Consider the following 72,089-nt stretch of genomic DNA (forward strand, 5'->3'; position numbering starts at 1 on the left):
GCCGGTTAGTCAGAATGTGTGTCGTCTGACCAAACCCCTTGGAGAGCCTTGAGGGTGACAAAGCATAGGGTGTGGGACCAAGACCACCCTAAAAGACATCCCCATTCCTGTTTTGATCCTGCTAAGGGGACCATGTAGAGCGTTCCAGATAAGACAGTGTATGAAGCCACAGCACACAGGAGGGGCTCAGGGATGGAGGATGACAGGGACGAACATTCTGGAGTCTTGTTATAATGAACAACACAGAACAGACGGCATTTTGTGAATGAGTTACTTCACATCCAAGGACCTTTGTTGAACTGTATTTAATATAAGCTGTGGTCTCGGAATTAAATGCTGAAATGTTCTAAAAAACCCAAAAACAATAAGGCAGTTCCGAGGATAACTCTGGCCTTGGCTTCATACTTACTGTTCTAGATTTGGGGGTCTTAGTTCTAGAAACGTCTCAGTCTTCTCCCCACCCCATCTTTAAAGTGTGGTGATTGCTCTCATGGATTGGCAGGACGGTCCCTGTTAATACCGCCCAGGGTAGAATGAAATGCTAAGACAGAATTTACCCCCAGGAGCACCAGGCCTGAGAACTGAGTTGGAGAAGGGTCTCCCCCACCCCCATCCCCACCGCTGTGGGCCTTACCAGCTCCTGCTGATGACTGGCAGGGTCTCCATTTGTGCTGCCTTTCCGGTCGAAACAGAATGTTTCAGGAGAGTGCCTCCCGATCCTTTTGTACTTGTTTCTAGAAGCAACTGGCCCTGGGGCTAAAGGAACCTGATCTATTGATTCCCACACTGGGCAGCCAGAGCCATAGACAAACAACTGTCATTCCCGCGAAGCTGGCCAGTGTCCTCCCATGACCCAGCAGCTAGAGGAAACCGTAGGAGGGCTTTTTGAGAGCCTGTCCCAGTCGGAGAGCAGTAACACAGGAGGGGTGGGAACATCTTCTCCGGGCTTGCTTTCCTCTCGAAAGGGTGTGTGGGGGGTTAGCAGTTAGAGGCAGTTTTTATATTTAAAAAACGTTCTGAAAATAGCTCTTTGTGACTGAAGAACCTTCTGAGCCATTTCAGGCTCTTGGCTGAAAGCGGCTGGGAGATGTGAACCGCCTTTCCCACAATGCAGCGGAACTCTGGTTGAGCCCTCTGAAGGCAGAAGCCAATCAGTCTCAAGCGTTCCCAGGTGACTCCAGGGCTCAGGGATATTGGGCAACACGTCTCAGGGGAGGGTTTGCTGTTGTAAGTCGAGGCTGAGCACACTCCCTCAGCCTTGGGTCTTTCCCGGTAAGATCCATTGAGTTCCTCAAGGTCGGTATGACAGAGGCAAAGGCCCTGGGGACTCTGGCGGAAGCCCTCGGTGGGTAAACCCACAGGGTTTAGGTCCGGTCTCGGCACTGTTTAGACTCTCTTTCAGGGGTCTCTTTCCATCCTTTGACAAAGAAGAACAAATGAAGGGTACCAGAGTAAGTCACTGGGGAAGGACTTGCCTGAGAGGAATCTTAAAGCCCCACGTGACAACAAACACTCCCAGGATTTACTGAGCCCAAGAGGTGGTGGCTCTTACCGGGAAAGGGCCAAAGGGAAAACCGGGAGAGAACGGAGACTTCCTGGAGAAGGGCAGGTGTCCCACGTTTTTAAATAAAATCTTGTGATCTAAGGAAAATAGATTCATGGGAATAGATTCACACATAAAACATTTAGTGGTGTGCTTAATTCTTGTTTGCTCTGTAAGCAATGTATCACCTTTTACCAAATAGATTAGGGGATTCGGTGCTGCTGGGACGGAGTCTTCCAGATGGTGCCCATCTGTGACTGTAAGGCATGTCCCCTGATCCGGGCACCTGGGACGGGAGAGAGACAGATGGTAAAGCAGACCTCAGGCTCAGGTTTACTGACTTGCAGTTTGTCAGGAAGGCAAGCTGCCCAGGGCAGGCAGCAGTGTGGAAGCCAGTGAAGGCGACACACATCAGAATCGCACAGGTACGGACCCAAACTCCCATACTGTGTGGCAGTAGGAAAGTTCACGATTTTGAGTCTTCTCTTCTGTCAAGGGTACTACTTCCCTTCCAGAGTCTGATTAGGTGTGGCTGCATATGAAACATTTAATGGCATGCTTAATTCGAATCCTTAGAGTGGCAGGTCTTTTAGCTCATGGGAAACCTCTTCCCTAGCTTGCCCTACTACCTAGGACTTGTTCAGGGCAACAGGTCAAGTGAAGTTTCCATTTTCCATTTGATTCAAGCAAAGGTTAGTAAAGGGACACATTTACCCTCCAGGGTGGAGCTGGCAATGTCAGAAGTCAAGAGTGTCTATGTACCACTGACACCTAGTGGGTAGAAGGCCGGAAACGCAGTACAGGAGAGTTCCTGCTCGCTCCCTCCCTGACAAAGTAGCCAGCCTCCAACAGTGGTAACAATAAAGCTGAAACCTGGACCTAAAGAGAGAATTCGGGCTTTGACCAGTGCAGGAAGTGGAAGCAAACAGCCTCCTCGTAAGCCTCTGGCAGCATCTGAAGACACCATCAGCCATCAAAGGCCTTTCAGGATAATCCAAGGAAATTCAAGGGCATATTAAAAGCAGGAGACTCAAGACTGACTCCTCAGTGGATGGACTGAAGTAGGCTTTAGGCCACATGATGCTCTAGTTTGGCTATAAAATGTCCCTAAAGGTTTAGGTATTGAAGGCTTGGTCTCCCGCTAGTTGTACTACTGAGGCAAATGGACGTGTGGACACTAACTTCACCAGTGGATAAAACCATTCATTGGTGAGTTCATGGCTGAAAGGTCTGTTAAAGGTGAGGTGGGGAGGGGGGCAGGGAATATTTGGAGTATCCCTTTGAAAGAGTACCATCTTTTCTGCCGGTCCTTTATCTCTACTTCCTGTCCACTAATGAGGGGAGCCAATTTCCCTCACCTCATGCTATCTGCCAATGATATTCTGCTCAACTCAGGGTCCTAACAGAACCAAGCGAAGGAGATCTCTGGCCCTGAATCGAACACATCTTTCTTCCTACGTCACCTCAGGTAGTTTTAGAACATAATTTTATGTGTCTGGGTGTTTTGCCTGCATGTGTGTCTACAGCCATGTTGTGTGCCTGTTGCTCTTGGAGGCCAGAGAGAACATCACAGCTTCTGGAAATGGAATACAGGATGTCGTGAGCCCTAGTACCTAGATGTGGGTACTGGGAATTGAACTTGGCCTCTGGAAGAGCAGCCAGTGCTCTTAACCAATACATCATCTCTTCAGCCCCTACGGCAGGAACTTTGTCACCGAAACGAAAACTGCATTAACACGGATGTGAAGAACAATGGAAACGGGAGGATGAAACAGGGAACAATAGGGACTGAAATGCGCTGTCCGCTGGGGAAAACGGGCGAATTCCTCTCTGGGATGAGGAAAGTACCAAGCGGAAGCTTGCAGAGCACTGGAAAAAGACAACAAAGTCATCTGCCTAGTCCACAATTTGCTCATGTATATTTTAAAGATGAAGTAAAGAAAAATACATATTCCACCAGTTTTGGCTGATTCTGACATTTCACTTTAATAACTAGTGAGTTTACAAATTAACTCTGAAACAAGATTTGGTCCCTCAATGTAGGCCAAACCCTTCGTGGTCATTAATGTCCTGAGACTACAAATTAACTGTATCGTATTGAAGTATGTTGCTAATCTTTTGACTGCTGTTTCTAGGAATTAAGAAAGTTAAGAATTAAAATGAAAAATACTTAGTTTAGCGATAAAGGAGACATTGTCAATGTAATCTTTTGAAAATGCACTTTGACTTCGGGGATTTTATTTTTTTCAGATTTAAATTTTTACTTTAAGCCAATTACTTAAATTCTTAACACAGCTTCATTCTCTGTAAAATGAAGATAACAGCGCCTAAACTCTTAGGACCACGGTTGATTAAAAAAGATTATGCACAGGAGGCTGTGTTATGTTGGCCACATGGCTAGAGGCAGTTCCCGAAACTCAAGCTTTCCCTTCACTCTACTGTTCCTGCGCTTTACAGAGAACCAGAACCAGGAGGTAGCTAGCTAGGAGACCAAATTAGCTACTTCTTAGCAGCTCTGGGATTCTATTGTGCCTCACATAGTCCCCAGAGGTATTTGAATTCACATATGGACAAAACAATACCCAAAGTATAGAGTCAGCAAGATAGGGAAGTAGATACCCTCTAAGGAAGGCAGGGGAAAAGGAAGCCTGAACTACAAGGGATGAAACCCCATCACTGTGTCTTAGGAGATTTGCAGGCCTAGCTCAGAAGCAACCTAGGCACAATCCTCAGGACTTGAAAAGAATGGGGAATGACTAAGAGCTCAGATGTACTCCAGAAGGTGGGACAACCCTCTTTGCTGGTCAACTTCAAATTAAAAACCTGAGTGACAGAGATGTAGTCGAAGTGGTTCTGTCTTCTGCTTAGAGAGGGTCGCATCGAAGTGCGTCCAAACAGCAGTGCTGGTAGAAGGGATGCCCGTAGGCACTAGTCCTGAGGAAGGTTTTAAAACCCACTTCCTGGGAGACAGATTACACAAAGGGCAGGAACTGAAAACGCTTAAAAGATTGAGAAATGAAAGGAACATCCAGAAAGGGCTGTTCACTCTGTGCAAGCCTTGATTACAAGCTCTGACATGAAGACGGATCTTACAAAAGAACTAGGAATCACCTGCTTGTGGGACCTTATCTCTCTGGTTTAAATGCAGTCAAGAAAGGCTACCGAGGACAGTCCAGCCAAAGCATGTTTTCGGAGATGGCGTTCTCAAATTCAAATGACAACAGCTCTCAAAATCTGAATTTGGTGAACCTTCATCCTTACGCTCAATGCTAACCCTAGACAGATAAGGAGCTGTCCAGCGCCTAGGGAAGATCTTCCAGCATTCCAATGCGCATTTCCACTGGAGAGGAAACAAACGTGTGGAATGTCAGCCTGGTTGTTGCCATTTAATTTCAACATAAAGCCTCATTCAGAGTCCAGACTTGGCTTTCTTGTAGTCTAGAAACAAAGTCCTTAGGTAGTAAAGGCTATTTTAAGTACGTAGCTTTACAGGATGGGGCAGAATCTGGTGGTAGCACCTGCCTAACATATATGGGCCCATTCCCATGATCACATAAAACCAAACCAAAGGACACGTATATTCCCTGTACTCAAGAGCCTGGAGGAGTCTGAGTTTGAGGCCAGCTTGTGTCATGCAAAACAAGATCTTGCTTCAAAAAAGGGGTGTGAGTCACACTTTTTTTTTTTTTTTTTTGTTTTTCGAGACAGGGTTTCTCTGTGGTTTTGGAGCCTGTCCTGGAACTAGCTCTTGTAGACCAGGCTGGTCTCGAACTCACAGAGATCCACCTGCCTCATGAGTCACACCTTTAATTCCAGCAGAGTTCAAGGCCAGCCTGGTCTACAGAGGGAGTTCTGGGACAGCTAGGGCTATACAGATAAAAAAGGAAAAAAGTGGAGATAAAGTAACCTAAGAGTCATTTCTAATACCCACATGATCACTTTTTTTTTTTTTGACAACAAACCATGTTGTCAACAAGAAATAAGGAGCATATCTACTTTTTCTTGTGGTTAAGGAGCCTTCCAGAAAATTTTACCTTGTAAATAGTTTCTTAGCAAGTATGGGCTATTTACCGTTGCTTAGAGATGGAAAGGGTATAGCTAAAGCATATATTGAGGTCATATAATCAGTTATACCGTATTACCTAATAAACTTAAGACTTTCAATCGAGATAACTTACAAATGTTTATTAAATTGGCTAACTATAAGATTATCAGGAATCCTTTCAATCCTTGACATCGCTTATATTTTAAACTGCTTTTATCTGCAATACCCTGTAGCACATCTGACTCAAAGTAGACCTGAAACTAACTCATTTGTGTCTTGGTAATTTCCTTAAAATTGTGGGGGCAAATCAGGTCAAAGTTTCATGGACTCTCATCTTGCAAAATGTCACAAAGTTATGAGCCTTGATGCTTTAAAATGGGAATTCCTACAATTTAATTTCCAGTTTAATTATTCTCTTGCTAACATTATCTTATGTTAGGATAACATAAAGAAACTCAAGTTTAACTTTTGAATACGTAATTGTTGTCTAAGAACATTATAATTAACAGAACTTCATCAAAATTGTCCTACATTTTAAGGATTTATTCAACCTTTAAGATGATGTGACTGAGGGACTGGAAAGATTGCTCAGTGGTTAAAAGCACTAACTGCTCTTGTAGAAGACTCAGGTTCAATGCTCAGTATTCACACGGCCACTCCCAACTATTCGTAACTATAGTTCCAGGGCACTCAACACCCTTCCACAGGTAAAACAAACACCAGTAAACATAAAAAAAAATTAAAAAGATGGTGACTGTAGATGGCTCCAATACTGCTGGGAATTGAACCTAGGGTCTTTACAGCTCCTAGGCCCAGTGCTCTACCTCTTAGCTCTACCATTTAAAGAACTAAGTTACTAAGTCAGTTTTTAGTTTGCTCTAGTGAGTCTAGCTCAGTATTCCTCAAGTCTATAGTAAAAAGGTATCCACACAGTGCTTGGACACATATGAGATTTATAATTTTAAGAGAATCCAAAGGCAGCTGCAAAACTAATCCTTTGTCCCTGAGTTACAAACACCCGTTTACCAGGAGATAGGAATGGGATCTAAAGTCATGAGGGCCTAGGGATGTGTGGTTTCTTTTCATATATTTTCTTTTCCTTAATGACCTCCATCTTTGATCAACAAATTTAGATATTTTAAATCTCTGATCACTTTCCTCCCTACTGAAGTGCTCTGGCACTGCACGATGGTATCCTTTAAAACTGAGAAAAAGTAAGTCATAAGTAGCAGAGATCTCTATGTAGCCCCGGCTGGCCTGGAACTCACAGATCCTCCCAGACGCGGAAATTAAAGTGTGTACCACCAGAGTCCTGCAGCAGAGACCTCAATGGCAGGACAGTTCAATTACCTTTAACTTTTGTTAATTCCACACGGTCAGCCTAAATAGAAAGTTACTGAGATACTCAAATGGGAATGTATTCTTAGTGTGTATTAAATGTAATTTCATTAGGCTTTCCAATGTCCTACATCTTTCAACGTCCCACTTCCCAGTTACTTAGTGACCAACAGTACATGGCTGAGGTATGGAATAGTATCCATTAAACTGTAGATATACATTGACATGGAAAACACACAACAGACTGACTTCTAACTCCTTGATGTTTCTAAGGTTTCTGAATGAGAAACACAGAAATTTAAGGGGGAGGAGGGCAGGTAGCAGATGGAGGGAGCAGCAGTGTGTAGTTCTGGAGGAAAATCCCTCAGAATAACTTAGTTTCTAATATGTCACTAATGTTTACTTTCTAAGTCCAATTATTCTAGTCTTTTTCACTTTTGCTAAAAACTTACTTTGCATAGAGGTTGTTGATAAAATCTTGACAGAAGTATGTACTTCAGAATTTATACAATTAGCTTCTTCCTGCCTAGGCTGTGAAAATGGAAATAAAGTTCTCAACAGGGTTTGCTGGCTGCCTGATTGTTCATGCTGCAAACTATCCAAAGTGAGGTGAAAATCCCTTGTTACACAATAAGAGAGTTTTCCTGGAGCCTCTCTTCCTCAAGTACTCATCAGTTTTGCCGACACTGGTTCTAACCAGTTAAACTAACCCTGGCACGAAAAGCCTCTATTCTTATACAGTCTGTTCTTGCCCATCAATCTACACACTCTAGTCTTCCAGCAGTCTCCGTCAAAACCCTACAATGAAGAGACTTGCTATGGTGGGGTTAAACCTCTGCAGATTGAGTAGAATTTAATTACTTTAAATCAACTTTACAGATTCCTTTATTCTTTTTAACCAAATGGCAAAAAATTGACTCTGATTGGAAATAGTTTAATATTTCTGTCAACCATTTATGGTCTTTCAGAAGGTAGTTTTAATAAAAAATTTAAAACCTGAACTTTCAGGCTGGGGAGATGACCAGCTGGTGAAGGGCTGGGCTGTGCAAGAATGAAGACCCCATGTGAAAGCCATGAGCAACAGCCCGTATTCACAATACCAGTTCTGGGGTGGAATGCAGTAGGCCCAGACAGGCAGATCCCTGGAGCTCCATGGCCAGCCAGTCTACCAGAATCAGAGCTCCAGGTTGAATAAGAGCCCCCCTCTTATAAAGTAAGGTAGACAATGACCAGAAGAGGTAAATGTAGACTAGAAATGGCATATTTAATACCAGGAGCATGTATGTGTGCATGCAAACACTAGCTGATGGGCTCTCTCTCTCTCCTCTCTCTCTCTCTCTCTCTCTCTCTCTCTCTCTCTCTCATGACACTACAACCAAGAGTATAAGAGAACGGGAAAATTTGGTAAGAAAATCATATTGTTAGGTAGTTTCCCCAGTGATAATAGTTATATAAAAAAACACCAAGGAGAATACATTCAAGTTAATGGAAACAAGTCTTTATTAAGTAACTTTTAATATCAGAAAAATAAAACTCTTATAATTCTCTTTACAGCAAATATATAATATCAGTGCTTTGGCCATCTTAAGTTAAAGGCCCTTTATCATAAAATATATGGTTTTAAACTTTACTCAAATTGAATTTATAATCCCTATGACTTCCCTACATATACATAACAAAAGAGTGTAGTAAAATTAGCAAATACTAAACTATATTGATAATTTATCATTCTTAGTTTGTGGTTTTTAGAAACAGTACACGCACCTAATATATGTCGATTCCTTGGCTTATTAGTTGCAGTGTACGATGCAACAAAATACAAAACACATGCTTGGTGACATTCGTCCATATCTACAAGACGGCAGCTAGAGATTAGGTTTCAATACTGACAATTAACTATCCTACAAGCAATTAGCATTACATCATAATATGCCATCAAGGCAACTTTTTTATACTGAAAAATCAAAATAAAAACCGTTATTTGTAAACTTTATACGAAATGTAACTCTTCAAGTGGAAATAAAAAATAAAATTTGTCTATTTGCTATTGAATACACAGAAGATTTCAATTTTTGTTATACTGAGAAAAAAAGCTCTTTGTGTTGGGAAAATAACGCTTCAAAAAAATAATTAGTAGAAAAACCCACCAGTATGTTTTGTCCTTTCAATGCCAACAAAATTGGGGACATACTGAGGATGAAGTTAAAACATCCACAGGTGAAATGTACAAGTGTGTTTTAAAGAAATCTTTCTTTGTGATTGGAAATAGGTTTGAAATGAAGTAAACTGATTGGAGGTTGTCACAGCTGCTTTCATGAATTATGCCAAGGGCATTATTATCTCCCTCCCCATCCCCTACATTACTAAAAAATAAAAATATATTTATAATGTGCAAGACAAATATGGATTAAACATAAAATGTTTCACATTTTGATCTACAGTCTAAATATTAATAGCTTGATCAGACTAATGAATGGAATGTTCTCATTCTCCAATTTTTCAGCCAATATAGGTGCATCCCAAAGCCCATCCTGAAATGGGAAAATGCAGGTGACTATTTCCACATTCACCAAGGGAGGCAATGGGTAGGAATTTACAATCCAAGACAGTTGTATTCCTGATCCACTGAACACACCAGCCTTGAGCACTCTGGGCGAGATGAAAGTCAATGTAGCAGTTTTTGTCCCAAATTATAACCAGTGATCTAGTAAACTGCCATCAGCCCTATTATTACTAATAAGTAATCACAATGCTTTAAAAAGTTACTTGCAATCCTGCAGAATTAGGCAGAAGTTGTTGTAAAATAAAAAACAAACCTGTTTTGTCAAAACTGGCAGTGTAAAGAAGGCAGCACTGGAAGTGTCAGTCATCTGTAATGCCAGGCACCCTCCAGAAACTCTTAATGTGGCTAGGCTTTGGGATCCACTGCTATAGTCTCAGGTGGATACATTTTGCTCCTAGGTTACACAGCCAAGTAGAACTTCAGCTTTAAAAACTCTTATACAAGCTATGTCTCTGAGTCTACAAGATAGCATTAATAATTCAAACCAAACTAATAGACAAGAGACCACTCAGGTTTAGTGTTACCATAGCAGCCTTTTATAAGTGTACTAACAACTTTAGCCTAATCCCAATAAAGCCTGATAACAGTCATAAGAATTCATTAGGAAGTTTTCTGGGGGTACCATGATACCCATGCCTTTATGAGTCCATATAGAGATATAGTATTTATGTATATATATATAGTTAAGAGTGAATTTGGATTGCCTGAGTAACAGCTGTCTGGCAAACTGGACATGATGGCGTTCTCTTTTCACAGATCTTGTTGGCACATTCCATGCAGAAGAGGTTGTGGCCACATGGAACTAGGGCAGCAATAACTTCATTCTCAAAGCAAATCACACAGTCGTGCTTTCTTCTTGATTCTGGAGGTGAGCTAGAGGTGGAACCACCATTGGAAGAGGAGTAACTATTGGTACCATTAGAAAAAGCAGGGATGTATATTGGAAGGCCAACATGGTTGCCTGTACTAGGTGGGTCGCTCCTAACCCTCCGAGCAAGTGGGTGTTCTATGCTCTCAGGAAATGTAGGAGACAGACGAGGAGTGGATGGCTGACTTCCTCTTCGCTGAGTCTTCATGTTACCAGAAGGATCACTCCCAAAGCCAGAGAGTGGGTTAACTGGTTCAAATGGAGTCCAGATAGTTTGAGCAGATGTTGGTAAAGAGTCAAAGGCAGGAGAGTCTACTGTAAGATCTTCTGAGCCTACAGACGGTAGTGTATCCCCAAACCAAAAGTTTCCTGTGCTAAATGGGCTCGTTGGACTAAAGTCAGCCAGCCTATTGCTTCCAAAATAGGAATCAGTGGAACCACTTCCTAGAGAACTAGAACTATCATTTCGATAGTTGGACATCATTCTTGCACGGCTAGGAGGAACTGGATTGGAAGACAGCCATGCAGAGCCAAGAGTGCCACCTTCAAAGCTCACGTCGGTACCGTTATAATGGAAATCATTTTCTTCATTGAGCTCTATGTAGTTTCCTGTACGCATGGCGATATGCATTTCTATTTCTTCCCGTGCTCGATCAACATTTTCAGGCATCCCTGTCACTTCAAAGACTGGCTCCTTATCTCTGCTTGGAGTTACTATGTATGTGTGGGTCTGTTGCTGAATTCTCTTAATTGTTGCTCCTTTTGGTCCAACTACTAGCCCTACCACACGATAGGGGACCCTGACTTGGACCGTAGTTTGACCAGGCAGATTAGGACTACAGGATAACCCTCCCAGCGCAGGGCCATTTTTGTTTCGAGATGCACGAATCATAGAGAAGTGCTCTGCAGCCGAGAGGATTTCTCTTTTGGCCATGGCAACATCTTCTTTCCGTCCAGTGACAACAAAAATGGGCTCTTCACCACGAACAGGCGTCTTGATATACGTGTTTGTCTTGGCTCTCAGTGCTTTAATTTTACAACCTGTTAAAAGAAAATATTTCAGAATCAGGATCTACTTTAAAAGTAACTGTAAAGGCAAACCATGAAACGTTCTTTTCAAACTAAATGCCCATTAGTGTACAGTTCTTAAGAGTCTCTTTATTACAAAGCTAACTATACCATCAGTAAGACTGAGTTTTATAATACTAATGATTTTCTATTTTGCAAAGATGTCAGTGGCAAGAAAAATATTAAATGTAATTGAGATGGTTAACATTGTTTGGTACTAACTGAACTCAGTGTTTTATTTAACCCTCTTAGAACTCTTTAGTTCTGGACTATTACCTCATTTTACTAAGGAAACAAAACTAACACTCAGAAAAATTATATAACTTGTTTATGTTCACACATCAGTGGCAAAGCCAGAGCTAAGCTATGTGTGATGTAGAAATCTATGGCATTTTCATTATTTCAAGAATTTTAATTTTCAAATATTCTGTGACTTTCACTTGATTATTTTGTTAACACAACATCTTTATAAAATTCAATTGAAAGCAATATTTATGGCTAGTGGCTATCTCCCTTCAGATCCCAGTTAAATTCTATGCTTATTAACTAACAATTATTTATTGGCGTCTATAGTTTATGACAGCTGTACTAAGGCAAATTAAGTTTGTAAATTAAAAACTAATCTAAACATTTAAAAAATTTAATGAGTGACATGTGGGAAAAAGCTGCTTTTTTTTAAAATATACTGGGGAGACAACCATAAAGATGCAGTACTGAAAAAGTAATGCAGAATGATTCTGTGCCTGCTGTAAAGTTCTTGATCCATTTAGAGAAACTTATTAAAGACTCATGGAAAATGGCTGGAGGAACACCAGCTCCAAACCCAAACTAAAAGCTTTGGTCCCAAGCTACAAGTGTACCTAAGTTAAAATAAAAACAGGGAAGACACATTTTTCTTAATTCTTAACTTTAAATCAATTGTTTCTGAGTGATCACAGAATTATAGTGCCAAAATACAGGTTACACAAGTCTCCAAAACTGTCAAATATACAACTATGGCTTAAATCTCCGGAGTTAGTTTTCAAAGAAATTAATAAACATATTCCTAGAATAAATTTATTCTCATGATTGCATCATACAACTATTTCCTCAAAAAAAGTAAAGAAGGGCCGGGCGGTGGTGGCACACGCCTTTAATTCCAGTACTTGGGAGGCAGAGGCAGGCGAATCTCTGTGAGTTCGAGACCAGCCTGGTCTACAAGAGCTAGTTCCAGGACAGGCTCCAAAACCACAGAGAAACCCTGCCTCGAAAAACAAAACAAAACAAAAAAAGTAAAGAAGGTGGTGCTACTGAAGTCAGAAGCCACAATTTGGGCAGGCTTTTTTCTTTTCCTATCTTGTCCTTGACAAGTCATTATTGAGTAACACTAAGACTTTATAATTAGATATACAATATTGAGCCCACATGCCTACAACCCCAAATGTCTCCAATCTTACCTTACACCAGTTAATTCTATATACTCTAATTAATATGATGCTTTCTCAATACAGCATGGATTATATGGTCACTTCTTTGCACAGCGTATTTTACTGGTTCCTGATACACTGAAGTCCAAACAACACAGCACACAAAGCACTTATGCTTCAGTTGGTTCCTGACTTATTAACATCATATTCCTCTTACACCTATCCCTCTCTACTCTTTTAAACTCTAGAGTGTATTTCAACCTTCATGCTTCCTTGTTTCTGTGACTAAAATCTTCACTCTCTACTTCTTTAGTCCTAGCTCTGCACTGTTCAACTTTTACTAACCATCTGGCTTTGGTTTAGGTACCTGGTCCTCAATGATGCCCCCTTTCTCCTATAGTCCTGCCTTCTAAATTACCAAAACACTGGGAAATTGAATATCCTTATACACTACTGGGTGCCATGTAGTATTTGTGGAAAGGAAGGTTGCTAATTTTCTGCATTAGTACACTGGGCCTTTCTTGTTTTTTTTTTTTTTTTTTTTTTTTTTTTTTTTTTTTTTTTTTTGAGACAGGGTTTCTCTGTGGTTTTGGAGCCTGTCCTGGAACTAGCTCTTGTAGACCAGGCTGGTCTCGAACTCACAGAGATCCGCCTGTCTCTGCCTCCCGAGTGCTGGGATTAAAGGCGTGGGCCACTACCGCCCGGCCCCACTGGGCCTTTCTTAATGTTATTTTGGACCCCCAAATCCCCTTTAATTCCTGGCTTTCAAGATTTTCACCTTCTGGTCCCATATTGCTTGCTAATCATCCATACTGAAGGGAGAGTCCATGCAAATTATAAATTACAGCATATTTAAAACATCTTAACCTACTATGGAACTTCTGAATCCTAAGCACAACTTAATCAAGGTCCTGTTCTTCCTTCTAACAACGGCAGAGCTTACAAAGAAATGGTTGCCTTTTCACTCTGGGTCCTACAGATACATTACCATGAAAACCCAGACTCAAGTTCTCTGAAAGCACTATTTACAGTAGGACTAAAAGGAAGAGATAGTTTGGTGGGATCTATCAAGAACTCACAAGTAAAACATATTACTGTGAAACATGACAACTTTTCTAAGTGCTAATGGTAAGACTACATCTACAATCAATTATTGTTAATAATATCAAAACCAAATGGGAGATGGTTACTTTGGAGTAAAAGATGGATTAGATTTGTTTTTACTGTATAGTAAAATGAGCCGGATGATCATTAGCAAATCTTGTCTCTACATAGTCAAATCTTCCTGATAGTAGGTGATGCTTGGGACTGAGAATTGAGATCACATCCCTTGAACTACATGCTACCCACAGAGATGCCTAAGAAAATTTTGAAAGGCAAAACACTAGCTGGTAATACTCTATACTTGGAGTACAATTCAGTTAAATGAGTTTACACTCCGGGCTACAACTTGATCAGCAGGCAAAATCTCTTTCCTAGGCTGCAGACATGGCTTAGTGGGTAAGAGTCCTTTGCTGCACAAGCATGAAGACCTAAGTTCAAATCCCAGTGTCATGTGAAAGTCACCACAGGTGCACTAGTAACCCCAGTGCTAATGGAGGGCGGCAACAGGAGGATCTCTGGAGTTTGTTGGTTATGAGCCTAGCTCCAGGTTTAGTAAAGAGATTCTGTCTCATTTCTCGTGAACACACGAATATATAATTGTTAGAAATATTTCCTAACGCGAGCTCCCTCAAGCCAAATCAAGAAATATCCAGGTTTAATGGAGTTCTGCGCTCTCGGGTGGCCCCAAGGGGGAACGGGAAAGCCATACAAACGTGACCACCAGGAGGAAGAAAGGGAGACCATGTGTCCTTTTGGGAGCTCATTTAAATACCCAGGGGAGGGATCAGGATCTGGCCTGCTGGGATTTGGAGTCCAGACCAGGTCTGGGGGCTGGGATAGTTGGGGCCTAGGCTCCCAACTTGACAATAATACACACATTGAAAAATAAAACCTTGTTCCCAGTAACAGGCAATCCTGGTTCATCCTGCAGAAAAACATGGGCAATTTCTATTAAATACAAGTATTTTTAGAATATAAGTTTGTCTCCTTTTGCTCTTTGCTAGTATCAACCAGAAAACTAAGACCCGTTTTTAATTAACTACTGCCGAGGGCTGGGAGCCTGGCTTAGAGGTTCAGTGCTGCCCAGCACACAGGAGACCTTAGCTTCAATCCTTAGCACTGCACAGCACACTCCAACCAACAACAACAACAAAACAAAACCCCAAAAAACCCAGTGACACAGTAATTTAAGTAACTGTGAGTTCTAGCTTACAGGTACATATAACACTTATTTCACTATGGTTGGTACTAAAAAACAGGTGTTTAATGTGTAGTCAGTCAGTGGAAAAAAATTTAGCTTTGAATCTCTTCTGAGATAGAAAAGCCATTGTCCCACAAAGGTAATGTTCTTGGATTTTGCAGAGCAAGAGGAGTTCAAACAAAGAAAGGGAACAAGACCAAGCTCTTTAAGGTACCATCAATAAACACAGAAGCAAGCACTTCTCTCTCCCTAAATCTGTGGCAGTTCAACAAAGACTGCAGGAACCCTCAATCATCACAACATGGCTTCTATGGCATAAAGATGCTGAGTTACAAACAACATCATTTCTACAATCATACTGTGAAGGTGGGGACTACTTGAATAGGTAGTTTTCAAAAAGTGACATTAACTTAAGGAGATGAAACAAATTAAAAACTTTTTTGTAGATAGAGAGGAAAAGCGAGAGCTTTCTGGAGTATTTAATCTTGAAATTTCTGTTTGAAAATTGAGATACTTTAAAGAAATTATGGAGGAACTCTGCTATGCAGACCAGGATGGCCCTGAACTCACGGAGATTCATCTGCCTGCCTCTGCTGCCCCAAGTGCTGGGATTAAAGGTGTATGGCACCACCGCCTGGCTAGATGGAAATTCTTATTTCTGCAGTAACTAAGCGAATTTTCCCACTTACAGCTGTCAATGGCAACACTATAATACTGACAGTACACGTGGGATGAGGAGACCGTATTTAGTTGGTCACGGTGGACAATTTGCAGAGGGCAGTTTGTATATCAAATGATCTTGTGCCCCTATATGCCCATTGGCAAAGACAATCCTGCAGTAATACTGGTGTAAGTGCAAGATGCTCTCAGTATTTTGTTACTTATTGTTTGTATAAGCATGAGGCTAAGACAGCTGTAGAATAGAATATAACGTATTCATAAAATTGGTTGACTTGGAGGGACAGGGTAAGAGAGACTTCACTGTATACTCAAATAAATATGATTAGAATACATGAATAATATTTTACTACTTTTAGCTAGCATTGCTGTGATTATTTTAAGTTACATCAGCAGGATAAATGATAACATAATCTCACAGTCAAACTCAGTTTTTTTTTTTTTTAATTTTTCGAGACAGGGTTTCTCCGTAGTTTTTGGTTCCTGCCCTGGAACTAGCTCTTGTAGACCAGGCTGGCCTCGAACTCACAGAGATCCGCCTGCCTCTGCCTCCCGAGTGCTGGGATTAAAGGCGTGCGCCACCACCGCCCGGCTCTCAAACTCAGTTTTGCCACTCTTAAATGTACTGACTACTACTTGTTTTCTTATAGCTATAGATAAAACTAGCATGTTTCAAAGTTTTATTGAAGGTAGTTTACAGGGTGGAAACTTGGATCAGAAGTTTATGGGTCAACAATTAGAGTACTAACAAATTTCAGAGCTGTAATTTCAACTTAATTTGATGTAAATTCCCTGCAATAAAGTCTTTAGTTTACTTTGTTAGCACATGAACGCTTTCCCCCTTTCTATCATTGTTGCTAGGGCGGTTTCAGGCTAAAACCCTCCAACTTCAGCCACAACTTGTCTCCTCCCTCCTTGTTAGAGCAAAACATTCTACATTGTATCTCACACTTCTCAAGGTTAAGAGACCTCTACCAAAGAAAGGCAGCTCTCTGTTGTTGGGATTGGAGTTGACCAAACTGTGAGTTGCATTAATCAATTTTGTTGTGTTGCAGGTAGCATTTAAAACTAACCAATAAAACCATGACTTTTGTGTGCTCCCAATGTTTCTGTGGAACACGTGTACAATGGGCTGCAATGTAAAATATTTTTTGTCATGGGTTACCATCATTAAAACATAAGGCCTCCAGATTTGATTATTTTGAAGACCACCTTCTAGTTCCAAAAAATATAAGATATACTTGCTAACAAAAGAATTGGTGTGAAGTGGAAGGAATCACTGAGAGGAGCAAGGTTCAAGATCCCATTTGCAGATGGAACTTTCCAGATCAAACAGACATTGTAGTTCTGCTCTATGGCCATATAAACCAACTCACAACTAGATTCAATGCATTTGTAATCAGTGTAGTAAGCATAAGTTTTGTTTCTGATGGAGCATTCTAGTACACAGCCAAGCCTAGCCTCAAACTCAGACTCTGGAGTGCTTAGACAGATGTGTGCCACATGCTGTGCTGGCAGATAGAATTTATGATGACCCTCAGCTTCAACATTCCTGGCCCAAGGCCAGATGTAGTGCTGCATGCCTTTAATCCTAACATTTTAGAAGTAGGTGGATTTGTTGAGTTTGAGGCAAGCTTCGACTACATAACAAGTTCCAGGGCAGTCAGTAGAGCACACAGTGAGACCCTATCTTAACAAAAGAAACTTCTGGCCCAATTTAAATACAAATTTAGGTACTCTTGGAAAGAGATTTTATAAATGCAATTATGCCTTAAATAAGTCTCTCTCCTCTCTCTCCTTCCGCCCTCCCTCCCTCCCTCCCTCCCTCCTTCCCTTCCTCCTTCCCTCCCTCCCTCTCCCTCTCTTTTTAGATACCAAGGACTGTCCTGGAACTAACTATATAGACCAGACTGGTCTAGAACACACAGGGATCCACTAATCTGTTTTCAGAATGCTGGGATTAAAGGCTTGCACTGCCAAACCAGACACCAGTCCAGCTCAATTTACTTTTAAATAGAGATTGTTCTGATTACCAGGAAGGTTCTCACCTAATCTTTAGTTCTTTTAAAAAAGTTTTTTTTTTTTCAGCTTGTCTTAGAGAAGGAAGTTAGAATTACAAATTATCTGGAAGAAAGCAAACTATCCGCACTGTGAACTGCCTATGGTATCCATGCCAAGCACTGTAGTGGCTTCTGGAACAGAAACCTGGAAATAAAATAGAGACCCCCATTTTCCAGCTAAATTCTGCCAGCAACCTGTAAACTTAGGAAGGAGAAGACATGCACTCCATGATGAGGATACTTTACTCCTGGCTAAACACCCTACTTCAGCCCAGCAGGACCTGAAACACCACATCCAGATTTCGGACATAAAGAAATGGAGACAATAAAGTTGCAAACTAAAGTAATGACAATGATTATACAGCCACAAAAGAAAAAAAAAGTCCTTAAGTCGCTGTGGTGTTAGGTAATTGCAGACACCCTTCACTCAGCTAAGTCCATGTCCTTAAGTTTATTTGCTACACACCAAGTGAAGTAAACAATTGTCTTCGGTGGTGATGGTCAGTTAGGGTTAAAAACCTTTGGATGTGTGTGGGGTTACTCTGCTAATTATAGTACCCCTTCCTTTCTTCCAACTAATCAAATGGTCTCTACTGGCCAGGGAGAAGTTGGGAGATTAATAAAACACTGAAGGAATAGTGTATTAATCAAATAGGAAGAAAAGAAGCATACTATAAGTTAACTATTGATAAGATGACTCTATATAGGTAAGTAGCAATGGGAGATAAACAAAAGCTCTTCTTTGGATCTGTGCCAAAGTGTTCCTGGCTAAACCAATTCTTGGGCTCTAAGAACCTATTATTAATCCTGAACTTTAGTTCAGTTTAATGCTGTGTTTATCAATTCAAATGTTAAACTCCCCCTAAAGTATAGGGCCTATTTCCAATAGTATGAGAAACTTGGTCATTTCTGACTTCAAGGAGCTCATATCCTAAGGGATACAATAGTTGCTTTAATAAACAGAGGCTTACAAAACAGTGGGGGAACACACAGAAGGAGATCAGTTTTATTTTGTTAAAACACATGAAAGAAGGCTTCAAGGGCCCAGGAGGTAGATGGTGAAGAGCTTGCTACACATGCACAAGAACCTCAGCAGTACCCCTGAGGCTAGCCAGCAAGCTAATCTAGACTATCCGTGACTCCAGGTTCACTGAGAGATCTTGTCTGTTGCAAAAGATAAGGGAGAGAGCAACTGAAGACAAAAACCTTCATTGACCTCTGACCTCAACACACACACACACACACACACACACACACACACACACACACACACACGTACGTCAACTTCAAAGACAGTCTGAAAACAGGCTTGAAGAAAGTGGTTTTGCCAAGAGAGGAAGTGCAAAAGCAGGAGCACAGTGGAGACTTACAGCTAGTTCAGCACTGAGAGCTTCAGGTGACTAAAATGAAGAGGGAGAAGTTTTCAGTGTCAGATAAGAGACTTAATCTTACATGGACAAAAGATTTGGGGGAAGACAATTAGTTACAGAACCCGAGGGGAAGACGTATCTGGAATGAAAAGTTATCATCACAATAAGCAGCAGAAAAAAGGAGAAAATGATACTATGCAAGACAGGCCTGGTAGAACTATTTGCATTCTGGTATCTTGTGTATATGGTGTTCCTGAATTTTTAAAAAAGGAAAGATGAGTTTGTTTTGTAGAAATTACACTTACTGTATTTTCCAATTATTTAATAAATTAGTGTATGTATACAGTGATTTAAGAAAACTTATCCCTTAAAAACAAACCTCAGAACCATGCCCATTTTCATTTCTGAAAATCTACAAATACTAGGAAATTATGCATACATTATTTAATAAAAATGTGAAGAGGGTTAAACTTGAGCAACTCCTCAGTCTTAATGTAAATTCATTTTCCTCCTAACATTAAATGGTAAAAACTAATTCTTTTCACCCTCTCATCTCCTATAAACGTGTGCTGTTCCATTTCTGTACATATCCTTTCTTAAATAACTTAGGATACCTGCCTTGCACACACACCAAACTTTCTCCCTGCAATGAACACAATGGAACTTTGACAAGTAGAAACTGTGTATATGGTCTTATGACAATAAGTAAATTTTACAAACGGGTGGGAAGACAGCTATGGTAAAGTGCTTGTGGTGCAAACAAGAGAACTAAGCTCAGTCCTCAACACCTACATAAAAAGCCAGACGTGTTGGTGTGTACTTGGAATCTCAGACACAGATACCTAGAGGCTGCTGTTCAGCCAGCCATCTCAACAGCAAGCTCCAGGCCAATGAGAGAGATGGGATCAAAAAACAAGGTGGGGGACTGAAGAGCTAGGACCACGATTAAGAGTGTCTTGCAGCTGTCCCAGAGGACCCTAGTGTTTCCTAGCACTCATATTAGGCATTTATAACTAACTGTAATTCTACTTCCATGGGATTTGATATTCTTCCAGCCTTAGCAGATATACACACAGGCACACAGACAGACACACACACACAATAATAAAAAATATAAAAATGTATCTTCAAAGTCAAACCAAACCAAAGTTAATGTTCCTGAGGAATAGTATCCATGGCTGACCTTTGGCCTTTACAAGGAAGTTCACTAACACGAAACACAACCCACACAAACAATGAATTAACTCAGTATCATAGCTACCACACTGAAATAATTTACAGTCTAGTTCAAAGAAAATATGTAACAGGATTGCAGGCCCTTTGTTCATCCCGTCCAGCTAGCTTACACCTGAAATAACCACACAGAAATTGTATTAATTAAATCAGTGTCTGGCCCATTATCTCTAGCCTCTTACTGGCTAACTCTCACATCTTGATTTAACCCATTTCTAATAATTTTTATGTCACCACGAGGTCGTGGCTTACCGGGAAAGATTAAGCACGTGTGACCTGGCAGCTCCATGGTGGCTCTCTCCCTCTGTTTCTTTCTTTCTCCCAGAATTCAGTTCTGTCTTCTCTGCCTACCTAAGTTCTGCCCTATCAAAAGGCGAAGGCAGTTTCTTTATTCAACCAATGAAAGCAACACAGAAAAAGGACCTTCTACACCAAAAATACAAGCAACAAAATTCCCAATAATGCTTTCGTTTTGCATCAAATTCTTACTATAGGAAATGAAATACCTTCATCATTTTCTAAAGTCTAAAAAGACCGGGACAATCAGATACCAACCACACTTCACGTGTGCATGCTGTCTTTCTTCAAGAGTTAGTGAAGATTGAAAATGGAAGAATGTGTGGACAAGCTATCATGAATCAATGAACTTAAAGTCATTAAGTCTCTATCTACCTCTTTGTTGTGTGAGAGGAACTAGTAGTATTAAAGATAGTTTCCTCATTTAGTTGCAAGGAAAATTAAACAAAATATCATATTTAAAAAGCTTACTGGGGGAGGGGACAGTGCACACCTTTAATCCCAGCACTCGGGAGGCAGAGGCAGGTGGATCTCTGTGAGTTCGAGGCCAGCCTGGCCTACAGAGTGAGTTCCAGGACAGGCCCCAAAGCTACAGAGAAACCGTCTCGAAACCATGCCTCCCCCCCCCCCCCCCCCCCGCTTCCAAAAAATAAAAGCTGACTGGGATGGATTATATAGCTATATGGTAAAGCATATGCTTGTCACGCCCAAGGCCTTGGGGTCATTCCCACCACCCTTCCCTCTTGAAACTAATCATAACTCCTGTTTTGGCATTTAGAACCATTCAGCATTCCTCCATTATTTCTCACCCCGAGTAAACTCAGCTAATAACAGAGAGACTGGAACTGGCTTTAATAATGATTTAGAGAGCACTCCAGCTTCGAAAACCTCTCTTCTAGACACATTTTCACTTATTCTTCACAGTAGAGCGTTTTAGGGAAGGTGGGAAAGAACTTAAGGGATGTCTCAGCTATGTTAGATCTCAAACTGTCTTAAAAGTTTCATACTCTTTTCCTCTAAAAACAACACTCTTTCACATGTTTCATAGTATTGTACAATTAACAAGGGGAGTCATGTCATTTGATTGTATATCAAAAGCTCCATTCACATGTAAGAACTCAATTTCAGCATTTTATTTTCAAAGTCTGGTAAACAAGTCCTAAGAGGGTCTGCGCGTGAAGAGATCCACCTGTAAGAGGAACTGAAGTCAAATCCCCAGCATCCACAAAAGTCAGGTATGATAGCCTGTGCACATAACTCAGTGCTGTGGAGTGGAGCCAGGTGGATCCCAGGAGCTTACTCTTAAGTGAGCCATTCTAACCAAAACAGGGAGCTTCAGGCTCAGTAGAAGACTGTCTTATAAAAATGAAGAGCCGACAGGAGAAGACACCTAAGATCCTTCTGTGGCTTCTGCATACATGTGCACACACACACACTCACACATCCCTAACTCCTAGAGACACCTACCAGGTTGTAAAAATGTTAAGGTATTTCAAACTGCAAAGTCAGGACAAAATGTGCAGTCAATCTAACTGGTAATTTACTTCTACATGATTTAGGGGCTCTTTTGGACAAAGTTGAGGTTATGGGCTCTATGATATCATCTAGTTTTACACATTAAGAAAACAACTTAGAATTATCTAAAGTTTAAAAAAAGAAACGACACCCCCCTCAAACTGCTCAAAGTTATAAACTGGTAACTGGTAATTTTTTTAGAAGTTTTTTTTTATTATTTACGTGTGAGCATATACACACATTCATGTTAAAGGGGGGCAGAAGGATGTCTAGGAGCTGGAATCACAGGTATTTGTGAGTTGTTCAATGTGGGTGCTAGGATTTTCACCCTGGTCCTCATTATAGCAGCAAGTACTTTTATCTGCTGAGCCATCTTTCCACTCCCAAATCAGCGATTCTAAAATTCACCCTTAAGTGTGTTAAAGAAGTTCAAATATTTAATGAAAAAAGTTACATATGGCCTTTTATTAAAGCTGTTACAGTTGCCAGAAGATGTCAATTAGACAGGAAACATAGTTTTCCTTACTAGATCTTACACGTTTAGCCCCTTTAGAAAATGTTAATAGGATTCTCAGAATTACCGGAGTAGAGATGTAGTTCAGTGGTAAAGAACTTATCTAGCATTTGTGAATTCCTGGGTTGTCTCTCCAGCACCACTAGTAAACCAAAATAAAACAAAGTGGAACCAGCTATCTGTAAAAGATTCTCTTCGTCTAGCTTACTCTTTGCTAGAAGTACATATTACAAACTTCAAAGATTAGGTAAAACACTAAAATGACAATTTTAGATTTCATCCAGAATTTGTATAGAATGTAAAAGAAACTTATTAACTACAAAAATTTTATAAGTAGGGCATAGCTGGCACGTTCCCAGTAGTTCAAGGTCAGCCCGGGCAATATAGAGATACTTATAGCTAAAAGTTTATTAATTTTACCTTACTCGTTATAGAATTTATTATCCTGTACTTTAAATTGCACACTGAGTTTACATGGTGATATCTTAAACTTTACCCTCACAGGTTTTGGGGAAGTCACAACAGAACATGGAATAGGTTTTCTCCAAAGAGATAAAACAGAGGCTTAAAGAAAATGATTTGTCCCAGTTACTGGTAACAGCGATGAGGAAAAGGCAAAGGTGAACAGTGGTATAGAGGGAACAATGTTCATGACTAAATCCTTTGTTCCTAATTTTAACCGCACTGTAACAAATTCTCTATTATTTTAAAGCTAAGTCTTACTAGTTCATGCTACTATGTTTGGTCAAATAAGGCTTTCCTTACATGCAATGATTTGTAGTCTTCTGATTACTAGACAAAGGCAATAATCATACAATAACCATACTCAACAGCCCTAATTCAAACACTGGCATGAGATATTCTAGTTATTGAAGAATAACATAAAATTCTCAAAATTGGTCACAGACAACTATTCAAACTATTATGATATACATATATTTAATTTAGTTGGGTTTGGTAATTCTAGTACTAGAAAATTACTAGCTGGGTGTGATAATATGCCTGTAATCCCAGCACTCATAAGGCAGGGAGCAGAGATCTGGAGTTTGATTTGAGGCAAGCCTGGACTTACTCCTTTTTCCAGCACTATATACATGGGAAGATACTATGATTTCAGTGCTGTTCTGAAATTCTTTAGCGAAATACTTTTGGATGGATTGGATGGAAACCTATTTCTCTTGATCAAACACTACTGACAAAAATTTGGAACAATAGGAAGTCTCCTCCACACACTAATACACTCTGTCACTGGAGATCAGCGGTAACAAAATAATCCAATCAATGAGGGAATTTTTTAAGTGGTCTAACTTAGTGACATCTAGGGTATAAGAATACCAGTAAACAGATAAAAACAAAGAACTCATTTTCATTTTACTTTACTAGTTAAAATTTTTGTATGGTGTACATTATTTTAGCATACATTATTTATACATTACCATGTATAAATTGTATATTTGGGTCACAAAATTTGTTAAGAGTGTACAATTAAAAATGACTTTTCTAGCCGGGCGATGGTGGCGCACGCCTTTAATCCCAGCACTTGGGAGGCAGAGGCAGGCGGATCTCTGTGAGTTCGAGACCAGCCTGGTCTACAAGAGCTAGTTCCAGGACAGGCTCCAAAACCACAGAGAAACCCTGTCTCGAAAAACCAAAAAAAAAAAAAAAAAAAAAAAAAAAAACTTTTCTAGACCTATAAGGTTAAAGAACATATAATAAGAATTAAAGTCATTGTTAAAAGTAGCTCAAAATGAACACTGATCTTAAGCTCAATTTACAGCATTTAATATTGATGGTGTAGGAAAATGGATCCAAACTAGGCAGTGGTGATGTATGTCCTTAATCCCAGCACTTGGGAGGCAGGGCAGAGAGATCTCTGAGTTCAAGGCACCCTGGTCTACAAAATGAGTTCCAGGACAGCTAGGGCTATACAGGGAAACCCTGTCTTGAAAACCAAAAAAGAATCTAGAGTTCTATTATAATTTACCCTTACTGGAGAATAACAACTGCAGAAACTAGAATAAAACCAGTTGACTTCAAACAAACCTGTCAACCATTATTAATGTCTTGCAGGCACCACACTTAAAACAGAGGTATTCTGTATTTATAAAACTAGATTTTATAATATTTTAGTATGTGTATATCTGTGCATGACCACAAATGCCCACATGGAGGCTGGAGGTTTATATCTCATGTCTTCCTTTATAGTTTTCCACCTTGTTTGATACAGGGTCTTTTGCTGAACCTGGAGTCTGGTGATTGGTCAGACTTGTTGGTGAGCAAGTTGTCCTGTCAGTCTTACAGAGCTGGGATTCTAGCTACAAGGCACCAGGTCCAGCTTTTTATGTGGTGCTAGGGATCTGAGTCACAACTTCATGCTGTGGAGTATTTGACCTACTGAGCCATCTTCTCAGCTTTAGAGCTACTTTGATGTCTATATTTAAAAATTTTTTATTATTAATATACCTTTCCAGTTCTGAATTTCTTATTTTAACATAATTTACTGGATATAATAAATTTAAGTACAATATTAATAGTAGTATTAATTTCACAAAATGCAACACTTAAAAAACATAATAGTAACAAGACCAACTTAATATGTACAAAGGCCATAAACTAAGATAGGAGGTCAAATGCTCTGCCATTTATAAGTGGTCTGGGGAGAAGAGGGATAAAAGGAGATGGCTCAGTGGTTAAGAGCACATACTGTTCTTTTAGAGGACTCTCCAGTTCAGTTCTCAGCACCCACGCCTGGTGGTTGGGGCTCCAACTCCAGGGAGATCTGACTCTAGTCTCTGCAAGCACTTGCTCTCACGTACATATACAGACATATCATTAAAAAAGAAACAGTCTTGGGTTTGGAGAGATGGTTCAACAGTTAAGAGCACTCAGTTGCAAAAGAGCTGGGTTCAGTTCCCAGCACCATATGGCGGCCTATAATCATCTTTAACTCCAGTTCCAAGGACCCTATACCCTCTTCTAACCTCTTTGGGCACCAGACACACATGTGGTCCTCATATACACACAAAGGCAAAACACTCATAAACATAAAAACAACAACAAATTGGTCGGGGGGATAGGTGTAGAGGCACATGTTTGTGAGCCCAGCAGCCAGATTATATGATTAAAACCTATCACTAACAAAAACAAAGTAAATGCAATGTATGGAACTAAGGGCTATTTGCAAGTGCTGCTAGTTATGTACGGCTCAGAATCCCATTTATCCTATACTATACTCTTTGCTTCAGAGCCGAAGTTATAAATGTCTCCATGTGACATAATTATTTCCAAAACCAATTAAGAGATGTCAAATAGAAAATTATGACTTCAGGTAATGAATAAGATGGCAGGAATGCCTAATTCTTAAGGATGACACTTAGCTCTTCCAAAGTAAACAAAAAACTCAAAGTGATTTATCATTTTTTTTTTTTTTTAAATCTCATTTTTTAAAAAAAATTCACTCGGGACAGGTACTCTCACAAGGAGAAAGTTTCTCACAGTAAAAGGATATGAATATTAAAAGCTACTTAGTTTTCTATAGGAGAGAGCAAATACAAGTTTTATTACCATGCTATTGGGGTGTGTGGGTGGTAAAGGGGTCAATGATCCACTAGCTGAATGGTGCAAAACAGGAAAAGGGCAAGACTTTCTGCCCTTAAGATAAGATAGAGGAAGATGACATACTTTTAATAGTACCGTCAACTCTGGGAATAGTAAGTGCAAGAACAGTCAGCAATCTGTCTCCATGTTCTAAGTCATATTTCCTTATTAGCCAATAAGCACAGCCCTAAGAAGGAAAACTAAGGCAGTTATCATGTAATAGCACAAAATTAAAACGTGCTACTTAAATTTGTATAAGTAGTGCCAGTTTACATTTAAGGTGCTTACAGATGTAAAGAACGAAAGCTCATGTTAAACTAAACTTACCAAGATATATTATTGTCATGTGGTAAAACTAGCAAGCAAATGTTTTTTCTTTGCTACCTCAGACAAGCACATGAACACCAAATTAAGTTGTGTTGAGGTGTTTTCCCGGTATGCCATTCAAATCTCTATATTCCACAGCTTAAACAATCACTTCCCAGGCCCCTTCCATCACTCCACTTTACCAGATCCTAATTGCTAACAAAATTTGGGCGATTTTCTCATCACCATCCAGCAGGTACTACCCTTCCTGTTTCCTTACATGTCGAATACTTGCATCTTTGTTTTCTAAACTAAGGGTCATGTTTCTCATGTGTGTCATTTGCCTACGGTCTCAGTACTTTAGAGCCATTCTTCTGAATTGTTAGTTTCTAATGAAAAGCAGAAAGTCTGAATCAGCCGCAAATTTTCATTATCATAAACTTATTATCGGGCAAAATCAAGCAATGATTTTAAACGAAAAGCCATCACATTCTGTATCTATAAATAAAATGCGTTTTTATTTCATGCGCAGAAAAGTTTTCTCATTGCCTGTTACCCTGACCAGTTCCTGCAACTGGCGAGTGAGGCATGTGAAACTGATTAGACAATCTTATTTCATAAGCTATTTGATGTCCAGATATCACAAAAGCTTTTCTTACCAAAATCCCAGCAAAGAAGTAAGCCGTCTCTTACGCGTGAAGTCACCGTTTCGACAATCTCTTATTTATGTGTACTTTAGAACCACTTGGGAAAATGAGATCATCAAGCAGCAGAACCATCCTCTCTCTGACCTCAGCCAGAGGCACGTCTCCACCAGGCTGCACCACGTTGTATCACGGCAGCAGCAGGTAGTATGACCCCTTGTAAAAGAGGCACAAGCTGCACTCCAGCATACAGAACCTTCCCTAAAAATGTCGGCTACAGAGGTACTCTGCGCATCCCCTTCCCCCACCTTCACAAACCTACTCCTGGAATGTGAGACATAGGTCCTTTGTCTGAACAATGTGGGAGGAGTCTGTCTGCAGAACGGGTGTGCTGGCAAGTGAAGAAGAAAACTGGTCGAAAACTGCACAAATGCATAAAGTTCTTTAATTACCTAACTGCCCAGCTTTCCCTTCATCGTACAAGCTAATGTGTTCTAAGAGACTGATAGTCCCCCCTTTTTGAGAAAAGTGTCCACCGAGTACCTAAGACCAACAGAGTTGGGGTGCTCTCCTAAAGCCAAGTTTCTGAATAGCGGAGGAGGGAGGCGGCGATGCGGCCGCCTGAACATCGCTTCCCTCCCGAGTAGGTCCTTGGACACGCAGCCTCCATGTCGGTCCGCTCTCATTTGCACAAGCTGGTCGAGGCAAGGATGGCCATTCTTACCGGCCACGCGGCTACACACCCTTGCCACCTCGAAGCTTTCGGGAAACCGTACCGTACCTACAACTTCTGACCTGACCTCTTACCACCGTACTGAGGTTTCTGGTGCCATGCCAGCCTGGGATTCCACGAAGACACCGAGTAAAGACTACTAGGCTGGGCGGCCCGGGAAACTTAACACTTCTTTATCAGGCTGAAGCGGCCGACAGGCGTGGGTTTTTGCCAAGGTGACCCATCCCCTCCTCGGCGACCCCGCGCTCCCTCCCAGGCCCCTTCTCGGTGGACCCGGGGGGACCCTTCGGGCTCGCTCTTCCGCCGCACGCCCGTCTTTTTCCTCTCCCACCCACGCCCAGGGCCGTGCCCAGAGGAACCTCGGCGCACTCACCCTGGCGTCCGACAATCTCGGCGACGTGTTCGGAACTGGGCACCGGGACGCACTCGGTGGTGTTGACGCTCTTCCTCCGCAGCAGGGCCGCTTGCTCCCCGTTCAGCGCGGCAGCGGCGGCCCCGCCACCGCCGGGGCCGTAGGCGTGGGACAGCATCGCCGCCATCATGCCCTGGGCATCGTCCCCTCCGTACAGCACCCCCGCCGCCGCGGCCGCCGCCTCCCGGGCATCGAACCCCGCGGGCGGCAACAGCACCGACCCCAGGGGCCCGCCCGGGATCGCCTGGGTCTGGGAGGCGGTGGCCGCGGGCGGCGATAGCAGCAGCAGCGACGGCCGGTCCTCCTCCTCAGCCTCCTCCAGCTCCTCCTCCTCCAGCAGGTCTCCGTCCAGCTCCGCTTCCTCCCCCTCCTCCTCGTCCTCCTCCAGCTCCAGCTCCGCCGTCTCGGAGGTCGCCGGGCGGCCGGGCGGAGCGGACTCCTCCGGAGCCAGCGCGGCCGCCCGCCGGGCCTGGCACTGCGCCGCCGCCACCGCCGCGGCCCTGAGCGCCGGGGCGCCGGGCTCCGCCGGGCTGGGGTCGTCGAGGCCGAGCGCGGCCAGGCGTTCCCTTAGCAGCAGCCCGTCCCCCTCGAGCTCCGGGCCTCCCGCGGGCGGCGGCAGCGGAGGCGGCTGCGGCAGGGGGGCCGGGGCCGCCGCCAGGGCCAGGGCCGCGGAGCTGCCGCTCGGCATCGCGACGGCGCGCTGTCAATGGCGGCGGCGGCGGCGGGCGCGTCAGGCGCGGCGGGCGGCGGGCCCCATGGCGGACGGGGCCCGGGCCCTGCTCAGCGCGCAAACACCTTTCCTCGGGGGAGGCGGCGGCGGTGCCCGCGCCCCGGGCTGAGGAGCGCCAGGGCCACCGGAGCGCGCGAGGGCGGGGTGGCGGGGCCGGGGCCGGAGCCGAGGTAGGTAACTAGGTGGGTGGGTGGGGACGGCGGCGGCTCCCCTCTCAGGGTTTCTTTTGTTTCATGGCCTTAACCAGCCCCCGGCGCGCGCGGCGGCGGTGGCGACGCCCCACGCCGTTCTCCGAAGGAAGCCGGCGCGCTCTGATTGGCTGCTTTTAATCTCCGGGAGCCCGCCCTCTCGTCCCGCAGCCTTCTAGTTCCTTTCCCTCGGCCCCACCCCCGCCCTCTTCTCGGGCCCCGCCCCGCCGCGCCCCAGACCGCTCTGATTGGATGACGACAACGAGCCCGTCCTCGAAGCCGGCTCTTTCCGTCCCCCTCCCCACGCCCCGCCCTCCTCTTGCCCAGGGCTCGCGGGGGAAGCGACTGTGATTGCTCGATGGGTACGTCACTCTTTGTGACGTAGCGAGGTGCCCGGGGAAAGAGGCGGGAGGAAGGCGCGGGAACGGAGGAGGAGAGGGCGCCGAGTGGGGTCTGCGCAGGCGCGCGCGGTCTTAGCGCACACTTGGGTTATTCTCCCCGCTCTGTGCCGGTCCCGGGGCCGTGTTCGGGAAGGCGCTGGGGGAGAAGCCCGGCTCTGGGGCTGCAGGCGTGGGTCGCTGTGCGGAAGCGACTGCCGTCGGGGGCGGGGCCGGAGTGTCCTAGCCACTCGCGGGGGTGGCTTCCTGAGCCGCGTGGCTCCGGGGCCTTCTCTGCTTCTCTCCGGGACTGCTCCTCCCTCGGGGTGGCCGCCCACGCCCGGCCGGCCGAGCTTCCCCAACGGCGCTACTTCCTTAAGGTCGGGCCTGGGCAGCTGAGTTTATAAGTCCTCGGGGCTTTTGAAAGGAAATTAGTTGAGTGTGTCCTGCTGGATGCTCTTCCCCCTTGAGTTCCAGTTAGGCCTTTCCAGGTTTGCCTTAACTTCCCGCGTGGTTCCAGCGAGAGACCTCGAGCAACAACGGAATCCTAAGTTTCTAGTGGCCCCGTTAAAGTAGAAAGAAACAGCTTTAATAGAAAACCCATTTCAGTGCGTCCCAAATATTGCCATTTCAGCATGTAAGCAATATACAATTACGGTGTTTTACACACGCCCCCTCCCATGCTAAATCTTTGACGATGCTGCATTTTCCACCTGTAACATAGATGGATTCGTTTTGCTTCGCACTGGCCACGTTTCAGGCCCATTTTGCCACGAAAACCTCCAAATCTCTTGAGTTTTGAAATGTAACTTCAACCCCCTTCTGTCTTAAGTTACCTAAAGTGTGTTACAATGCCACTGTAGTATTCTCGGCCCCTATCAGCAACAGTACAAAAGCTCAGCTATGGCTTCCACAAACCACTTTGTGCCTAAATAGCCTTTTGCAGAAACACCATCTCCTCTAGTCAGAAGGGCTGTTGAATCCTAGCTGTTATTAAACCTTCCCTGTTTGTTCAAACTCGCTTTCGTGGATGCTCGTTGATAGCCAAGGCTGTGGAGTATGGATTCCCAATCCTGGCCGTACACAAAGGTGTGACAGAAACAGTACTAGCAGGGAGGCACAGACAGGCCACCTGTGCTCTCAGGTTCTAGCCAAGTTTTTCAACATGGTGGTGACCACTACCGCAGACAGGAAGAGGCATACTCTGAATAGTTTGATCTAGTACACCTGGGTTGGGGGCCTGGATCTATTTCTAAAAGTCAAACAGGTTGTTCTCCAGTTGTAGTAGGATCGAAAACACTGTTCTGGAGTTTCAGTGGGTTTACAGCAGTCTTATTTTTTATTTTATTTTATTTTGATTTTCGAGACAGGGTTTCTCCGTAGCTTTTTGGTTCCTATCCTGGAACTAGCTCTTGTAGACCAGGCTGGCCTCGAACTCATAGAGATCCGCCTGTCTCTGCCTCCCGAGTGCTGGGATTAAAGGCGTGCGCCACCACCGCCCGGCTCCAGCAGTCTTAATTTTATGAAATATGATCTTACCTACTTTTCCAATTAGGTAGACTCTTCACTGGTATGCCCTCAAGGGCATATTTCACGGCATCCTAAAGGGACTGAGTCTTTGAAAACATTGGTAAATAGCAGTGTCTAGTCATTCACTTGTGTAATATACACTGTTTACTGCCTGATGTTTTCAATTTATTTGGGCCGATTTTTTTTTTAAACAATTCGTGTCAAGTATACCAAGGGAGAAAGCCAAATAAAGCCCGTAGTCGCTATATTTTGGTCACTGGAAAGGAACATATAATAGTCTGCAAATAGAAACCGTTGGCAGCCTCTCTTCTGGTGCATTGTCTTAAATCCTCTTCCCCAGGACCCACGGCGGAAGCTGTGGCAGGAGTGCTGGTCCACCACTGAGAGGCGGAAAGGACGGATTCATGGACATTAAGTTCACTTAAGATTTTTTTTCTTCATTTAAAATTTTTAAAGAGATGGCTAAACGGTTTAATTTGGGTGTTCATGATATAAAAATTGCTTTCTATTTCACTTTCATATAATAAATGAGGTTTCGTGTGTTCCCATACACAAATATATATATTCATGCATTAATTTATACGTGATCAATATTGTGATTTATGAACAAGGCAGGAGATACTGAAATTTACCAACCTTCCCATTTGGGCCTAAAGTTATTGTCTTGTATTAAATCTTGCTTACGAAGCAACTTGTAGACTTTCCTTTGCTATAAATACATGACTGGACTTTTTATTTAAGTTCCCCAAGCAAGCCAGTCCCTTCTGCCCTTTCGCAGCCACGCATGACATTAATTTTGCATTTGAATATGATTTCCCTTTTATTGCTTAGCTGCTGATTAGGATGCAGTTTGATACAATGGGCTCTTTGAAACTATAGAATTCCCTGTTTACCCAATAGCAGACTGATTGTTGAACCTAGCCTTTTAAATCTAATCTAGTTTTGGTATTAAGACTGAGTCAATTACAAACCAAACCAAACTCAAGACATCTGTCCTTGCAGGAAAGCAGCTGACAAGAAGTTTGAGGACTCCTACCAGAGCATTGCTGACACGGAGACTGGCTTTCCTGGCAGCCTAAACTAACATGCCTTTTTTTTTTTTTTTTTTGGGTTTTTCGAGACAGGGTTTCTCTGTGGTTTTGGAGCCTGTCCTGGAACTAGCTCTTGTAGACCATGCTGGCCTCGAACTCACAGAGATCCATCCGCCTGTCTCTGCCTCCCAAGTGCTGGGATTAAAGGCGTGTGCCACCACGGCCCGGCTATTCCCAAGATTCCTAAGTGACAATTCTTAGCTCTCCCAGCTATTTGTCACAGCAGGAAAAACCAAACCAAAACAAACGTAAAAACTGGATGCAATCTTCTAGCTTGAAATAGTGTAACTCTTTTTTTTATACATTTGTTATAACAGTTATCTTACCTAATATACCAGGCTAAAAACCCCTCACTTCTACAAAGAGAGTGAACATATTAGTGATTTCTGAGGGTTATAGTAGAAAGAGGACCGAATAGGTGGAGCACAATGGATTTCTATGGCAGTGGAATACTCTAGAGAGGTGTGGAAACTCTTTTCTGCTCACTCTTCCTGGGTTTCTGTAACTGCTTTAAAAATGAAGTGAGCAGAAAATAGAGTTTATGCACATCTCTCTAGACTAGTTTAATAACACAGAGCTACAAAAATAATCTATAGACCTACTTCAGAGATAGTGTATGAATTCACCTGACAGACTTCAAAACGTACATGAAAATGTGACAAAATTGAAAGGAGAAACAAATCCATAATTGTAGTTGAGGACTTGAGCATGTCTATCTCAATAATTAGTAGAATTACTATTAAAATACACAGATGAATAACATTGACAAAACTAATTAACCCATATAACCAGCCAACAGGATTTAATTGATGTTTACATACCACTTCACTAACAGTAGGATATAAATTCAAGTACCCATTGTTAAATTCACATATGTAAACCTTATCTGAATTATAAACATGAACCTCAATAAACCTAAGAGCCAAAATTATGTGGAATATTAACTGGCTCTAATAAGATCAAGTTAGAGCTCAATAATGGAAAGAGAATAAGAAAATACTAAATACATATAAATCATGGAGCACATTTATAGTAGTAACCCATAGGTCATTAAGATGTCTCACGGGAAATAAAAAAACACATTAATTTGTACAGAAATAAAAACATAGCTCCGAAAGTTAGTTTTAATTGTGAATTAACAGTCTAGAACACCTGGGACTCAGGTCTCAGTGAGGGATTGTTTGGAGTAGGTTGGCCAATAGGCATGTCTGTCTTATGTTGACCTATGTGGAAATACCTGGCCTAAAATTGGGTGATCCTATTCCTTGGGTTTGGGTCCTGGACTATAGAGGAGAAGTGAACTGTGAACTGGGTATCATGGACATATGAATTCTTTCTCTTCTCTTGACTTAGCTATGACTTAGCTGCTGAGTTCCTGTCTCTTTGCTTCCCCGAAATAATGGACTGGAACATGAATCATGACCAAATAAACCCTTTCTCCTTTAAGGTGCTTTTGTCAGGGTGTATTATCACAGGAACAGGAAGCAAAACCTGTATGCGTGCATCAGAGCTTCCAAGTTTGTGGCACCAAATCTGTTAGAGAAAAGAGGTCTCAAAAAAACTGGAACACGAACAGCAAAATCAACCCACAAGAGCAGATAGAAGGGAACTAATAAAAAACAGAAATAAATGAAGTTCAAAACGAAGAAAACAGCAGAGTATCAATACCAATATTTCTTAGAAAAAATTAATAAAATTGACAAACCCTTTATCAAGACTTTCCAAAGAGGAGACACAAATTGCCAATATCAACACTGAAATGGAGGTAGTCCACATAGACTCTGCAGCCATTAAAGATTGAAAGGAGAATACCATGGACAACTAGTTCTTAATTCCCACAATCAGGAAGATGTAGACCTTTCCCTTGCAATCTATAAACTGCCAAAATTTAAGTAAGATGAAACATAAAATTTGATGAAATGGAACTCATAACTGAAAAGCTCCCACAAAAATTGACTTCAAGTTTCGTTGGAGAATGTTACTTATTATTATTATTATTATTATTATTATTATTATTATTATTATTATTATTATTTTAAAAAGCTCCCCAAAACAAGCCAAGCTAAAGCTGGGCATTTATTTTTATTTTTTAAAGATTTATTTATTATTTTATTGTTTACAGTGTTCTGTCTGCATTTATCCATGCAGACCAGAAGAGGGCACCATATCTCATTATAAATGGTTATGAGCCACCATGTGTTGCTGGGAATTGAACTCAGGACCTCTGGAAGAGCAGCCAGTGCTCTTAAGCTCTGAACCATCTCTCCAGCCCATTACTAATTATTTAAAGAAAAGTTAATACCAATTTTATAGTCTCTCATAGAAAAGAGAACCTGGTACCTATAGCAAAACCAAAAGCAAAATTACAAATCATGCAAAAATAGAAATCTCAACAAAATATTACCAAATGAAAGAAGAGAGTTTATTTCAGATTATTTGAAGCTTACCTAATAGGTAAAAGTTCATCAATGGTACCAAGTGGGGCAGAGTATGACTATGATCCTAGCTACTTGAGAGATTGAGGCAGGAGGACCACAAGTTTGAGACTAACCAGGGATCCTCTTTCAAAATAAAAATACAAAGGGCGGCCGGGCGGTGGTGGCGCACGCCTTTAATCCCAGCACTCAGGAGGCAGAGGTAGGCGGATCTCTGTGAGTTCGAGGCCAGCCTGGTCTACAAGAGCTAGTTCCAGGACAGGAACCAAAAGCTACGGAGAAACCCTATCTCGAAAAATCCAAAAAACAAAACAAAACAAACAAACAAACAAACAAAAAAAAACCCAGAGGGCTGAGGATGTAGTCCAGTGGTAGAGTGCTTAGCATTCACAAGATTCTGGGTTTAATCTCTACACACACAGGCACACAGACACACACACACACACACACACACAGACACACACACACACGTCCACCAAAAGAAAAGAAAAAAAAATGTACAGGAATGTTCATCACAGCAATATTTATAGTAGTTAAAAAGCAAAAACAAATCAAAAGTCTAATAAATGAATAAAAACTAATAGATGAATAAAATGTGGCATATTTATATAGTAAAATATTATTTATCTATAAAAATAATGAAATTCTTTTATAGATATGACACACATAAATGTTAGAAACACTTTGCTAAGTGAAATAAGTCATAAAAGGCCACCCGTTGGTACTCCGTTTCTATCAAATTTCACAGTAGGTAAATGGAATCAGAAGATGAGCACATCCCAAGGCTGGGGAGGAGGAATACAGGGAGTAACCACTCTTAGGTACAAAGTTCTTTTGGACAATGGCTGTGTTCTAGAACTGATGGTTCCAAACCTTGTAAATACACGGAAGTACAGAATCATACACCTTAATAGGATGAATTTTAAGTGAATTGTGGCTTAAGAGTCAATCAATGGAGGGGCCAAGCCAGATAGTTTAGCTGGTAAAGGCATTTGTTGCTATATCTGGTGACCTGAGTTTAATCCCTGGGACCCAAATGGTAGAGGGAGAAAATGGACTTCTAGATGTTGTCCTTTGACATATATACACACGTGTGTGTAAACATACTACATACACAGACAGACAGGCAGACCGACAGAGAGCAGAGGAGAGAGGAGACTAAATTAAAATATAATGAGGTCAATCAATATAATCAGCAGTCTAAAGAGAAAGCCATATATATCAATTGATACAGGAAAAACCATGTGATGAAATCCATTCATAAAATCTTTCAGACTTGGCGTAGAAGGGAATTTCAAGATGATTGAGATTATCTACAAAAGGACCCAACAGGGCTAGGGAGATAGCTCAGTTTGTAAAGCCTCTGCCTTGCAAGCTTGAGGCCCTGGGTTTGATTCCTGGAACGCATGTAAAAAGGACTAGGGGTGGTTGTGGGTACTTGTAATCCCAGTGCTGAGGAGACAGTCAGGGCCTTGGAATTACTAGCCAACCAGCCTAGCCTACTTGGCTGTGTTCCAGACCAGTAAGAGACACTGTCTCAAAAAGTTGGACAGAGTTTGAGGAGCAATACCTGAGGCTGTCCTCTGACCTCCACATGCACAGATACACACATGCATGCATACATTCTATCCTGGTTAGTTTTATGTCAACACAAGCTAAAGTCATCTGAGAGGAGGGACTCTCAGTTGAAAAAAAAAATGCCTCCATAAGATCAGGCTGTACCCAAGGAAAGTCTGTAGGGCATTTTCTTAATTAGTAGATGAGGGCCCAGGCCATTGTGGGTGGGGGTCACGACTGAGCTGGTGGTCTGGGGTTCTCTAAGAAAGGAGGCTGAACAAACTATGTGATACAAACTAGTAAGCAGCACCCCTCTGTGGTCTCTGTAGCAACGCCTGCTTCCAGGTACCTGTCCTGACTTCCTTTGATGTTGAACTGTGATATGGAAGTGTAAGTCAAATAAACCCTTTCCTTCCAAGTTGCTTGTGGTCGTAATGCTTCATAATAGCAATAGAAACTTAACTAACACACGTTATATACTCCCCCTGCACGCCACAAAGATCCTCAGCTAATACTGTTGCTAAGAGTGAAGAATACTTTCTTATTAAGAATGGGACCTGGCAAAAAGGTATGTATTCTTACCACTCTCACTGACACCACATGAAGAGTTTTAGTAACGATGCAAGGAAAGAAATAGGCGTACAAATTGGAATGAGAATACTACTTTAGATGGAGTTTTCTAATATATATAGAAATTTAACTGAGAATCTATTGGGAAAGACAATCTCAATTTCAAAAGTTAAAATTTTGAGATAAAAGGGAAAATTAGTACAATTGATTATCAATTTTTTTTTTTTTTTTTGATTTTCGAGACAGGGTTTCTCTGTGGTTTTGGAGCCTGTCCTGGAGCTAGCTCTTGTAGACCAGGCTGGTCTTGAACTCACAGAGATCCGCCTGCCTCTGCCTCCCAAGTGCTGGGATTAAAGGTGTGCGCCACCACCGCCCGGCTCGATTATCAAATTTGAAGGGAACTTATTTAATACTAAATTAAATGGTTAGTTATTATAAAAATACTGTAAAATGGAGCAATGTATACTCACAGAAATGTCAAGAAAAGTAGAAAATTGTCTAAATAAGTCGTGAAGTCTGTTGAAATAGAAATAAGTAAGCTGGGCAGTGGTGGCACACGCCTTTAATCCTAGCACTTGGGAGGCAGAGACAGGCGGATCTCTGTGAGTTCGAGGCCAGCCTGGTCTACAAAGGGAGTTCCAGGACAGGCTCCAAAGCTACAGAGAAACCCTGTCTCGAAAAACCAAAAAAAAAAAAAAAAAAAAAAAAAAAAAAAAAAAGAAATAGAAATAAGTAATGGCAAACAATACATACAAATGTATTAAAGAACAAAAATAAGCATGAAGATTTTGAGAAGCAAGGAAGGAGAAAAATACCGAAATCAGTCTTGAATATAAATAAATAGTAGTTGATGGAGAGCCAAGAAAAATGTCTTCAGAGGAGACGTGACAAATAAATATGATACATTTTAAACTTACATTAAAAAATAGTAGATTACACTAAAGAAACTTTGCCTATCAAGACAAATGTAATATTACTTTCTTTAATTTTTTTTCTTTTGGATTCTATTAGCGGACTTGAGATTCTTTACTTTCATGTATTCTCCACTTTTGGTTATCTCCTTGAATATTTAATATTTAACCACTGTGAAATGATACAGTTTCTCTCTTTTTTAGACAGTCTCATATAGTCAAGGCTAGCCTTGAACTTACTATGTAGCTGAGGATATCCTTCAACTCCTGGTCCTCCTGCCTTCACCTTCCAAAGCCATCACCATATTAAGTAAGTTTTTTACCTTTTTTTTTTAAACTTCTGAGGTTTGTCTATTCAGCTTACCAACGCAGCCTTTTTACCAACTTATCAGTTTGCTAGAATAACCTAATCCATAGAATGTATTTTTCTGAGACCATGGAGAAGATTAACCTAAGGGAATTGGCTACCTCTTATGGAATTTGAAACATTAGCTTGATGAGTCACTTACCTGGTCTGTGTCTCATTTATTTACCCAGCCGATTTGTTTTTAGCCTTTGCTATGTCCTAGTTGCTTTTTTTTTTTTTTTTTTTAAGAATTTAGAGTCAGGAGGTGGTGGCACACGCCTTTAATCCCAGTTTAATGGAACATTCTATAAGGAAGACACTAACCAGTGAATAGTTGTTGGGTTAGGAGGTGATATATATATATATAGTGTGTGTGTGTGTGTGTATGGTTAGAGAGATGCAGACGTAGGTATTTCCAACCAAAAAATTAAGACTGTGATAGAGGAAGGAGAGCACCAGCTACAGTGGCTTTGCCAGGCTGCACATCTAAGCATGGTGACCCTGAGGAGGTGATGTCTGCATCGTATAGGTTTGACAGTGAGGAAATTCAGTCAAGTGAGTGGCTGGAGGATATAAGGGTGGCACTGTAGGCCATTTGGAGGGTTTTAGCTTTAGTCTTTGTGAAACGAGGCGCCACCTTGGAGTCTCCGGTTGACATCGCAAAGGTGTTGAGAACTGACTGTAGGAAGTAAGAATCGGAGCAGAGGACAAGAAGTAGGCTCAGTAGCGAGTGTCCCTAGGTCAAAGCTGCAGGTTACATGTGTTGCTGTGAGAACAGAAGCCGGAGTTAAAGGAAGCATCAAAGCATCATGTAGAGCACTGAGCAGATAAATAAGGAGCCTTGTGGCTGGATATGAGATAATCAAACTGAGCAGCTCAGAGGAGGGACAGGACATGGGGCCAGGACAGCAGTACAGCCCCTCTTCCCCAAGCCCCGAAGGAGCAAGTGTAAAGTACCGTTGTCTTTTCATATATTCCTGCTTCTACTGAAGCCACCTGTTACAGAGTGATGTAGGGAAGGATGGCTTCTAACGAAAAGCCTTCACCTGTCCCAGGGACAAGACCACAGAGCATCCTGTAGCCAGGAACTCTAGGAACAATCCAGATACTTCCGAGTAGCTGTGAAAATGCAGAGAGCTTAGTGTATTTCACAGCTCTTGGGATACCTGCAAGGCCAGAGATAGCAATACCAGCCAATGACTAACAGCTTAGAGAGAGTCAAGGCCAACAGCTAACAAAGCACGAGTCGGAGATGGAGGAGGGGTGGAGGTGGGGGAGTGGGGAGGTTGGGGTGTGGGGGACTTTAGTCACCCCTGACTGGATGCACTGCACACGGGCAGCACATGTTTGGTCTAGGGGACAGCCACGGAGTTTTGTTCGCCTCCCATTGGAATGGCTCTTGATAACCCAGGGAAGTAAACAATCTCAAATAGACATCACTACAGCCTTTGTCCAGTTTCTGCATGTAAAGAATTTGGGGGCTTTTCTTCTCTTTTGGGAATCCTTCCAACTTTCAGGAATTTCTCTCAATTTTTCTTAAATTCTTACTTTTTTTTCTCAATTTCTCACTTTTCTCTAAAGCTCCTGCACAAAAGTCTATGTTTAGTCTTCATTGGTTTGAGGCAAGGAACTCAAGAGTCGTGGGTTCAGCTTGACTTTTGGTGACTAATGAGTGTCTTGCACTTCAGGTCTCTGGGCCAATCATGGCTGGACAAGAAAGATCCTGTTGGACTAAAAACCCCTGCAACAAGACTGTGAAGACAGCCATGTGATGACAAGATTGTTTGCCTGATCAACTGGACGGGCAGCATTGCTGTGAGTGGGAGGGGCTGCAGGCACCCTGATTCGGGACCAAGTATTTCTATGGTTTCATGAGTTCAGGAGAATTGGTGCCCTCCGTCTGTCGTTTGAATTCAAAGATATCTTCTCTGATTTGGTATTTCTCACCATCTGTGTTCTCAGTTCCCCATTTCTCCTTTCCGACTTTCTGGGCAGGAAGGCCAGGCTAATTCTGGCAATCTTCCTCCCCAAAATTGTCCCTCAAGGCTTGTCTTTGAGAGAATGTGTGATTCTTATCTGAAAAATGAACTTGCGCTTTTTCTTCAAATGAATGTTTCTTTTTTTTTTTCTCCATAAAAGTTGTGTTTGGGGACTGGAGAGATGGCTCAACAGTTAAGAATCCTTGCTGCTCTTACAGAATGTCAGTTTGGTTCTCAGAACCCATGTTGAGGGGTTCACAGGACCTGAAACTGCAGCACCAAGGGACCCTAGATCTCCTTCTGGCCTTTGCAGACAGCTGTACACAGGTGTACATACACATATACACATGCATTTGCACAAATAAAAATAAATGAAAGTTTAATGCTTTGTAGTTTACTTTTTGGAAGCAAATCTGAAGATGATTTTGCAATATTGGAGGATTCATTTCTCTAGGTAGGAGAAATGTGAAAACATTTCTTCTTCTAGTGTTTTGTTAAATATTTGAACCTTGACCTGGTTTAAAACTTCTCTTAAGGATGAGAATATATAATATTATTTCTGTGTCAATCTAGTCTCTGGTTTATTTGTTTTGGGTCACACGTAGAAGTCATTGAATCCTTTGTGGATAAAATGAGTTTTAAAACATACCACTGTTCACTAGGACCTGAGCTGAAACTATTACCTTATTTTATTCAGGTCCTTGGGTAGCTGTGAAACAGACAATAGTCCCCCTGGTCAGGTTTGCATTGAAGTCATTGCCAGCAAAACTTCCCCAAGGCCACATTCTTATGTTTCATTTTCAGGATGTTAGTGCCATAGGAGCAATTAAAATTGGTGAATAATGTATTTTCCCCTCTTGATAAATAATGTGGATGGCCTGCAGTCTGCTCATATTCCTGGCTAGGGATTTAACAGGCTATTGTGTTAGCAACACTATGGATGCAAATTGTAAACATTCATCATCTCAAACGTTTCATGCAATTTTCAAAACAATGTCAGTTGAAAAAGATGCTCCAACCTAACCTCCATACAAATTGCTGTGTGGACGCTTCATTCACATTTTCCAGAACTGTTTGTTTTCCTGTAACTTGTATTTATTGTATAAAATATTGTAAAGTCTACCCGAAAGTGAATTGTAGTGGGTAGAAAGCTTATAATAATGTCCTCTAAAATTGATTTCACATCTATTTCGATCATATGAACTATTTAAAAGTGGATTACCCAAACCTTCTATGTAGGGAAATTTAGTAATAAATCCCCTCTCCATGTTCATTAGCATCTCTATTACAAGGCAAATTGAATTCATGTAGTGAAAACTTCCCAATGTTATCTTTAATCTTAGAATTTTATGACAATTATTACCTTTATTCCTAAAAATCACTGATCCAGGGATGGGGGACTCTGAGTTGTTCTGACTCAGTAAAGCACTCTTGAGAAGAATGTGGGTCAGTGAGCACTGCATACCTTCTAAGTCTCTGAGCTAAGCATATGGAGAATAAAAAAATACAAGTCATGAGTAGGCCACAAGAGATTCAAAATCTAGTTGGCAGATAGGTAAGAATGTAAAACACTATAAATTTAGTAAGTGCCATCAGATAAATATGTTTTAGGTTTTCTAAGAAGAAACACTATTTTCTGAGATGCAAAGACTTTATAGGAAAAGTGAAATTTGAATGAAAAATGAAGATGAGGCGGGGTGAACTCTAAATAATAGTAGTCCCCTTTATTCTTGGGGATGCATTCCAAGATCCCAATAGATGCCAAACCCCGTGTATTATGTATTTTTCCTAAACGTATCAATGATTAAATTTAACTTATAAATTAGGGACAGTCCAAGACTAACAATGACGAATAAGTAGATCAGTTATTATAATGTCATTGCAAGATATAACTGTCAGTATCCCCATTCTTCTGTTTTGGGCTATCTATTACATAAAATGAAGGTCACATGAACGTAGGCACTATGATACTATGACAGTCATTCCCATGACTCTGATGAATCCTGAGTGGCTAAAGAGTAGTGTATGTCTGTGGAGGTGAAAGCCACAGTGATTTTAAGTACCACAAGAAAAGTTACAAAGACAAAAAAGAAGCTCACAGGATTGGGGGCAGCAGAGGGAGGACTGGGAGATGCGTTTCGTTAAACTGGAAGTGGAGCTATGACAGTGATCGGAAGCACAGCTAGGACATGGGAAACAGCGGAGACAGCTGCTCTTGAGACCTGTCTGCTGTGGGCTGACTGGTTTCTTGGGTAAGGATGCAGACGGAGAGGTCAGGATTCAGCTCGACTACATAAGAACAATCTAATTTGTGTGTGTTAGTTTCTTTGAAGTCCAGTTTCTCTTCTGTGCAAAAGAGCTGGTATCTACCAAGCAGAGGTATGAAGGCTGTGTGGAGTAAGAGTTCATTGTGACTTAGCCCAGGGGACGTTGGCCATATTGGCAGTCATTTCCTCTGTGATAGATTGGCAGGGTGGACGCACGGCGGTATTGCGTGAAGGGAAATGATGTGTAGAGTGAACTGAAGAAAAGGTCACGTATGTGCTGGGGTGAAGGGAATGCTGGACTACACGGAGATGAGGCTTGAGATAATCACACTCTAGTGGAAACATGAACTTAATATGAACTTGATACTGAAAGAAAGAATGAAGGGTCCTAGAGAAAACATATAAATAAAATAAATTTCTAAATAAAATAAAAATGAAAAGGAAACCTAAGAAAATATGTTAAAGAGAAGGTAAAACCATAAAACTAGTAGAAGAGCCGGGCGGTGGTGGCGCACGCCTTTAATCCCAGCACTCGGGAGGCAGAGGCAGGCGGATCTCTGTGAGTTCGAGACCAGCCTGGTCTACAAGAGCTAGTTCCAGGACAGGCTCCAAAACCACAGAGAAACCCTGTCTTGAAAAACCAAAAAAAAAAAAAAAAAAAAAAAAAAAAAAAAACTAGTAGAAGAAAAAACTAAGGAAAAACTTATAAAGAATGCCCTTTTTTTAAAAGTTAGCTTTCCCAATGACCTATTTCTTATCTTCTTAGTTTGGCGACATGCCTTTTATCTGTCAACTCTGAGGATTGCTGGCACTGATCCTCGGTCTGAAGGTGATCATGTCAGAAAGTTGGGTCTGTTTCCTTACAACATTTATCTTGAGGACAAATCTCTACAATCTCTAGATGTGAGGACAAATCTCTACAGTCTCTAGATATGAGGACAAATCTCTACAGTCTCTAGACATGAGGACAAATCTCTACAATCTCTAGACGTAAGGACAAATCTCTACAATCTCTAGATATGAGGACAAATCTCTATAGTCTCTAGATATGAGGACAAATCTCTACAATCTCTAGATGTGAGGACAAATCTCTATAGTCTCTAGATATGAGGACAAATCTCTACAGTCTCTAGATAAGGAGCCAACAGGTTATCAAACAGAAGAAAACATCTGGTGGAGTATGATACTATGAAGCCAGAAGGGGTTAGAGGAGAAGCAGAGAGACTTGGAGACTAGTGACAACAGGATTCATTAAGGCACACAGGGGTGGCAGAGGTCTTCTAAAATTTCTCTAAGCTAACCACGCTCTCTGCAGTAGATCCTTTTCCATTTAAGCTAGGCTGTGTAATGGAAATATCAGTAGATTTGACAGCATAAGATAAAAAGTTTCTGCAATTCAAAATATGATAGAAAACCAAGCCAAAGAAATTAGGAAACAATACAATTTGACCAAAGGGTAATTATCCTTCTTGAATGAAAAAAAATAGTAAGAAAATAACATTGTGAGAAAGGAGGAACACAGGTTACCAATGGGACACTTGCAGGAAAATACAGTCAATAAAATATGCCTGCTTGAATATCAGTTGAATATAAACCCAAACAACAAAGGTTTTCCACCAATTATATCACAGAGTTTTGGAAAATAGGATAGTAATATTTGTGAATGGTAAATGTGTGGGATATTCCACTTTTCTTGTGGTATTTCTCTGTTGTATGTATCAAAGCTGTCAAAATGTCTGTAATCTTTGATGGAAATATTTCACATTTAGGACTTATTCTAAGGATATAATCAAATGTCACAATGTGAATCTTTCTGTGTAGAAAACTCTGGGTATATATGCACTAAGTTTCACATACAAAATTATAAGTATTTAATTAACTGATTGAGAATACAGAGTCATATGATGGGAAACGATCCATCAATAAAATGCATGATCTTGATGTGCCATGCTTTGCTGATGTCCATGGGAGGCCTAACTTTTTCTGAGCAAATACGGGAGAGGGGTGGGTTGAGGGGGGCAGAGAGGTGAAGGGAGGGAGTGGGAGGAGAGAATGTAGGGGAAGCTGTGGTTGGACTGTAAAATAAATTAATTAAAATGCATGATTTTGGATTGTACTTTGCAGCACTGGTAAAGTTTACTGTAGAGGTGTAATGCAGGAGTATTGGGGGTTAAAATGATATGCTAGAGTCTCAGTTACTCTTGTGTGAGCTGTGTATGGATGCATTCAGATATTAGAATGCAAAATAAAATTTCTGTTTCTTAAACTTTTGAGCAAAGCTATGCATAACTGGTATTCATATTCTCAACAAAGGGGTTAGATATAGCTCCATAGTATTCACTACAAATGAAGGAAAAAGTTCAAAAAGTTCAGTGGCCACCATTAAGACTACTAGCAGAAGGCTGCAGAAGAGATCCCCCCCCCAAAAAAAAAGGTTCATTAGTAGCTAATTTGTAGAAGTAGAGCACTGTATGGCATGGACCCCGGTCCTGATGGCACCGGAGGTGTCTGAAGATGAGAAGTTGACTGGCGATGTTTATAATGGAGGCGGGAGTTAGGGGCGGCAGTAGGAAGAGCCATCACTGTTACTCCTGGGTGATGCTGTGTGGGTTTTCCCATGGGAGAGAGAGGTGGGATGAAGAGACTGAATGATCTCTCCACTTTAGGTCCCTGAGCTTCATACAGATCTAGACTCAGAAAGTACAGTTTTGCCTTGAACTTAAGTCTGGATTTGCTAATGTTTGCTCCCGTACCTCAAAGAGAAAGCGGCTATGGGGTCTGTCTACAGTTAAGGGCTGAGGATTTGGGGCAATGACAGGTAGTGCATGTTTGATGGGAGTCTCATGTATGTGGGACTGGGGATTGATGACTCATGCCTGAGGCAGTCACTGGGCATGTGTGTAATCAAGCCTCCTCTTTTCTCCACCAGGCCCGTCCTGCTAACACTGTTCCTAGAAATATACACCAGGATCTGAAAGATTTACACATAAAGAGATCTACAGCCATCTCTGGGTGATGAGAATACAGGTGCTTTTAATGCCCCTTTACATTTTTATGTCTATTATTCATGTCCAAAATAAGTATGTACATTTTTACAACAAAATGAGAAGCATTACCACACCAAAACAAAGACAAGTGAAGAAAACCAAATCAAAATGAAACAATTAAATGATAAAACAAGATACAAATAAAAGGTATATAAAAATGGAGCCATGAGTTGGGTGGTGGTGGTGGTGCACTCTTTTAATCCCAGCACTTGGGAGACAGAGGCAGGCAGATTTCTGAGTTGAAGGTCAGCCTGGTCTACAGAATGGGTTCCAGGACAGCCAGGCTTACACAAAGAAAACCTGTCTTGAAAAAAGAAAGAAAGAAAGAAAGAAAGAAAGAAAGAAAGAAAGAAAGAAACAGAACCATGGATTTAAGACTCAGCACCAAGAGGGAAACCATGCCTGCTACTGAAAACCTAACTATTCAGTGTTAGAGAAGTCATGGTTTAGAAGAAGAATCTACAACCTCTAATTTACTAAGCCAGCATAATTCCTAACAACTATCTAAACATTACTCCCTATACCCACAGACAAGAGTAGTCTTTACCCCTTACCGAGTAAACTTTTCATTGCAACAGATGGTGACCACTACAGAAAACTACAACCAATCAAATACAGAGTTGTAAAGTCCAGTCCCAATGGATACACCTACAAAACGCTCCTGTACCTAAGGTTCAGGGAATGTTGCAGAAGAAGGGATAGAAAAATTGTAACAGCCAGAGGATCAGGAAGTTTAACGTGAGATTATGTCTCCTAGTAACGTCAGAAACTACAGTTCATAAACTCTCATCAACATGACTAACCAAACATAAGTTGAACAAGGATGACACCAATGAACATGTCAAACTGGACAGGGAAAAGCCCACAGGGCCTCAACCCTACACAAAGAACCATAGGCAATAGAGGGAAGTTGGGAGGGAGGGGTAGCCTTCGCCAGCAAGAGCACACCAATTGGTGGTCAGGGCCCAATAGTCAGCCCTGAGAACATACATACACGTAACATTATATGGATTGAACAGGTTATATTTAGGAATATATAGTATATAGTATGCATATATACATGCAATAGCTATTAGTAGAAAAAGAGGCCATGACTTTAAAGGAGACTGGAGATCTGTATATGGGAGGGTTTGGAGGGAGAAATGTAATTACATTATAATCTAAAAAAATAAAATGACCCCAGGAATAAAAGAACCCAGATCAAAAGTTCCATAGGAAAGAGAATTGTCTCCAACTTATGTCTAACGAGTGGCTCTTTGTATCTGTATTTCTGTTAGAGCACCTTTTGTCTTTATCCCTCTTCATGTCTCCATACTGTGCTGTCGCCCTCCTTTCTGTGACCTCATAATTAATATACATTCTGCCTATCAAGTTCTATTTCATCAATAGGGCCTTCTTCTCAAAACAGGTTCTCCTTACTTTTCAACTCTCCCCAGTTATTCCAAAATACCCCTTTAACTTGGGTCAAGCCAATTTCTTTATAGTCTCTCATCAAAGGACAAGGGCACTCCTTGGGTTCTGTTAATTTTCTCATCTATTTAAATTGTTGATGCTTTCAGAAGCTCACCTTGGGTTCATTCTTCCTTTTGTGTGTGTTTGTGTGTCCATGAATGATGGGACTTGCTGGGTGTTTTGTGTGCATATTCTTATGTTCTATACTATATTGTTTAGGACATGATCATAAACTATCATTGAATTGATTGCACCTGATTAATTTCCATGAATTGTTCAATCTGATAATTCAATACCAAAGCTACTAAGTTTCTGAAACTTAAGGTGGTCCCCATTCCTTTTCTAAATCTGTTAAATTTTCTAGATTGTGTTTTATTTCTTAACTTCATGTTAAGGTATGTAAAAGTAATTTGGCATTATAATATCCTAAGTAGAATAACATAGATTTTGATAAAAAGAGAACCATCCAAATTTAAATCAACTTGCACTTACAATAAAAAGAAACATTTTTATATTATTATTATCATTTAAAAATTCTTCTTGAATATCCAAACAAACTTACTAAATTAAAAACAAAAACATATGGGAGGGGCTGCCTGCTGCCAGGCCTGATGACCTGGGGTTGATCTCTAGACCCACATGATAGAAGAGAACAGGTTTCCACAATTTGTCCACTGACCTCCACATATAGACTGTGGCATATGCATGCCTTCACATATATGTGTATGCCACACACACGTGCAGAATAATGTAATAAAAAAACAGGGAACTTAGCACATTCTGCCATCTGCCATCTTGGAAAATACTCTTTGCTTGGCATTTATGAGAAGATCCAGGGAGATCAAACAGAGACTCCTGTTCTTCTGTACACTTAATTTTGTAAAATAAATATAAATACATCCTGCCTCTACACAAGCTAAGTACCAATTAAAGTGCAGAAAGGGAGAGAGAGAGAGAGAGAGAGAGAGAGAGAGAGAGAGAGAGAGAGCGCTTAGTTATTGACAGGGGCCAAGGGATTCTTTCTAATTCAAAAAACGAGTCATATTTAATAGGACTGACTATGAGCTACCTATTTCAGACATCCATGATACAGTGCAAAGATTGAATTTGACCCCATCAACATTTAACAGTACTGGCCATAAAACCAATGTGACTTTAGATTTCCAATATTTTAACTCACATTTGACCGTACATAGAAAGCCACCCCTAGGTTTCACAGATTTTTCTTTAGTCTGTGCTCCTCTTTTATCAGACCCCCCAATTCTATTATTTTATACAACAGCAAGGCTGAGGTAGACTTCGCAACACCAGGGCCTATCTCTGGAGGAGGAGCCTAAGACTCAGAGGTAGTTAGGCTCTTGTGCCCCCCCCCCCCCACAAACTAGTGTTGCTCTCCTCTCACGCCCTTCCGGCTCTCCCACGTCTTCTCAGATAGCAAAGCACTCGGATTTGGGTGGTTCCCTACCATTGGGTTGGCAGGCAGTAGGAGGAAGATGAGAGCCTGTCTGTTCCTGTGGTGGCAATGGCAAGGGGATGTGCTTTACTGGAATTCAGAACTCACTTCTCCATAGAAACCATGTTATACTGTTAGGTAAGTTCTATAGCACTCTTAGAACTCCAGGTGGAATTTGGATCAAATGGACTCTCATCAGTTCTAGGCAATCTACCTACCTCTTTTAGGCAAATAGAAAAATTGTATTCCAGAGAGTTGTCTAGCATGTACTTGTACACACACACACACACACACACACACACACACACACACACACACGAACTCCATGGAAGGCCATAGTGGGGACAGAATGCTCAGGACAGGCAAGAGTGCAAATTGCTAGAAGGTCTTTTAGCTCAGCTTCTAAATTTTGTAATGTTCTTGCTTTCAGTATGTTTCAAAAGACTTGTGCCAGTTCTTGGTGCTTAAGGTGGTAACAAACAACAGGTGGTTGTAGGATTAGAGTTCAATAGGGAAGAGAGTCTGGGAGTAGTCAAGAGAGAAAGAGAGAGAAAGAGAGAGAGAGAGAGAGAGAGAGAGAGAGAGAGAGAGAGAGAGAGAGAGAGAGAGACTATTTTTCTTATGGGGTGTATTAGTCACTTTTCTGTTGCTATAATAAAACACTATGACTAAGGCAATTTACGGAAGAAATACGTTTTTTGGGGGTGTTATGATTCCAGGGAGTGAGAATTTATAATGGTGGGGACAGTGTGGCAGGAGGTAGCAGACATGGTACTTCACATCACAAGCATGACTATGAAACACAACACACTTAGATAGATAGATAGAGACAGACAGACAGACAGACACTGGGAATGGTGTTAGGCTTTTGACCTCACAGCTCACCACTAGTCATGAACTTCCTCCAAGGCTGCAGCACTTCCTCAAACAACTCTTTATTCCAGCCACCACTTGGGGGTTTGAGGGCAACTGCTCTCAATTATTGCTGAGGTCAGACCAACCTGATGAGTCTCCATAGCAGGAGAGTGAAGCCTTAGGAAATGAGAACTAGATCATGTCTGATGAAGATTAGCAGCGCTAATATATGGATATCCATATGAGTGTTTAGAAGGCAGTTTGTACACAGGTCTATTTAGCAAAACGGTAGTACAAGGTTCTCCATGTTAGACGGAGTACTCTGTAGGTAAATGTTAAATCCAACAGATTTATTTGATAAACTCTCAAGTTTTGTTGTCGATTTTTCGTTTGGAAAACCTATCTAGAGATGGGAGTGGGGTGGTAAAGTTCCTCACTATTGCTATTATTATTTGGGGTACCTGTATGACTTTTCAGTATTTTATAGACTTTTAGTGTTTGTTTTATAAAATCAGGAGCCCCCAAATTCTGTACTTATATATTTACAGTTTTAGATATCCTTGGTGAATTATTTATTTTATTAATATGTAGTGGCCTTTATTATCCCCTCTGAATAATTTTGATTGAAGTTTTGTAGAATATTCCTTTATATTATGTGAATATATGTCACTGTGATTGGTTTAATGAAGAAGCTGACTGGCCAATAGCTGAACAGAATAAGGTTAGGTGGGAGCCAAACTGAGAATGCTGGGAGGAAGAAGGGCAGAGTCTGAGGAATTGCCAGCAGTTGCAGAGAAAAGCAAGATGGGCCTGCCATATTGAGAAGAGGTACTGAGCGAGCCATGTAGCAAAGCATAGATAAGAAGTACAGGGCAACATAAATGTAAGAGTTAGCTAGTAATAAGCCTGAGCTATTGGTCAAGAGTTTACATAATTATAAATACATATACAATTGTAAATTGTAAATATTAAGTTTCTGAAAGATGATTTGGGAGCAGCTGCTGGCACAGGAATACCCCACCTGCAAAGACCAGCTGTACCAGTTTGTTTGTTTGTTTGGTTTCATTTGCTTAAGAGGTTGACTTCCATTCCTTGATTCTGCTGCCCGTAGCACATAGATCTACTGAAATAGCTCCACTCCATACCCACAATTTCCCTGGGTAGATATCCTATGGTTCTGGTAACTCCAAAATCCTGAGTTTTCCACTGAAACTTTGGGTTTGCCTTTATAGCATCATGCAATGGCCTGTGAAGTCCTCCTTGTAAGGATTCTGATCCAGTTAAATGTTGCCTGGTATCAGCTGCTCTCTGAATCTATGGAACAAGACTCTCCTCAAAGCTGCAATTTAAAAAATGCTTATTTCATGAAATTTCTATTTTAACATTTTTACTTAATTATCTTAGAGCTACTTCAAATTCAGCATGTTTAAAATCATATCCTTTGTCCTCCAGAATAACCTGATTTAAGTGTGTTGCCATCATTACAGTAATTTTCACTGTCAACTTGGATGAGTTTGGCATCACCTTGGAGATGCACCTGCTGGCATGCCTCTGAGTTTTCCAAAGAGATTTAACTGAGGGGAGCCTCACCGTGAATGTGGATAGTGCCATCCTGTGGGCTGAGGTCCAGGGCTGAATAAAGAGGGAATAAAAGTTAGCTGAGTGCCAGCATTCATCCTTCTCTGCTTCTGGACTGTGCAAGCAACATGATCTACTGCCTCACATGAGAGCTGCTCTGGCCACCGTGTCTTTCCCATTGTGATGGATTGCATCCTCAAATCATGAACAAAACACACCCTTTCCCCCATGAATTGCTTCTTGTTATGCATCTTGTCATATCAACGAGAAATTGCTAAAGAATGAATGAAACCATCCTAAAAAGTAAAAATGTTGATTACAGGTTGAGACAATAATGTTGGGATCTTCCAAATCAGATAAAATACACTTCTAGGGTTAATTTCACTTTCACCTATTTTTATTTTCTAAAATGTGACCGTGAGAAAGCCTAGAATTCCATGTGTGGCCCTCATTATCACCGCTATGGATCAGTATGTCTTCAGAGTTGGGTATGAGTTGGAATAGGGCAGTTTTCTCACCCTGCGCCTTTCCTTACAGCACCTGCTGCTTACTGGATGCCCACAAATGCTTAGCACATAGTGGATAAAATTCATTCCAACACAGCAGGAGAAGCTTCACCTAGAGAGCCATATGTCTTGTTGCTGTATTTCTTATCTTTATCTTTTTTTCAGTGACAGGGATCAACCCAGGGCCTTGTTCTTGCTAGGCAAGGTTCCATCACGGAGCTACACACCCAGACCAATCTGTCTTTAGAGTAAAAAAATCTCAGGAACAATACCAATAAAGCAGCGAGGCCAACAAGGTTCCAATGTATTTTCATCTCTTGGAAGTTAAAACATTTAAGCTTAGTAGATCTGGTAATTGTACCTAAACCATAGCACAGACCATATCCTGTGATTAGTCTAGGGATGTCCTGGTCACAGAAGGGTAGGTCTTTCCTTAGTTGGTAAGCAGCAAACTTTTGGGTGCTTTTGAGAGATGAAGACCAACAATATCTCCATGTACAAATATACTATGCTGCTACCTGCTAACAATGTTTATTCCCCGTGATGCCATCTTTCCTCTTGGTGACTCAGCCCTCCTTTCCCCAGCAAGGTTGCCTTTGCCATTTGTACTTTGGTTTGCAGTGAGAAACAGACCCTGTTCCCTCACCTCTGACAAAATCATTTTACACAGTCCAGGCTGACTAACTAATGATTGGCTCTTCACTCTCCCTAGTGCTGATATTAACTGCTGTGCTACCTACCCTGCTCAATCATTAATTAATAATTATTTTTGTTGGAAGTCCGCTGTGTTATTAAGAGAGCTGCATTTCAGATCCCCCTTCTCCACGTCTTTAGCCCCAAGCACCCCATCCTTCCCTGTCGTTTGTTGAGTCTCTCTCTCCACAGGAAGTGTACACTCAGACACACACAGACATAGTCCAGCGGTGACTTCACATCTTTAGAGCTGAAGTCTTTCTAGTGTTCACCCTGCCTGTCTGACTAGTGACTCTGTGAGGGCTGAGTCATCGGAAGGCTCATGGGGACTTCCCTGGCACTCCCAGTCTGGCCGCTCTGCCCTTCTGCGTTTTTCACAGATCAAAACCCAGCCAAATCCAGGGCTTATTTTCATTCATCCTGTCTTTCTGCTATCTTTAGTGCAGTGACCTACTTAAGCTAAAGGGAACTACAAACCCCCATGGGAATGTTCTGGCACTTCTTTCCTGTGTAGAAATTGGTTAGGTATGTGTTAGAAAGAAGCCTGTGAACTCTAAGAATTGTTTTGGCCGGAGAGGGAAGTGTAAAGGTGGGGACAGAACTGTTAGACAGTAGGGTGTTCTGGGGGGAGGGGGGTGACGACGCAGGGAAGACTGGATCAGAAACAGCTTCTCAAGAGCAGCTCCATGTGGAGTTTCCATCTGCATTTAGTTTCTGCTATCAGTATTCCACCCAGCACCTCTATGCCCATAGCCGCAGATCTGAAGAAGATCGAGGCCCAGGCAGGCGATATCACAGCTGAAGCATTATCAGAAACCCCCGCTGTCACCAGCACCACAGTCAATTATTGATAAACGCATAAATGTCAGCAGAGTTTGCAAAAACCACTTAATGCCGAAAGATGACAGGTGGAAACAGCTTTCAACCAAGTAGACAGAGACTGCGCTTGTGTTTCTTGGCTGCCCAGACCCAAATAATCACACAGAAACTATACTAATTACAATACTGTTTGGCCAATAGCTCAGGTGTATCCCTAGCTAGCTCTTACATCCTAAATGAAACCATTTCTATGAGTCTATGCATTGTCATGTGACTGTGGCGTTACCTCATTTTCTACATGTCTTGTTTCCTCGGCATATGGCTGGTGTTTGACCTGACTCTGCCTTCCTTTTCTCTGTATATCTGCTCAGATTTCTCACCTGGCTTTTCTCTGCTAAGCCACTGGCCAAAAAAGCTTTATTCATTAACCAGTAAAGGCAACACTTATACAGAAGGACATCCCACATCACAACCAAGTACCAAAACATTTTCATTTTGCCTTGGATTTGTCAGGATTTGGCTGGTCTACCTTAAGACTCCTCTATTTCTCAGTGACTGGTTTTCCCTAGCTGATGGCTGAGATACCTTAGCCATTTATATGTTAATTAAAAACTGTTATTACTTAGTTTGTTCATTAACAAGCAGTCAGATTGATGTGTCTTTGTTTCCTCTCCCTTTTTGTCTGGAGATATTGGTAATATCTGAGTAGATCCCCAAACAGAAAATGTGCCTTTGAATCACGGGCTGCCAGTTTATACTATGGAGTCCCTTTGGCTAACCCTCACATGGGTCACAGGCCTCTGCATCCTAGGGTCCCGTTCTGTGAGCCAATCCTTCTATCTTCTTGCATGATGTGGAGTTCCATCTGACTCCTTGACCAACAACCCAGAAATGGTTGGCCAGGCCTGGAAATGTACTCTGTTGTTTTAATCCCACCATAACAGTTATGTTTCTTAGACTTACTGTCAAAACTAGTGAGAGTCGATTTGTAGAGAGCATCTGTAGACCAGAGGGTAAGCTTAAACATATAGTACTAAAAACTTTTAGCACCCGGAGATCCTAAAATCCATCTAAACCAATACGAAATGGGTTGCCTGAGGTTACAGACCAACCACAGCAGGCAAAGTTGCTGGTAGAAAGCTAGATTCTCAGGTTGCATCTTCCTTGTACTCTGTCGCTTGTGTAAAGCTTCAATACTAAGATTTCGAAAGTTAAAGGACACAAAGGGTTTGCAGTGAAAAATTAGTCTCATATCCATAACTGTCTCCAAGCACTTAAGTCTCTTCCCTTTTTGCCAACTTAGAATTAATTGTAGCTTAAAGTGTGAGGTAGGGACCCAACATCCAGTGCTTTTATAAGCCCACGAGGTGTTTTTCCTTTGTGCATGCTTCTCTGTTGGTATTTTTGTGTTTATTAGTGCTTATTTTTTTTTCTCCTCTGGGAAGCTGAGAGTCAGCAAACACATTAAAAGCACATTTTGGTCTTGGTTAGAAGTTAGGGGTTGTATTAAGTGTGGACTAATTTGTGAAATGCTAACAGTGTGATGAAGTCCAGTATGGTGCTTCAGGCATTCCTTCTGTCTTGAAAGTTGGGACAAGAGCTTGTCATTTCTGCTCTTTGATGTGGCTTTGTGAGGGTTCTGTTGCCAAAACCTAAAATGCCATGCTTTGTACTAAAATAAATTCCAGTTGTGCTGGTCTGTTTGCTGCTTATTCAACCCAACCCATTTCCCCACGCCTCATTTCCTCATCTCTTCCCTCTACTGGTCCAGCTTCAGCTTCCTACTTTCTTATTGGGCCTATCTTAGTGTCACTCATGAAGCTGGACAGTGTGGCTTATCATTATATACCTATCATTACAGCAAGTGAAAGAGTGAGGCAGGGGGATTGCCATTAATTCAAGGCCAGCTTGGGCTACGTAACTAGATCCAGGCCAGGCAATGCTGCATAGCAAGACACTGCCTCAAAAGAAAAACCCAAACGACAAATCCCTGAATAAGAATAAACTCGATGCCCCCACAGAGCTTCCCCCACTTTCCTTCCCTACTTCGTCTTTCACACTGCTCCCTATGTTTTTACATAATTAATAATTCACTTAATTGTGATGCTTGCTATTTATCATCTGTCCCCACTGCTAAAGTGCGCACAGGAGTTCAGGGATTTCTGTTTTATTCGCTGCCTTCTTCCAAGTGCCCAGAATTCCCTCTGGCAGATAATAAATGTCTGACAAGTATTTGATTAATTTGAATTGAAGAAACCATATATCTAAAAGATTTTTTTATTAAGAATAGAATTGCATTAAAAAAATCAAGCCCTGACTATCTTTTATTCACCCATGTAAGTAATTATATATGAAAATCATCTTCTCTTTTCATTTCTAGTCATGGTGAGGTATTTATTAAATTTCCTAACAGGAAAATAGAGCTAGGCCTGTGTTTTTCATAAGTTACAAAACTAAATTCATTACTTTTATTATTCTTTGATAATTACATTCAATATATTTTGATCATATTCACTTTCCTCCCTCAGCTCCCCAAATCCTTACAGATCCATCTCTTTCTTTTCTTGCTCACCCCATGTCATGTAACCTTCCATTAAAAACAACAACAACAATTCCATCAAGTACAGTTTTTGCTGCTCAGATAGTCTTAGATGTGTGTCCTTCCATGAAAGTGTGGTTGACCTACCAGGAGCCATTGTTATCAATTAAGAAGCCTTTGTCATCACTGGAACATTAACTTCAAAAAGTAATTGAGAATTCTCCATACTCCACTTTCAAAATGCTCTAGAATAGTTCAAATATTATTGCCTTTTTCCTTGAAATATGGTAGCTTGTCAATTCTCAGTATTACAGCTGGGTCTTTAAATTTCATATTTTCATATGCATTGTATTATGGATGTAATATTTTGCAATAAGAAAAAACTTTCTATATCTTGTATTCTTTTAAAGCCAATGCTAATTAGTAAGTTTGAGTTAACATTCATGATAGCTTTCCATGTATGGCAAAATACTTGAACAAATCAACTTAAAAGAGGACATATTTATCTTTCCTCATGGTTTCAGAGGTCTATTTGCTGTCAGCTGGCTCCATTGCATTCACACTTGTGGGGAGTCAGAAATATCATGGGAAAGGTTATGACAGAGGAAGGCTACTCACTTCATGGTGGCCAGGAAGGAGAGAGGGAGGGAGTGAGAGGAGAAGGGAGAGATTGGCGAAACAGTCAGTCTTTAAGGGCACATCCACAATGAACTATTGTTGTGGAATATTATTTTAAGATGTGTTACATTTGTATATGCTGTGGAACATTTGGTTAATGATGCAAAGATGTGTTGCATTCTTTTATGCTGCATTTGTTTAACTCTGTGAAGCTGTGTTTGTTTAAAACACCTGATTGATCTAATGCGCTGAATATTGAGGTAGGAGAAAGGCTAGGTGGGGCTGACAGGCACAGAGAATAAATTGGAGGAGAAATCTGGGAAGAAAGATTGAGGAGCAAGAGAAGGAGGAGAACATCAGGGGCCAGCCACAAAGCCAGACACAGAGTAAGAAGTAAAGAAAAGATATACAGAAACAGAAAAAGATAAAAGCCCAGAGGCAAAAGGTAGACAAAGAAAAGCTGGCTAGAAACAAGCCAAGCTAAGGTCAGGCATTCATGAGAAAGACTAAGTAAGTCTCTGTGTGTGGTTATTTGGGATCTGGGTGGTGGGCCCTGTTAAGTTTAATTCCTGGTAAATGGCAATCTGTCACTGCTGATGTAATAAGCCAATCAAACTGAATCAATAAATCCAGGTTTATTCTGAGCACAGCATTCCTGGGTGGTGCCAGGGGAAGTTGAGGAGACCATGAGACAAGGTGGGGGCTTTTAATACCCTGTGCTCTCTGTGGTGGTCAGAGTCTGGGCCGAGACAACTCCTGTGGAGGGGTTGGGGTGGAGCCCCACCCAAATAGTCCAGATTCTTTGGAGATATGGATTCCAAGGGCTGGGTAAGTCTTTCACCAGAACATCCCAGACTCTTAGGGTATATGGACACGGGTTCAAGTCTTGCTACTTCCTGCAAACATGGGATGATATAGGTGGGGGAGAGTTGGGAGTTGGTGGGCTCATATTTAGTAGGAGGTATGGGTGGAGAGGCATTAACTGACATCCTGGAGACCTCAGACATCTGTTCCTTGAGAGAACTGAGAAGGCAGGTTGATAGGAGAAAAAATAGATTGTTTTCATTGGGTCTATGAACAGGGCTAGCCAGAAAGGACCGGAGAAGCACCCTGGTTGCACAGGAGAGACAAGGGTGAATGATTGAGACATGAGAGCAGATATGCCTATTAAATCCAGATTTCAGTTGATGGGTAGGTGCCATTTGAGCCTGGAGAGGTGGTACCAATGGTGAAGTCCCAGGATCTAGTGCAGGTGCTTGCATTATCTGGAGAACCCTTTGCAGGCTGGGCTCAACCCAGGCAGCAGGAGTGACCTGTAAAATATGCTTGAAGATGGGTAGGGTCAAATAGGCACAAATGGGCACTGATAGTTTTCACCAGACCAGACTTCTTGATACAGCAGCAGAAGTTCTCAGGAATTTACAGGTGTCTGTGAGACGGCTGAACAGGTTTATATCTTGGTGTCAGAGCAAAAGGCTATGATTGTAGGTGTGAAGTCATGACCATTTTAAAAGACAATTGGAGGAAATTTGAAAACTCTGAACCTCTGAAGTTACATCTGAAACCTGTTAGGCCCCGAAAGAGCTAAGAGTAAAGAGTAAAAAAAAAAAAAAAAATCACAACTACAAGCGACTCCTTCAATAGGGTCGTAGGGTCGTGCCTCTTAAGCTTCTTCGGTGTCACTGTGATGGTTTGAAAGAAAATGGCCCCCAAAGGGAGTGGCACTATTGGGAGGTGTGTTCTTGTGAAGTAGGTGTGGTCTTGTTGGAGGAAGTGTGGCACTGTGGGGGTGGACTTTGAGGTCTCATATCTGCTCAAGTTCTCAGGCAGTGTCACAGACCACTTCCCGTTGCCTGTAAGCTGGAGGACTCTCAGCATTCTCCAGCACTGTGTTTGCCTGCACACCGCCTTGTCCACCATGATGATATGGACTGAACCTCTGAGACTGTTAGCTGCCCTCAATGAAATGTTTTCCTTTATAAGAGTTGTCATGGTTCATGGTGTCTCTTCACAGCATTAGAAACCCGAAGACGCTCCCAGTGGTCCATTACATTAAAAACCCATCAGTAGATTGATCCATTGATGAAATTAGAGCCCTCGTGATCTAGCCAAAAACCTATTCTTCGACAACCAAACTTTTAACATGTGGCCTTTGGGGGGCATTCCAGATCCAAACCGTAATAGCATTGCAGTGGCTCCTCCTCCCTTCCTCCCTCTTTTCTTTCTTTACTTTTCGTTAAGTAACCAATATTTGATCTAGATTTACCTTTTGGCAAAAATTAAATTATTTTGTACAGTGCTGGAGGGTTGATTCCAGGGCCTTGCACACAGTAGGCAAGGCATCTGTTACTCATCTGCACTCCCAGCCCTCAATTTATTGCACAAGCATGCTTAAACAAACAAACAAACAGACAAACAAAAACAGCCTTAAGGCCAGAACCAGGTATTGTCCTTGAAGGTGCACAGAATTCTAAAGCACACACTTGTTTTCTTCTGGTGTTGAAACAGAGGCTCCGCCAGAGCTCATCTCCTGCTTCATCCTCACAGGAGTCAGCCCTACAGCTCTTTGCAGCCCTGCACCGCTTCCCTCCCTTGGTTCTCAAGGCTCACATGTCCTGTTCTTCTCTCCCAAGATTTTCTCTCACAAAGGTTAAGTGTCAAGAATGTGCAAGCCACTGCCTGAGATTAGGACAGCGGTTCTCAACCTGAGGGGTCGCAGCAGCCCCTTTGGGGTTGAATGACCCTTATACAAAGGTCACATATCAGATATCCTGTACATCAGATATTTACATTATGATTCATCACAGTAGCAAAATTACAGTTATGAAGTAGCAATGAAAATAATTTTGTGGCTGGGAGTTACTACAGCATGAGGGACTGTATTAAAGGGCCACAGCGTTAGGAAGGTTGAGAAACACTGTTAGGAGATTCAAAGATGAACAAGCTTCATCTAATGTTTAGAAAAAGACCCAGACAAGCAAACATAACTGCCACATAGTATGAAGATATAAAGAGACAGAAAAATGAAATAAACAAAAGACCAAAACAATACCAACAACAACAAAAACTGGAAAGAATGGTGCCCAGTGTGATGATGGGGAATTTTAGATGTGGAGGCAGGGCAGGAAGGGTTCTGTTTTGGGTTTACCATTCCTTGAATTCAGATGCTTTATGCTCATCACGCATGCTTAAAAACATTCTCATTCCCAGGGAGCCAGTGATGAACCGAAAGCTCTGTAGCTAGCGGTCTGCATCCTCTTCAGCACATCAGGTTTCTGATTGTTTACTATGTTCTGGAAATTGCCTGCAGTTCGCTGCACCATTTAAGGTGACTCTTCTCTCAGACCCTCTAGACGCAGACACGCCTTTGACAGTGTTCAAAGTCCTAATCAGAAAGGGAAGTTTACACCCAGGTGTGGGCGGGAGAAGGTCATATTTAGTTTTATGCTTAAAATAAAGAACCTCTGCCATCGACCAAGGCTTGTTTACTAACAACATTGAGTCATTGACCCCGGGAGTTTCCCCGCTTTATCTGTCATTAGTTCTCGGCCTGTTCTTTAATTCCATGTGGTGACTGCCCAGTGCTTAACACTGAGGAAGGGGAAGGGGGAAAAAGTTAACAAAAACAAAAACAAAACATGCTCCCTGCCTGACAGAGTTGTCACTGTAATGAAGGAGACGGGACACGTGGAAATCAAAGGTAAACAAGAAAGCAGGTCACTGTGTAACTTGTCTTAGATGGGTGGGGTAATTATTATTATTGAACGCAGAGAGAGAGTGATTTCAATAGAGCAGGCCAGTTCTTACCTGGCCTGGATTTGCCATCTGTGATAGTCACCTTTACCGGTCAACGTGGGTAGACAATTCGTTTGTTGGTTCAAACAACAGTTTAGATATTTTCCATGAAGGTATTTTTGATATACAATTCTTATTTAAACCAGCATACAAGGAATAAAGAAGATTTTCCTGGTAGAGGTGGACAGGTCTCATTTAAGCAGTTGAGAGCCTTAAAAATCTGAGATCTAGGAAGGAAGAAAGTCTGCATCCAGCCGCAGGACATCATCTCCTTCCCAGGTATCCAGTCTGTGGGCCTGCCCTGTTGATTCTGGACTTCCCATAGAAGGTAATCACAAGAGTCAGTTTGTTAAGACGAGTAAGATGAGTGTCTGCCCCTCCCCCCTTAGTAACCTATTGGGTTTGGTCTTTGTTCTGACTAGGGCAAAGGCCACAGATTCTCCTCCTTCAGCCTCTCTACTTGGTCCCTAAGGGTACAAGCAGGGTTGGTATGTCTTGATATTCTTACTGAGTTGTAATCTCATTGACTCATTTATTTATTGACTATTGTCTTACTTAGGGTTTCTGTTGCTGCCATGAAACACTATGACCAAAAAACAAGCCAGGGAGGAAATGGTTTATTTGGCTTACATTTTTCTATCACTCTTCGTCACTGAAGGAAGTCAGGGCAGGAACTCAAGCAGAGCAAGAACTTGGAGGCAGGAGCTGATGCAGAGGCCATGGAAGGGTGCTGCTTACTGGCTTGCTCCACATGACTTGCTCAGCCTGCTTTCTTATAGAACCCAGAATCACCAGCCCAGGGATGGCACCACCTACAATGGGCTGGGCCCTCTGGCATTGAACACTAATTGAGAAATGCCTTACAGCTGGATCTCATTGAGGCATTTCCTCAACTGAGGCTCCTTCCTCTCTGATGACTCCAGTTTGTATCAAGTTGATATAAAACCATCCAGCACAGCTAGCTGCTAGTGTTTTGGGTTAAGAGAATATAGATTCTATTTCTTTAACAAGAAGGATAATTTATTGAGTATCTTCAAGAGGGCAGCCAAGCTAGGCAGTACCTAGAGTACCACCTGCAGTAGACTGGAGGCTTTGAAACCAGCCCACATAGGTCTGCTTTCTAGTATTAACTGTAATTTTCTCATTTATAAAATGGGGATAATAATGGTACTTACCATTTTTATGGTTGTTTTGAGGAATAATTAAGTTAATAAGATATCCTAGGTGCTTCCTAAATGCTCAAAACAGTTAGCACTTCACAGGTATTAGCTATCTTTACTGTGACTTTGAAGAGACAACGAACAGCAAGCATTACTATGGGATTTGCCCTCAGGCTGCTCATAGTCTAGTTGGTGAGTTCATTCATTTAAAGTTAGCGGTGTGATTCATATAGAATATTCGTGGAGCAGGAAAGAAGACCAGATTTAAGTATGGAAGTCAGCATCATGAAAATGACAGGACAGATACTGGTGGGAGGTTAGTGTGACAGTTACTATTTTTTATTTGCCGGACAGGATGTAGAATTTCCTAGGAGACATGTCTCTGAGTTTGCCTATGAAGGAATTTCTAGGCTGGAAGACCCCACCATATGTGTGGGCAGTGCCATATCATGGGCTACGATTTAAAACTAACTGAAAAGGAGAAAGTGAGCTGAGCACGACCCGGATGCAGTGCGTGCGACCATCGCCCCCTGCCCCTGCTGCCCAGCCTTTCCCACGGGGATAAGCTGTGCCCTCAAACTGCACATCTACAGCATCTGCCTGCTTCCTTGTTTCTCGTCAGATATTCATTTACGGCGATGAGGAAAATAAGTAAATAAGTGGTCTCCTGGGGAGAAGTGGTGTCGAGAGAAACTGAGGCCCAAGCCCAGGTGTGTCTCCTCCTTGTTTTAACTTTTTCCTTTGACGTACCCTCATTTCTTGGCAATGCTGTGAATAGAGGAACAAGATGAGTGCCATTTTCCACGTCCTGACCCCACTGTGAGGGTCATAGTGACTGCTGATGGAACTGCAGTTCCAGGTGCTTCCTGTGCACTGTCTCTCACTGGAGGGGTAATCGGAGCAATTGAACTCACCACGATAATGCTTTTGCATGCTCAAAATCATGGACAACCCCTTTCCTGCCATGCTAACACCTGGATGGGTGGCATTGCATGGCTGCCTTCCTAAATCCTACTCTGCTGAGTATGGCTGACTATCTTTCTGTCTTTAATTTTTTTTAAAAAAAAATATTTAATCTTATTTTATATGCATTGGTATGAGGGTGTCAGATCCCCTACAACGGTCAGGTGTGAGTTGCCATGTGGGTGCTGGGAGTTGAACATGGGTCATCTGAAAGGGTAATCAGTGCTCTTAACCACTGAGCCATCTCTCCAGACTCTCTGTCTTTAATTCTTACTTAAGACATGTATATTAGGGGCTGGAGAGATGGCTCAGAGGTTAAGAGCACTGGCTGCTCTTCCAGAGGTCCTGAGTTCAATTCCCAGCAACCACATGGTGACTCACAACCATCTGTACTGAGATCTGGCGCCCTCCTCTCGTGTGCGGGCATACATTGAGGCAGAATGTTGTATACATAATAAATAAATAAAATAAAGACATGTATATTATAATAATGTTAGAACTAACGTGTAACTGAGAAGATTGAATACAATACAATTGAAAGAATTATTATAATATTCATGGACGGGAAACTCACATGATTCCATATATGATTTCTAGATAGTGAATCTAATCCCAATCAAAATATCAGCTTTTTTCTTTATTGTGAAAAATACAATATTTTTAATTAATTATTTGAGAATTTCAAACAATACATTTTGATCATATTCATCCTTATTCTTTCCCCTAAGTCCTTCAAGATCTGTCTTCACCTCCTCACTCCCTCTCAACTTCCTATTTTCTTTTTGAAAACTATAATTCAGCAAGTCCAGTATGTGCTCATAATATACTCATGGGTGTGGGGCCATTCACTGGAGTATGTTTGACCAAGGAGCCACACCCTTAAAGAACACTGACTCTTCCTCAGGAGTCATAAGCTGTGAAAGCTCCTTAGTTAGAGGTGTAGGCTCACAAGTCATTCGCTCTTCTGTGTTACAGTGTTGATCACCTTGGTTTTGTGAATGTCTGGGGTACGCTGCCCCGAGTCATGCCCAGAAGACACTGTTTTGCAGTGGTCCTCTCTGACTTCTGGCTCTTAAAATGTTTCTGCCCCATCTTCTGAGATAGTACATGAAGTTTAAGATGATATTAATTTATGGCTGAGAACTCCACCGACACTTTCTCTACGCACTGAGTCAGTTACGAGTTTCTGCATCAACCACCAGACACTGACAAGGATGCTTCTCTGATGAAGATTGAAAGCTACATAGAGATGGTATTAATTTAGAGGGCGGTTTAAAAGGATGTTCATTTAACAATAACAGCAACAAAATAGCAGTAGGTCCACCTCTGGGGCTTGTCAGCTCCCCAGTCATAGGTTCTTGGCCAGAGTTTACAGTACCAGGCATACATCCTGTGGAGTGGGCTTTAGATCTAATTATAAGTTAGCTTATTTTCCCATAATATTTGTGCCTGTAAGTGTTCTTTAGAGGAACAGAACTGATATAATTAATCTCTCTCTCTCTCTCTCTCTCTCTCTATATATATATATATATATATATATATATATATATATATACACACACACACACACACATACATATCTGTGTGTGTTTGTGTGTGTGTATGATGTGTATGTATATAAAGGGGATTTATTAGAATGGCATATAGGCTTGGTCTAGCTAGTCCAACAATAATGGTCTACCAACAGAAATCCAAGAACCCAGAAATTGTTCTCTAGAGAAACAGAACTTATAAAATATATATTGTTAATCCCTTGGGTGAAAGTAAAGACTATTACTTAAATTCTTTAGTCAAATTATGCAAGCTTTGTTTTTTTGTCAGACAGCGCTGCCTCCCTAAAGGTGGGTATTGAGAAAATAGCAGCTAACATAGGAGACAATGGAGTTTATATAGACCCCGAAACTGCAAGGATTGGGGGATTTTCAGAGAAAGTTTGGTTACATAGGAATTTAGCTGAACTTTTCAAAATTACTTGTCAGAGCATCTTATCAGGGTGGAGGTTAGGGTACAGGGTGTGGAACATGTCAAATTCTAGAAAATAGGTCAAGACCTGGTCAAATCCAACTTTTACAGAAAACAGGAATGAACTTATTTTGATCTTGAAACAAGATGGCTTTTAATCTTAAGATGGAGTCAGGCTGGTCTATCAATATATATAATAAACATATAGTCTAATAACTCACACACATACATATACTTACAAACTGTGGTCCGACTATTCCCAACAATGGCTATCTACCAACAGAAGCTCAAGAATCCAGTAGATGTTTAGTCCATGAGGCTTGACATCTCAGCTGGTCTTCATCATAAACCTGAAGAAGTAGGCTCTGGTGCCAGTGAATGAATGGACTTGCTAGTGAGAGGGAGAACAAGCATGTAAGAGGAACAAGCTTCTTTCTTCCATGCCCTTTACATAGGATATCAAAAGAGGATGTGGTCCAGATTAGGGTGTATCTTCCTATCTCAAAAGATCTGAGTTGAAGGTGGATCCTTTTACTCAAAAGATCTGGATTAAAAGTTGGATCTGTGAAGAAGGATGCTTAAAAAAAAAATCCCACACTAGCTCAGAATTGAGGAATAGATGGTTATTTATTTAGGGGTAGACTCACAAATCAGAATCCTCTGCTTGAACAGTGATCAGAAACCAAATCCTGCAGCCGGAACAGAGGGGCTGGGAAAAAAGAGAGCAGACATATGCTCTACATTGGCTTATATAGTATAAGAGGCCACACCCCATGGGCGGGCAACCACTGGCTGCAAGACTTCCTACAGCAGATCCTCCCACCTCAAATGATTTAATTAAGAAAAATTCCTCACATATATCCAGACCCTTGGGTTTGAGTTAATCCCAGATTTAGTCAAGTTGGTAACAAAAAATAGCCATCACAAGTCTACCCCTGGTCAATTTGACACATGCAATCACATCTTCTTATGTCATGCTTAATTTCAAAATGAAATAAGTACGCCTCACATGATAAAACCATCCCATGTACAAATTCAAACACATTATAACTGCATGTAAACACAAACACGTTTAGAGTAGGCAGCAATGTCCCCTAAGGGACATTGTTTTGTATCTCAGAACTTAAATATGATAACCACTGATATTCTCTTAATTGATGTTATATTATATGATAAAGAAATTGAGGAAAGAAAGCCCAAATATCTATATACAAACACCTTTTTTTAAAAAATTATTTATTTATTATGTGTACAACATTCTGCTTCCCACACACCAGAAGAGGGCACCAGATCTCATTACAGATGGTTGTGAGCCATCATGTGGTTGCTGGGAATTGAACTCAGGACCTCTGGAAGAGCAGTCAGTGCTCCTAACCTCTGAGCCATCTCTTGAGCCCCTACAAACACCTTTTAAATTAATATGACAGAATTATAACATGTCCTGTGATTAAAAGCTATGTCAAACTAGAACAACCTAATCTATGCAGGATGATAAAGATCACAGACACCCTAAAGGACTCCCCTACACTCCAGACATAATTTACCTACATTGTGGAGAAATACTCCAATTTCCTGTTGGTAGTCAGTCTGGAGCAACCCCCATCTTCACACTGTTATTCCTTTCTTAGACTCATGGCTTAATGGCCTCAGTGGTCAGGTGAAGTGTGAGCTTCTAGTTCAGTGGGATGCTTGTTGTGTCTCTGGTCTGGAGGGCTTCACCCTCTGGAACCGCAACTTATAGGCCAGTAGAGGTTAAAGTCAGATGATCAGGAAGCAAAAATGTTCCTAGTGGGCTGCAAGGGGTGATAGTAAGCGGAACTATTGCCTTTTCCAGTCCTTGATTCCTGGACCCATGGACCCTGGCTTCGGGAGAAACTATGCCATCTGTTGGATACTGATTCAAAGCATATACTACCTTCTGGAGAACCCTGCCCCAGCCCTGCAGGCTACCACCACCTAATTGGCGTAATAACTGTGTCTTTAAAGGGCCATTTCATCCTTCTACAAGACCAGCTTCTTGAGGATGGTGGGGACACAGTAAGAGCGGTGGATTCCGTGACCGTGGGCCCACTGTCACGTTTCTCTATCTGTGAAGTGAGTTCCTTGTTCAGAAGCAATACTGTGTGAAATGCCAGATGGTAGACAAGACATTTTTGTAAGTTCATTCTGTAAGTTTTGGCAGAAGCATCATGTGTAGAAAAGGCAAATCCATATCCACAGTAAGTATCTACTTTAGTAAGGACAAAGTGTTATCCCTTCCATGGAGGAAGTGATTCAATGTAGCTAACCTGCAACCAGGTCGCTAGCTGGTCACTCCAGAAAATCGTGCCGTATCTGGGGCTTGGTGTTTGTCTCACAAATCAGGATCCTCTGCTTGAACGGAGATCAGAAACTGAAATCGGCAACCGGAACAGAGAGGCTGGAAAAGAGGCTGAACTCATGCTCTACATCGGCATATATAGTTGAGTATTGTTCTTTTAAGGTCTGTGAAGAATTATGTTGGGATTTTGATGGGGATTGCACTGGATCTATAGATTGCTTTTGGTAGGTTGCCATTTTTATTATGTTGATCCTACCTATCCAAGACCATGGGAGATCTTTCCATATTCTGATGTCTTCTTCAATTTTATTCTTCAAAGAATTAAAGTTCTTGTTGAACAGGTCTTTCACTTCTTTGGTTAGTGTTACCGCAACCTATTTTGTTATTTGTGGCTATTATGAAGGGTAATATTTCTCTAATTTCTTTCTCACCTTCTTTATCATCTGTATATAGGAGGGCTAATGATTTTTCTGAGTTGGTCTTGTATCCTGCCATGTCACTAAATGTATTTATCAGCTGTAGGAGTTCCCGGGTCGAGCTTTTGGAGTCATTTATGCATACTGTCATATCATCTGAAAATAATGAAAGTTTAGCTTCTTCCTTTGCAAATTGAATTCCCTTGGTCTCCTTTTGTTGTCTTATTACTCTAGCCAGAACTTCTATGTTGAATAGATATGGAGAGAGTGGACAGCCTTGTCTTGTTGATTTTAGTGGAATTGCTTTGAGTTCCTCTCGATTTAATTTGATGGTGGCTGTTGGCTTGCTGTATATTGCTTTTATTATGTTTTGATATGTTCCTTGTATCCCTGATCTCTCCAAGATTGGGCTCTCAGGATCTTCTTTGATTTCTTGTATTCTGATTTTAATCTGGCAATGCAGTTATCAGATCCCACATAGATGTATCTCTCCTATTTTTAAGTTTTAAAAGATTTCCCAAAGGGCAAGAAAGAACTATCCAAAAGGGTCCTCAGGGTCTAGGATGTCACATTTATAACCAGACCACTTAAGATTCCTATTTTATTTTGAGGCAGGGTTTCTCTGTATAACACCCCTGGCTGTACTGGAACTCACATTGTAGACTAGACTGACAGAACCCATAGAGATCTGTCTGCCTCTCCCTCCCAAGTGCTAGGAATAAAGTCATGTGCCACCATCAAATAACAAGGTCCCTAAATTTTTATCCCTAAAGAGCAAGCAAGGAGATTCATAGCAGAAGAGTCAGGGTTTGGAGTGTAGCACAGGTGAAGGGCTCTTCTTTGCTAAGCACCAGGCCCTGAGTTTGGTTCTTAACAACACATACACACACAAGCTTCTTCTGAAGGGAGGGTGGTCGTAACTGACACAAAGCCGGAGGACTCATTGGGAAACTGACTCTCCTTTGACCTTCACTGGACTGAATTTTATATATAACATTTCTTTCAAGCCAGTTATGGTGGAACTCAGGATAAGACCAGAGAGGGATATACACTGAGACTCTGTCTTAAAAAAAAATGAAACAAAATAAAAAGAACAAAACTGAAATAAATCACCTTCAACAGAAAATGTAGCCAGCTACAGATATAGATGTTTCTGGGCTCTTAACCCTGGCCTTACCAAATCCTTCCTTCACGTAGTCTGGTCCCTTATCAGAGCTGTGTTCTGCAGTCATGACTGGGGGCAGACAATGGAGCCCTAGACTCTTAACCCTGAGCTCTCTTTCATCTGTGTTCTTTCCCTGGTCCCTTACATGGACTCCTGTCCTCATATTGCCATATCCAGGTCTTCAGACTGATCCCAGTGACCCACCTTGGGCAGCAATTTTATATTTTCATTCCAAACAGCTTGACTGATATCCCTTTTACTCACCTACCTTTCTCAACTTTGCTTCCACATACTTCTGACTCTACTATCCTGTCAGTAACTATCCTGAAATCTGTCCAGTAGCCTTTTATATCTGGTCTTTTCATCTTCAGCATGATGGTAGTTTAAATTCTGGTCCCCAATTCCTAGCTACTGTAAGTCTGGACAACTGTACCTGGGTGATCCTCTCACAGGGCTTTCCTGTGCTCTCTTTGTCTACTTGGTGATACAGGAGGTCTATGGTCATTTTTCCTGAATTACAGAATTTGTAGCTCCAAGGAGCAGGGGCATTAGTGCTACAATGATGCATTTCATGGCTTTCCCAGGGTGGGAGCCTGAAGAGAAAGACTCTGGTTGAAAACTATTCAGTCATTTTGTTTTATTAGCTTCTAGCTTTGGCTTTGCACAGCCATTTTGCCCACTGCTTGAAATTGGGGGTCTGACAAAATGCCCCTGGGAGTCCTCTTCCAGAGAGAGAGAGAGAGAGAGAGAGAGAGAGAGAGAGAGAGAGAGAGAGAGAGATTATGTTATGAGTAAGTATCCACAGGCAAACTGGAAAGTTCCAAAGCTGCTTTTGAGAATAGATGAATAGTGAGTATCTGTTTTCAGGTTTGTGTTTCCTTGCCAGTGTTAGACATTGTAAGGCCGGGAAGGAAAATTTCATTTCTATGTACTTCAGTAGGTCTTGAATACATACATAACTGGCTAAAAATAAAGAGAATTTAGTGGGCTCACTAAAGTCTCCTATATAGCTTTCAATGTATACATTGTCTACTCTATCCCAAGACATGCAGGTTTCCTAGGTTCAGACAGGAGTTCTTGGATCTACTTTTGAAGAGCCCCATGTGATTTTAAGGGTCATTCATGGCTGAGAACTATAAATACAACTGAATCTACTCTTTTGTCCACTCCGAGATGCAGACATGGAAAGTGATTTGCCCTTCATGACGCCGGATGGCACTAGTATTCTGAGGGCCTTACTCTCAGTATGGTGCCTTCTTTCTCGATTTTAAACATAAATGGATATGTGTTGTGAGAAAGAGAGCTGATGAGACATTAAACAAATAATCGGTATGAGACAAACGTTGTCAGGTTCAATAGCGACAATCATCATTAATTATAATAAAGCTCATTGTGTTCGGAAAGATAGACACTACTAATAATGGTGCAGATGTTTGAGGGAAAAACAGCCATACTCAGCTGGTAGCAAAGTGGAGATGACTCAGCCAGCCCTCTCACTTAGAGTGCCTGTAGACAGCATCTGCTTGAACAGACATCATCACAAAGAGCTACTTTTGTTTGTTTGAGGGAGGCTTGTGGAGGGGGCTGTCAGGCTCCAGGAATGTTGTTTTTCAGGTGAGGAAATGGAGGTTCAGGGAAGGGTGGTGAGTTTGTGTGCTGCAGCCAGTTAATACAAAAGCTCATCTCGAATCTACTTTTTGTTTTGACTCACTGTCAAATACTAGGTGAATACTGCTTATTTTTGATGTTCTGATTATATGTTCCTATATATTGTGGGTTAGACTAATGATGTCCTTAGAGTCCCCAAAGTATCTCTAACAGCACAACCCATGTTCTAAACTAAATCGCCCAATAATTTTTTAAGACTTTTCTGACCTTTGCCTCCAGAATTATTTTTCTAAAACTCAGTCCCCTTCAGTGCCTTGCTCAGCCTTGGAGCCTATGTTGTTCTGATGTCAGTTGCGGGTCTCATGTCAGCTTGTGAACCAGCTATGGCTAGTAGGAAGATGACTTGGAAGTGGGGATAAAAGGTGGCTCTAACAAAGTTTTCTTTTTCCAAGACAGGTAGAGGCACGTTCATATTCTTTTTTTGTTTTGGATGATGTCGTGTGACAACGTGGTACCTGAAGCCATTGTAGCCATCTGTCTTGTATTTCTAAAGGATATGGCTGAAGAATCATAAAGGAGCTGACCCACAGGCCAGACATCACTGCAAGCAGCCAGCTCTGGAGCTTTGGATGCTTATCCTATTGTTACATAAGACACAGGGGTCTTCACATATACAAAACATAACAAATAATTATAAGATAAACTTAGAGCCAGGTGGTGGTGGCGCACGCCTTTAATCCCAGCACTCGGGCGGCAGAGGCAGGCGGATCTCTGTGAGTTCGAGGCCAGCCTGGTCTACAAGAGCTAGTTCCAGGACAGGCACCAAAGCTACAGAGAAACCCTGTCTCGGAAAAAAAAAAAAAAAAAAAAAAAAAGATAAACTTAGAAATTCACATTTCCTTAGGTCTTGCATTACAAGCACTCTGATTGTATTCTTTGGTCAAACCCAATCTTAGAGGAACCAATAGCTCCTTATCTCCCCCAGCAATCCCAGGAATTAGGACTGATAATTAAGACTATCAGCCTTCCTTGCCCTCCTTGCTCCTGGTTCCTGCTGTGGTAAGCAGCTTCTCTTCAGCGGCTACCAATCACTCCATCTGATTCTATACCCTTCCAGGCAATAATGTTGCTTCTTACTCTGTTTTTTTCAATCTAGCAATGCAGATTCAACAGACTCTGGTGTCTCTGCAACAGAGACTTAGCTTCTAGAACATATTCTGATCCCTCATTCAACACCTTGGGTTGCTTGAGTTTCCATCAGGAACTCTCCCAATTTGCACTGACTTTTCATGGATGGAAATAGACATTACCACCCTTACCTCTGCCTATTCCTAGAGGGACCAACTGTATTACAACCCATCTAATTTATGTGCATGTGACAAAAGGAGACTTTCTCTTCTGTTTCCACTTGTCTTTCCCATCCTTGGAAAACTCTTATAGTGATTAATTCATGAATCCTCATCCATTCCCGCCCTTGAGTCTTCTTGCATTCCACCACTTGTAGAAGTCTGCAAAATCTGTACCAGCCATGTATACGTCACACTACCCTGCTTTGGGGTTGTGCACGTGTGTCTCCCTACTGCTCAGTAGACTCAAGGGACTAGTTTGTGAATCTTTTTATCCTTTCTGATAGTAGATGCGGGGTCCAGGGCAATCGTGTCAGCAACATTTTATGTTCCTGGTTGTGCTTTCTCAGAGCTTGCAGTAGGAAATAATAAATACATTATTATATATGTGTATAGCTGTACATATATGGGCTTGCACTTGCGTGTAGCCAGGGCAGCAGAACAAATACATCAACCAATGAGGAAAATGGATGTGCGGTGGAAACAGGATTTTCTAGTTCATTTTATCTTGGATGGTGAATAAAGCTCAATGACTGAAAGAAAAGGGGAAACCAAGAATTGGGGTGTTTGTAAAAGCCCAAAGCTAAAGGAATTTAGGCATGGATGTGCTCATCACATGGAGGAAGGCGTGAGGGTGACAGGAGTCTTATTTAGAAGTGACGAAAAAATGATGACCTTCATGTACCCCCAAATAAATAAACACAGTTATCAATGAGTAAATCTAGTAAATTCTAGATATTCTTTTTAATCTCCATTTCCTGAGTTGCCCCAGATAGGCGGGCTGGCTTTGACCAACATTGCTGTTTCTTAATATTTTTTACCGACTTAATCAGAACCATTGATTCCTAACCTAAAACATGATTTCACTTTCAACAGATAAAGAAAATAGTTTCTGCTCTCCATCCAGGCCCAAAGCAATTTTGGAAGCCACCCAAGCGCTACTCACGGCTCTAACATAGCCGAAAGCTTACCCCTGCAGGTGTCTATCTTGAATGATTTTTTCCTCTATTTTATTCTCTTTCGACTTTTTCTTTTTCATTTTTCATGACATATCTGTCTTCCTTGACACCCATCTTCCATCTCCTAATCTAGGTTTTTGTTCGCTTCTCTCTGTGATGGCAACGATGTTACAATAATACACGTGAGCCGGTGGGAAGCTGAGGTCCTTGGGGTGCAGGAAGGCAGTGAGGTAATGCAAGGAAGCCTTGGCCTTGAGTTTAAAAGGCCTGTGTTTTTGTCTTTCACTGGCTGGGTGACCCTGGGAAAATTACAATGTCTTGGCCCTTATCTCTAAGAAGGACTTGGTCAATTTGATCTC

At 41.6% G+C, this 72,089-nt stretch overlaps 1 protein-coding gene across 1 annotated transcript; it reads right to left on the reverse strand.

The window, feature by feature from the left end:
- Positions 1-8,408: 8,408 nt before the first annotated feature.
- Mex3c (mex-3 RNA binding family member C) lies at positions 8,409-29,499 on the reverse strand. Its single transcript, XM_057789184.1, has 2 exons — positions 28,457-29,499; positions 8,409-11,398 (listed from the first exon to the last, which is right to left on the reverse strand). The coding sequence occupies exons 1-2, from the start codon at positions 29,181-29,183 to the stop codon at positions 10,173-10,175; spliced, it is 1,953 nt and encodes a 650-aa protein (XP_057645167.1). The 5' UTR covers positions 29,184-29,499; the 3' UTR covers positions 8,409-10,172.
- Between the last annotated feature and the right edge of the window lie 42,590 nt (positions 29,500-72,089).

This window comes from Chionomys nivalis, chromosome 14, assembly GCF_950005125.1.
Source record: "Chionomys nivalis chromosome 14, mChiNiv1.1, whole genome shotgun sequence".
Classification (NCBI taxonomy): domain Eukaryota; kingdom Metazoa; phylum Chordata; class Mammalia; order Rodentia; family Cricetidae; genus Chionomys; species Chionomys nivalis.

Coding starts and splice junctions, on each gene's coding strand:
- Mex3c (XM_057789184.1), bottom strand. CDS start 29,183: ATGCCGAGCGGCAGCTCCGCGGCCCTGGCCCTGGCGGCGGCCCCGGCC. Junction 11,399..28,456: donor CGAGATTGTCGGACGCCAGG/GTGAGTGCGCCG, acceptor TTCTTTTAACAG/GTTGTAAAATTAAAGCACTG.